Below are 62,381 nucleotides of genomic sequence, written 5' to 3' on the forward strand. Positions count from 1 at the left end.
TTTGAACAGGCTCGACAAAAGACTTTGAGCTGTAAGTTCTAAATTTGCTAGGTTGCCGACATCTAAATTGGCTGTGAAATCAAATTTCGAAGTGAAGGCCTTTGATGACTTTTTGGTATGTATGTTTTGTGAATGTGATCTACGTTCTTGTGATTTTTAGGCAGGGTGTAAGTATCGTATAAATACGTTTGTAAAACTAGAAAATGATAAGTTATTTGGTGGAGACTGTTTCTGTATATGTTGCTCCTAGTTTGGGAACCGGAGGCCAATTTTGGTGTTATACTGTATTGCCATGAGAGTAAGGTTTTATGGAATGGTTACGTCAAAAGTGGAAATAGAGTTGCGAAAAAATCGACATAAGAAAAAGGGATCACCGGAGAAATCACCGGAGTGGTTCTTACTCGACCCCCTTTGCTATTTAAAATTTTCAAGTTGACCCCACGTACCCCTATATGGCGGTGGACCTTTTATAGCTCAAAATTCAAGCTCCTCACAATAACGGACGTGCTTTTGCGTTTTGTCATATTCGCAGTCATTTCGAAGATACACGGGGTGGCAACGCACTTTGTGGACACCCTGTATATATTGTATATTGCGCTCTCCCTGCTGGTCTAGTGGTTATACTAACTTTTGTTTATAACGTTTTTCCATCTGCAACCTGTTCTGTAAACCAGGATGAAAACACTCACCCTGTTCATTGCTTACAGGCTAATAAAACACATATATCACCCTTGTGCCTCGCAAGTTTTAAAGGCGGCTTTGTACCAGTATTTCATAATTTTCTTCTCTTACAAGTAAACCTATCATGTCGAAACCTAGTTTCTTGACCAAATATCAAGAAACGAGCGTAAGCGAAATTTAAAGCGCTTCCGTCCATGAGGACGGCCGCAGTGGCCAAAAGCCTGATTGATCAGAATAAGTCGATTTCAAATTTGAAAATTTCATTTCATTTGTAAAACGGGTAAAGGGATGAGAAACAAAAACACATTAACTGACACCGGGAGGAAGTAGACATCTATTTGAGGGTATGCTTATCATGGCCGCCATCTTGAAGTCGGACATCGTGTATCTCGCTCGAATTTTTTAAATAGGAAGACGGTCTTCTAACGTATCAAATTGGGCTAGAATTCTACGAGAAATACAATGGTGAAGTCAATGTTTCCATAATTTTATATTTGTAAGATATAATGAAATGCACATTGATATGAATTCATTCGTTCAAAGATTTCTTAACAGCTGTATCTTTTTGAAAAGAATTCAAGTCAGGAAAACCTAATGTACGCTAATGAGAACATCGTAAGTAGCTACTTATGAAAGGTATAATCAGCTTGAAAGCGTTATCGACTGCAAACAAAATGAAATGATGATGAGACGATCACAAACTTTAAGGAACTGACAGAAGATGGATGAAATATTTTCCATTGGATTATCCGAGTTAGAAGACAAACCATAAGCAGCCACTTATTCACTACGCACTAGTATACATTTGGTTTTCCTGACTTGACAAAGAAAGAAAAAAAAATATATATCCATTGGATTTCTCGCAGGAGAGGTCAAAGTTTGTCCTCTGGTTTTGTATTTTTAATATAGCTATACTAAGAGAAAGGATGTGCGAAGTCGCACTGAGGCTGATTTATTTGATAAAAAATCTCGGTATTAACAGTAATATCACATGACAATCAGTAACAACGCCAGGAACTTTTACTAAGTGAGGTGTTCAAACAGAAGAGGGTGTGTACCCAGAATAAAGATATACATTTTTTACACAAACCTATCTATGATGTGTCCCCCAAGGAACTGTGGTCGGCCAGAAACTGTGGGAAGAACGCACCCCAGCCCGCTTGAACCCCCAATACCTAGTCTAGCCATAAATTCTGTCACACACTTTTTTGTGAATATATTAAATACGGTTTGAGATTTTTCAATCTGCTTTTAATATGTTATAACCACATATATTCTTTACAATTGGACCTATCAAACTTCAAAATGTCCACCATTGGCACGCACACAGGCTTTGAGTCTCTTGGGCCAGTCATCTATTGCAGTACGGAGAGTATCAATCGGAAAATCCGCCACTGCTGCCACCAAGGAACGGTTCAAACTTTTAAGTGAAGGGTCTTTTCTTGCAGACCATGTCTTCTAACACTGCCCACAGTTCGTAGTCCAGAGGGTTTAAATCAGGGCTATCAGAAGGCCACTCAGCACTGTAGATGAAATCTGATACATTGGCCTCCAACCACTGTTGTGTCATCCTTGCCTTATGAACTGGCGCAGAATCCTGCTCGAAGGTCCAGTGATTATTGTTAAACATGGTGTCACTCAAGTCCTTCACAATAGGCTCCAGAACAGTTTCCAAATATACCCTGGCACTTGTTTTTACACCTTGCTCACAAAAGTGAAGTCTGGTGTGGCCTTCATAGCTCATCCCCCACCAAACCATGACTGAGGAGGGGTGATGACCTCTCTGAACCTTAGGAACTCTCCCACGAGCTTCTCGAGAGCTTGCTGCATATATCCTATCATTTTGGCGGTTAAAGCTCTCTTCAATGGTAAAGATTTTCTTGTCGGCAAAGAGGATTTGCCGATGTCCATTGTTGGCGTACCGCTGTAAGAGCTGTCTTGCTTCAGTTTCCTCTGCTGCTTCAGCTGTGGTGTCAAGAAATGCTCCGTGCTCCGCCAATAAGCTCTGACCTTCAGGTCTTCAAAAAGTAACCTGGATATTGATCTTGGGGCCATGCTGAGCTCCCGTGCCATGATCTTCTGCTTCCGGAGTGGATTTCGCCGCACACGAACAGCCACTGCTTTAAAAGCTGCCAATGTTCTCACACTGCGAGGACGACCATCCCTTCGCCGGCCACGTATACTACCGGTCTCAGTAAACCGCTGGATTGTGCGGTAAACAAATCTTTTGCTGATTTTCAGAAATTTCAGCAGTTTGAAAATCTCACTTGGTGAATTTCCACCCTTATGCAAGGAAAACACTGCAACTCTATTTTTGTACTCACTCCATTCCATGCTTAAGCGAAGCAGATCCACCCGTTCTCTTTCCTTGTTCGACACACACTGGCCAGGGCTGACCTTGAGCTAAATTGTACCTTGCCACCTGCACAACAGGTTCTACAGTCAAAGCCAAAAGTTTGTGACAATATTTATGGCTAGACTAGGTAGAGTGCAGGCCATTATGAAAGCAGTGACAGAACAATCCTTCAACGAATAGGAAAAAAAATGAAAGTTTCACGTCCCATGGTTATGCCAGCTAGGCTAAAGGAGACTGTGATGATGAGAAATTAATGGGATGGTGAAATGAATAAAATGGGAGGAAACGGGAGAGCCTCGAGAAAACCCACGTACACAGTGTTTGTCCACCACAAAGTTTACTTGGCGCGAGCTTCAACGCATGGGAGTTTGGCCATATGACACGGTATATCAAAAGGCAGTCTCCAACATAGTCCGGAAGAATTTCGCATCCGATTTAATGGTAATAACTCAATTTAGAAAATTTCCAACAAATGGTGTCTCTCAGTTTTCCACATCACAGTTATTGTAATTCTACAACCCATATTAAAAGAACTATATTTGGTAGAAAGAAAACAAACTTACTTCTTAACCCAAATAGATTCTTTAAGTGGCAACAATGAGAGAGACGGACCTTTTTTTAATACTAATATAATAAAACGAAATCGTAATAATCAATATTTTGTTCTTAGATCAATGTTTAATATGAAGAATAACTCTTTCATACAAATTCGTTCTTGCATTATCCATAACCACACTGTTTCAGATTCACAAACAACCTTTCAATGAGGTATCAATGACAAAATAGTTGTGATCAAATTATTAAGAAATGAAAGTTTCATTCAATCCTACAATACAAATACGCTGATTTTTATTATTATTATTATTTAAGACACATTTTCTGGAACTGTATTCCTTTGACGCGATAAATGAAACATGTTAAGCAATGCACACACGCAAACTAAAGACATAATTAAAAATGTTAATGTCATTTTATTTATTTATTTTTTTTTTTTTTAAATATTTATAAACCACTTCGGTAAGTTTTGCACAAAATTGAATAGTAATACGTAAACCCACATCACCACTGGGCCAGCCGTTGAAAAAGATCGAATTAAGATGTTTCACATCAAAGGTTTCTTGTAAAAAGTCAATTGTTTGTAATTATGAAATAATAATAATGTCCTCACAGTTGAGATCCAAAGCACTCAAGTTCTAGCCCACGTTATCTTTCTCCTTAAGAAACAAAGCATCATTTGAAGACTACGGTATCCAACATAGCTCCTAAGCATTGAACAATATTGGAAGTCATTAGGACGTCCACTTTCTCTTCCAAATGCCTCTTCGGGTCCTGCTTACCAACGTTCTTGATCGCCAGCTGCTCGGGAGTCATTTTCTCTTCCTCTTCCAGAGCCTGCAACAGAAAACCATCAGTTGTCAGACGTAAAAGAAGTAAAATACCATTATAATGACATTTCGGGAATCTCCGAAATTAATTTGCTATACTGAATCAGAGCGCTGTAAATAAAGACCTGGCAACATAATTAATATAGACATGTTACTGAATGTCACTCGTCCAAAATGATTTCGCATATCTACCGTATAACTACTGTCTTCTTATAATCATATAATTTGATAATGATTTTGCAGGGTACTTTTAATACTGATATTATGTGTATAATCGGGAAATGTATATTTGAGGTAAATTTCATAGGAAAAGGACTATAAATACGAAAATTAGAATGAGCAAAACAAAATGTTGCTAAATGGACAAGGAAGTTTTATTTTCGTTTTATTGTTCTTATTTACTGCTCTTTTGACATGAAATTTACCACATACATGTCTTTGCCGATAATATATATACTAACATTATAAGAAATACCGGGCGAATTCGTTACCATACTATATTGTTACAACATATTTTGTAGACATGCGACAATAATTTTGGACATGAGTGTACATTAACAATCACATTACAGGCCTTTGATATAATCTACTGCGTTTTCTTGTAATTTCCCCCCCTAAGTCTGTGGTTGCTGTTGTATGACATTGCAGAGTTCATGCCAAAATTCCGGTATTAAATTACCTGAATTTCCATGGCTGATTAAGTAAAATTTCCCTCACCCTCGATACCGAAAATATTATCATGTATGGTTAAGTTTAGGAAAAATAATAACAATAACATTCTTAATCGACCTCCCTGATCCCCATAGCCATCCAACACTCCCTGATCTCCATACAGCGTAAGTTAACTTTTCTACTGTAAACATTTATTGTAAGTCAAACTTCCTGTATTTGGAATACAATAAAACTAGTACTAAACAATAATTATACATTAACGATAACTTCATTATCTTAGCATTTCGAATACTTAGAAACATAAAGAAGAAAATACTTATAATTTGGCCTCTCTCTCTGATTATCTATAATCAACAAACTTAAGTTTCTATTCTATACTATTTGATTTTTTAAGAATTTATTCAATTTGTTCTTTTTCTTTCAAACCTTGCAGTTCTAATACCTTACGGTGCTACTAAAGCTTCTTTATGTGTAAAGACAATTCTCTTTTTCGGCCTTTTTTCGTTCTGAACGTCTTGATTCTTGGTGTTCTTCATGTCTTCTTTAAGCGAGAAAAAAAAAAAAAAAAAAAACTTCTGAAAAATAGGAATTTTCTGACTTTCGACATATTTTGAAGTATTTCTTTAAATATCTCGAATTCATTTTAATTTCTCTGACTTTCAAGGCTAGTGTGAACCTTGCATTGTAACGGTTATTTTCGTTGAACTCGGCGACGGACCGTCCTACGGCGTAACAAGGACGCAATAACTGGAAACTTGGTGCCTCGAAGGTTTTTTTTTTTTTTTTTTTTTTTTTTTTTTTTTTTTTTTTTTTTTTTTACCGTGGAAACAGGTTAAAACGCATAGGCTCTTGTCTGCGAGTACAAGACCTGCCAATGCCACTTGACCAATAATCAGACCACAGTGCCTGGCATGTGAAACGAGCATCAGAATGTGCCAGAGTTTGATCCTAACTTCTACGGATACCTCCCTGACAGTTCATTAACTATCATATTGAAGGGAACCTCCTACTAGGTCCACCTATGCTGACTCCCCCCGGCGTGAACGGAACTCCTTGATTCATCGTGCTGCCTCTCAATATGGCATCGCAGCGTTGTCACTAGATTTCTACAATCTTCATCACACTGACGTGCACTTTTGGCATGAACCACATGAAGCTTTATTCAAGAATGCTATTCAAGTTTCCATAAACATGATTCAGAGTATCTTACTTTAACCACGCACAGTACCCAAACTATGCGTTTATCGATTGCTATTTACACTGTTCCACTATGCCCATTACTTTATCATGAATTTACAGACAAAAGATATGAAATGTATAAACTATGAAAGCATGTAAGTGTAGCAGCAAGAAGTGTAGTTACTCAGCGTTTATTCATCCATTCATTGTGCAACTGTTTGTTTTAATTAAATAATTCTTAGGAGAAAAGTCTACGTTACAATTAACATATACATAATTAAAACAAACCCTTAATAATTGCAAGTATTTTATAATATTCTCTCTACAGGGTTTCCTCTCCCCCCCCCAAAAAAAAAAAAATCCAGGACATTTCTACGACAAATCATCAATTTTCCAGGACTTCGACACAAGAAGGTATAACAGGATTGCAACTGTAGGTTCAAAACTCACAACAGTGAAGTAGCTTATGTAGTGAATATTAATGCTAGTACAGTATTACTACAGAATAATTAAATGCACAAAGCAGAGCGAGATTTTTTTTCCCTACCAACTTCCCTTATAGCCATCCGATCCACCCACATCCAACACACGTATTTTCATTGTTTCTACATGACATTTTAATTGTGCATCGAAGAAACAACAAAAACAGCATCCAAGAATGGGTTGTGGATGAAAGAAGAGAGAAGCTCTCCCAGCCAACCACCTTGTTGGGAGAAAGAAAGCCCACCCGCACATGCAGGATCATTATAAATTATTATTCAGTATAAAAACAGGAATAGCAAACAAAAAGAGCAATCAATTATAATCTTCATTATAATTATGAAAAATCTGATATTCAGTATTCCTGTATATTTCAAGGATAGAAGGACGAGTGGGAACCCTGTCTCTATCTTGGCTATGACTTAGTCCCTTATTTTTTGCATTGGAAGATGCGTAAAGGCTATTTAACTCATTAACTGCCGTGATCGCAAAATGAGGATCACGTACTTTAATCTGCCTAGTACCACCATTTGCCGGTTACATTGAAAAACATTATGTTAACGTTGTTCAATCAGATCTGCTGAAGAGAGTGAAATGAAAGTAATCATGTGCCTGCTGTGCGTTGAGCAAACTAATTGTTGAACTAATTTGTTCGGCTGAGTCAGCTAGTTGTCATAAAAGTGAGACGTGTGATATGATATGAAGACACAAACGACGTTACACACCAACGGTAATTATGATGATATTGAGTTTACCTTATTTTGTGTGTGTGTTTATTGAGTTTACCAGTTTGTCCACTACAAAGCCCAGTTGGCGGGAGCTGGGATCGAACCAGGGATTTCACGCGCCCGAAATAAGCGCTCTACCACTAAGCCACCGCAGCCTTATGATCGATGATGAAAAACATGTAGATCTTGCAGGACTTGCTGAAATTAATCGTGCAACACGGAGGAATGAACCTGTTTTGGTGATTCTTGCTGTGGGATTAACAGTGTTGTCGATGAGATGTTAAATTACACATAAATTGCTTTAAACAATCGTATCAAAAGTACAAATATGTGCTGTGAGCTTCATTTGGAGACTGAACGCCAATTTTTCTAAAGCCCCCTTCCGTTAGTCCAGTGGTTAGCGCATATGCCTTTGATGCACGTGTCCTAGGTTCGACTTCCAGTGAAACACAAAAAAATTAATATCATGATCATTCACTTACATTATTTATCAGTTTCTCTTAGCCTAAAGGGCATAATCGTGAGATGTTAAACTAAAAATATAACTTCATTTCACTTGAACTTTTCCTTTTTTAAAAAAAGGGGTGTCCTACGAATGAAAATTTGTTTTTTCTTACTGTTGCGGTGTAGCTTAATAAAAATAAAGTACAAAATTTGGCAGATAATGGGATAACTCAATAGTTCCTTTCAAATCACTATCCTGTTCGACCAATTCCGTAAATGTATGAGAAATATCTAAATAATTAAAATAAAGTAATAAGAAAAATATTTATATTACAAAACAAAATTAATTTCAACAAATTAAATGTAGACAAAAGGATGAAATTTTCATTCGTTATAGGGACATTCCATGTCAAATCAACAAGTCATCAGACTTGACCATCTCAGATTTTTGTAAAAATTGGTGTACAGCTTTATTACAGTGGGAGATGAAAAAAAAATCCCAAATATAATCTCTCCCCTTTGAAAGTGTCTCCATACAGGGTGTTCAAAAATGTCAAAAAAAAAAAAAAAAACTGATTTTTTCAGTTACAGTAATTATTAAAAATTGTCATAAAATGGTTAATGTATGCACTAGAGACGTGAAACAAACACCATTGGAAAGCTTTAAGATTGCTCTACAAGTTGTACTATATTGAAAAAACCTGTAAAATAAAAAATAACATTTCAAAAATTCAAATTAAGATTTGAATTTTGAATTTGGCATAGAAATGTCCCTCTGAATTTCTTCAAATTGTCCAGATTGTAGACTCATATGCGTACTAAAACACCAAAAAGTTGCATTTTGGGCCTCAATGGTATCCGATTCAAAATTCAACATACACCATGCATTACACGATATTGACCATGTGAATACCTGGGTTCAGATCGATAACCATTTGCCTGCAGTAATTTACCTGCAACATCAAAGGAATTTATATTCAATTTCATTTGTTTCTTGGTGTATTCATTTGAATTTACACAATTATTCACCTTTTGAGTTATTTAGAGGGGTATTACGTTTCCGAACAGTACTCAATACAAATCATTATTCTTGTTAGTTAGTATGAATGTTTCTAAATTTATATTGGCTACATTGATACATGTTATTTTCACTCCGTTGTTTCAGGATTTCTGTCAGATATGTGGAAGTGGATAACTGAAATAGGAAAAAAAATTTATTGACTAATTGTTTGTGCTGAGTGTGTGTGAAGTGATTATGAGCAGTGTCACTGTGTTTCATAACACATTTGATACAAATATTGTGAAAGGGAGGAAAATATATCCCTCCCTTTCATAATATGTTCTGCAATAGCAATCCTGAAACAAGGAAATGAAAATAACATATATCAATGTAGCCTATAGAAATTTAGAAACATCCATACTGACTAACAAGAATAATGACCTCTAACGGAGTAATGTTTGGAAACGTAATACCTTTCTAAATAACTCGAAAGGTGGATAATTGTGTAAATTCAAATGAATACATCAAGAAACAAATGAAGTTCAATATAAATTCCTTTAATGCTGCAGGTAAATTACTCCAGGCAAATGGTTATCGATCTGAAACCAGATATTCACATGGTCAATATCTTGCAATGTTTGGTTTATGTTGAATTTTGAATCGGATCCCATTGAGTGCCCAAAATGCAACTTTGTGGTGTTTTAGTACACATATGAGACTACAATCTGAACAATTTTGAACAAATTCAGAGGGGCATTTCTATGCCAAATTCAAATCTTAATTTGAATTTTTGAAGTGTTATTTTTTATTTTACAGGCTTTTTCAACATAGTACAACTTGTAGAGCAATCTTAAAGCTTTCCAATGGTGTTTGTTCCACGTCTCTAGTGCACATATTAACCACTTTATGACAATTTTTAATAATCACTGTAACTGAAAAAATGCCGTTTTTTGACATTTTTGAACACCCTGTATGGGGACACTTTCAGGATGAGAGAAATTGTAATATTTGGGATTTTTTCATCTCCCACTGTAATGAAGCCCAATTTTTACAAAAATCTAAGATCGTCAGGTCAGATTTTGCCATTTCATTTGTTGATTTCATATGGAATGTCCCTTGGAATAAAGTTCGAAATTCCTTTAAATCAAACATTTTAACCTCAAATGGTCCTCAATAACTAGGTGACAAATTCCCTTCTCAACATACATTTTCATGTCTTTTTGAATTTTCAATTCGTTTCTAATTTTGTGTTGACTTTAATGCTTATCAATGCAGGTGATTCGATAACAATAATGATTATTAATCGAGTATTAGTGAATCTTTACGAGAAATACAAGCTTTTTACAAAACATTAAGTAAGTAGCTTGAAGTCGAGCCTGAGACACCGCGCATCAAAGGCGCACACGGAAGCTACTAGATGAGCGGAAAGGGCTACAGCACACATCGTATTACTTAGAACAAGTTTTGGAGTTTCGGAAAAGAAAGTAATGAACGTCAACTTGTAGTAAACACGCATTCGATATCACTACGCAGTCGAAAGTGCAAAGTTCGAGCCAACTGACGAGTTAACAAGTATACACAATGCAGGACGTGCACAAGGTATTTACCTTCAAGATAATGTTTTGAAAAAACCTACATTTCTTTGTAATAAGTGTTTTCACAAACGTTCGGTTTATTTTATGCCTATCACGTCAAATACCACAGATTTATTAATAAAGAAACTATATTTAAGTACTTGAAAACCTAAAAAAGTGTTCATCTTGCTTACTTTATTATAATTCCTGGCCAGTTCAAGCATTTCTTGCACTGTCTGCTCATTCAACCGACGATTTTCCTCATAATCAGCTAATGAGAGACCATCCATCCAGGATTTCTTATGTAAATTAAGCAGCATCTTCTGTTCGAGTTCATTCTTTCTGTAGTTGATGCTAATGGAGTAGTAATGCCGATTCAAACCATGAATGAGAGCCTGCAATAATAAACAAAAAATGCCATATCACATTAAAAGAAATAACATCTATTTTGGTGAATAAATAGATTACTTACCGATGCTGTGCCTTCAAATATCTATTCTTGAAATATTTCAGAAGTTTACTGCTTCCTTCGTCAGCTGGACGTAGAAAAACAAAAGTAGGTATCGGTGAATTCACAGAACATAAGACATGACAAGTGTTTGCCAATTTTGTTGAGAGGTGTAATACAGAAGCAACAGTCTTAATGCCCTTCATTCTAGCTTGGAAACTGCTTTGCACTAATTAAAAATAACATTTGACCAAAGCAAATCAGTTTAATAAATACAGTGTAGCTCACTTTTAACGAACTCGGAAATAGCGAATTACGAACACAAATGAAATCTCCGCCACACTGCTCATTTAAAACATGGAAGAAATGGCCGCATATTACGAACATCATTTTTCGTAAACACCGCCTATAGAGAAGTTTTCAGAACGGGATCATGTTTTTTCTTCTGCTCGTGGATAAGTCAGGTACTGCAAAACTGGTTTTCATAGCTGCTGTTGCTATGCAAGCCAGATATGACTCATTTCTCCCTCTTCCACTCGGATGACAGCAGAAATCACCTCGGGTGAAGATATTTCCGGCAACGCAAGTACACCAGAGTTCAAGGTTGAGGTTAAAAATAAATCTGTTTTCACTGGAGCTCTTTCTGTTAGACGCAGAGTGAAAGTGCGGTGTGTTTTTCGGTAGATGTAAGGTAAGAACACGCCGCAAGTTACTTTTTTTAAGTCGTGTTTGTTAAGTTGTGTTGCGCTAGATTGAAAGATGGCAAACAAAAGGAAAGCCATATCTCTTCAGACAAAAGTGAAAATTGTAAACGAAGTTGAAAAGAGAAAATTAAAGAAAAATGAGATTGTCGAATATGTCGGTGCAGATGATGCGCTTGTAATGAAGATCCCGAAGTTGATAATTCAATTGTGGAAAGCGTGAGGAAGGATGCTACGAAGGAGGATGAAGCAGATTCCGATGATGAGGGAGAAGTAGAAAATGTGAAACAAGCGGTGAGTTTCAAAGAAGCGATCCAAAGTTTGGAAAACTTGCAACGCTACCTTTTCGAACACAGCAACACGGTGCTGGACAATGCATTTCTGGCATTTGAGGGTGTGGAAACGGCGGTGTTACGCACAGCGGCAGCAGACACGGTTCAGAACAAAATTACAGACTTCTTCAAGCGTCTTGAACAGGTAGGAAGAACTGCAATATGTACGATAGGCTAGATAACAACCCAATTAATAAAATTATCTTCAGATGTAATGCTATACTGCTCTATATTCTTCTTTAAACGTATCTGCTTGTTATTTAATCCTTTGTTCTTTTTTCCCGTAATTCGAAAAAATACATGAGTTTTTGTTTATAACGAAATTCGGATATAAAGAACTCAGTGTGTTGGTCCCTTGAAATTCGTTGTAAGTGGGCTGCACTGTAATAATATTGCAGTTTTAGCAATGTATCATTGCCGAAACTGTAACAATATTATTTATTAAAGTGATTTGATTTGGTCACTTAGTTTGAATATTCTGGCAATAATTCATACGACTCAACTTCAAGTACAGCGGGGGACACTTCTAAATGGTACACCTTAGCCGTAAACCTCCATATGGCTGTACCATTTAGAAGTGTCCCCCGCTGTACAATTAAATGGTTTTTCAGTAAATGTGTAAGTATGTAGCTAGTTTTCAGTGTTTTTAAATAATATACAAGGGTCATTGCAAAAGTCATGGCAACTATTTTTTTTCCCTCGAAAATGGTAACCAATAAAAAAAAATCTGAAATATTCAAATGGAAGGTTAGTTCATGTGTAAACATTATATGTAGGGGGATGGGTGAACACACACACCACCATAAAGATACAGTACAAGAAGGAAGACGAAACAAATTTTGCCGTTTCAAACTTGTTTTACTGTCAATTGCAACAGTATACAATAGTACAGGGCACCAATACGTACCTGTGACATGTTAAGAGTCCCTGCCATCTTGCGGATTCTTGGGGAGACTCCTGATGCCATGGAATGCACATAGTTTGTAATGTACTATTGTGTACTGTTGCAATTGACAGTAAAACACGTTTGAAATGACAAATTTTTTTTCGTCTTTTTTTCTCGTGCTATATCTTTATGGTGGTGTGTGTGTTCATCCATCTCCCTATAGGTAATGTTTACATATGAACTAACCTTTCATTTGCATATTTCAGAATTTTTTAATTCGTTACCATTTTCGAGAAAAAAAAATAGTTGCCATGATTTTTGCAATGATCCTCGTATACTTTTAAGAAACAGTGCCGGATTTTGCGGTGTTCTTTCTGATAATAACCGCTAGGCAGCTTATTAACTACGTTAAAAACCAGCATTTTCTGTTAGAGCCAGAATGTGAATTAAATCGACATCTACTTCTGAATGAAGATGGGAACTACGGGACTCGTGCAACATTACATGAGCAGATTTTGATGGCCAAGCAATGATGATTATTCTATTTTACTAAAAGATGAACCAGATACAAGTATTTCAATATTCTTACTAACATAAACCTAAACCTTTAATGCATCACGAAACATCTTGCATTCTAGTGTGGCCGATAAGTAGAATTCACAAAATTACATTTTTAATGCAGAGGTGAATATAAACTACGTGATACAGATAACATATTGTGATATAAGATCGTGTTCAAGTACAATGCTGTAGGCAATAACCCTACAAAAGATTATCAAAACGATTTGCATTCTATTGGATGCAAATTTCACATCTTTGCAACTCGGAAGTACAAGGTTTGTCAGATATTTTCAAGAGTGTAGGTGCGCAACGTAGTTCTCCTACCAGCAATTCAACATCATCTCTGTATCCACAGTCATATTGCCACCACGTTTGAACTACAAAAACACGCTGTTCTGTAGGGAGTTTTCTATTCATTGCTTTTCAATTAATAAAGTTCACCTCACAGTGTGTCTCATCGCTGATAGTGTAAACTGAATTACGCGAACTACGGCTCTAGTCAAGCGCAGCTATTGTGCTAGTCAAATCAGTCTAATAACAGCTAATACTAATTGATTTATAGGTCGAATGGTATATTCTGTATATTCGTTAACATATATATACACAGAGTAGCGCCGAGCCGACTGACACATTTCAAACTTGAATATTGCGCAAGCATAGGGACTTATATCGGTTGGCGAGGTGGGAACCGAAAGAGGAAAGAACACTACGTTATATGATCAGTCGTAATGGAGCATTTGAGCACAGAACATCGTATTACCTCAGTTCGTAGTTATTGCAAAACTAGGTCTGTGCCAGAAGTGCAATCTTTTTTTTTTACACGAAACTTTAATGTTGGTCGACATGGTACGGTTCCGTCTCGTACCATAGTGGCTTGGGTGAAGAAGGTTGAAGAGACTGATAGTGTGTTGGATGTAAAACATGAAGTTCCACGAGCAATGCGAACTCCTGAGAACGTGAAGAGATCAACAATAGTTTCCTTTAAACAAACGCTGCGCTTCTGATAACAAATACGAACACGGCGTTCTGTGCTCCATTGTGACTCTTCATATAACGTGGCGTTTTTTTTTTCTTTTTTGGTTCCCACCCCGCCAATCAATGTAAGTTATTACGCCTGCGCAATACTCAAGTTTGAAATTTTCAGTCGGCTCGGCGCCACCCAGTATATAGTAGGATTTAAAAGTGACTTTCACTTATAGTACACTCACGAACTTAAAGCCATAAAAAAAAATAATAATAATAAATAAATAAATAAATAAAAAATATTGCATACCTGAACTGAAGGTTTCTGCAAATGCCCAAGATTGGATGTCGTTTGCCTTGGCTCTTGTCCTAAAACCATCATATTGGGATTTATCAATCTAAAAGCGTCGATTACAACTTTACCTGCAAAGTAAATTAAATGGTTTCACAACATGAAAATGAAATCTTTAATCTAAAGTCGCACGAATGTGCCAGTTAGACTAAGGCAGATGGATGATTAATTATACCATAGGCATACAGACATGCTTGGTAACAATTATGAATTAGACTGGCTGGATATCCTTTATTTTTCTTGATCTTAATTTGCTTCTGTAATTCGAGTCACACGTATTTCTCTTTTCGATTTGTGCTTTGATTACTAATTTAGGAAACTGAACAAATAAAAGAATTTCTCCTTGTTAAGCCAGAAATTTATCAAATCTTTACGCATTTTTCACGTGATTATAATCCCCAATTAAAATCATTTGAAATGAAACTTAAAAAAAAAAAAAAAAAATTAACTGTAGTACTCATCCATTTGTATTCCTTAATGGAGAATAAACCATCCAATATTTCGGTTACATACACAATTAACCTTTAACGAAGATTAATGAAGTTTAATACACGTTGTTTATTGATATTTTCATATGCTTATTGTTTTAGTATAAGTGGACATTTCAAATCTATATACAAAATAACATTATTTTTTTGCGAGAACAATTTTCCGCTTCTATGTAAAGGATAATCCAAACAACTGGGTCCCCCTAAATTTATGATGTGTGTAGGATGCACTCCCATAAACTTTACCTATTAAAGTTATTCCTACTTTTCAGGCCACCACAGAAAATTATTATTTTCTGCCACTAATCTTGATGTAAGTTTTCGCCTCCTTAAAAACTATTTTATTTAACATTTAAGGCCATGCCCCTTCGGCAACAGGGAATAAATGATTAATAACAGTAAGTGAATGTGAAATTACATTTTTGTGTTTTTTCACTGAGAATCGAATCCGGGACCAAAAGCACACGCGTTAGCAACTAGACCAGTGGAGACAGCCTTAAACTCACTTGCTAATGGATAATCAGCCACGATTTTCTTCATGTAAAATCACTTCCTAGCAGTATTTTATGTAAAGAACCCTCCTCGCTCATCTAAAAATGAAATCTTTCAGTCTTAAATCCCACGGTTATGCCCTGTAGGCCACAGAAGACGGATGCTTAATGAAAGTCAATGATTATGAAAGGAATTGATGTAATGAGAATGTGAGAGGAAACGGGAGAACCCTGAGAAAAACCACGCACACGGTGTTTGTCCACCACAAACTTACATGACCTGCGACTGAACCAGAGATGAGCGCTTTACCATTGAAAAATGAAATGAGATCTTTTACGTTCCACGGTTATGCCGGTTAGGGTAAAGGAGACGGTGATGATGAGTAATGAATGAAATGGTGGAATGAAGAAAGTGGGAGGAAACGGGAGAACCCCGAGAAAACCCACGCACACGGTGTTTGTCCACCACTAAGTTCACTTGGCGGGGACTGGGATCTGCTTTACCATTGAATCACAGTGGGCCTTCATCGTTGTTCTTGTGGTTAGCACGAGTGCCTTTAAAGCACGTGGTCCCGTGTTCGATTCCCAGTGGTACTGCATTGACCGCATTACGGCAGTTCGGATTCTACCTTAAAATTATAGGTCCACACCTCAATAGCCACGGTACTTCAAAGAACAACAATATTTATGTAAAGAATACAATGAAAAATCTTGAAAAATTATTTCTACTTTGATGAAAAGAAAGTTGAAGTTTGCATTCATACCAGGAATAAAATTCACTTCAAGTTTCTGCATCTTTTAATACGTCTACATTGAAAGTGTTCGGAGATAATACGAATTTTACAGAAAGTGGATTACAGAACAGTACTGAGATGACATCTAAAACCTGTACGTGAGTGACCAGGATTCAGATCTTTTACAGATCATCCAGAGTTAAATTATAACATTATATTTTTCTGGTGCTGAAGAAAGAAAATAAAGGAAAAAAAAAACTTACATGTAAGTTTACTATGAACTTATTATTATTAGTTTTTATGATTCTTAAACGTATCGCAATCTCGTAACCACGAATGAAATCGAGGTATTATATTGGCTATTCATGATTCGAAATGGTCCCTCAAGCACTAAAATCCTTCACATGACAAATGCTTAAAATTTTCCTTTTCCTGAGATTTAATTTGTTGATTCGTGCCACAATACCTCAAAAAGTACACCTAACAACTTACTTCTGGAGGGTACTGGATGTATATTTAATACTTAAAAATAAGTAAACAAGTAATAATAATATATATATAAAAGAGTTCGTATCTTGCATTCTGTGGATGACAATAACAACATACGGTTTTTAGAACTTTCTCTGGTGGTCTTTACAATATTCTACCACTACTCTGCCCACTGAAATAAACACACAACCACCGGTACTTTCTACGTGATCCAGTATTAACATCCTTAACTTAAAATTAATTTTCACAAAATGTGGATTGAATTAACTTTCTACGGACGACCAGAATCTATGACCATGTTTCCAGTGGGCAGTACAGCAGTAAAACATTGAAAAACGGATCAGATAAATCCTCAGTGTGTTATATTTCTCATATCAAGGATACACAGTAAGAATATCTATTTATTTATTTTTTTAAATACAGCTTACACATACTGAATTCATTTACTCAAATATACGTACCTTTAACACTCTGTATTGGATCCACAACAACGGCTACAGCCCTTTCTGATAACGCTTCAAAACTCTGCTGCGTATTAATATCGACCCCCGACAACCAACAACCAAACCCTGGGTGAGAGTGGTACCAGCCTACAACCATCTCCGGTCGGCCGGTTTGTTTCAGCATGTCAAGCATTTTTGCCTGAAATACGGGATCTACTGCTTCTACGCTCACACCCTGCAAGGACAAGAAAACAAAAACATGCTAAAACATGCCAATCTAGATTATGGCACGAAGTAGTGTTCTGTGTAAAATTTGTATCATTTCGACGTTTAAAGCAAAGGATATAGTGTAAACATTTAGCAATGGAGCACTTTAATTGATTAAAGCCTTTGATAATAGAACATATAATTAAGAGGATCAAGAAACTGTTATCTTATATCTAAACATATCCTAGGTTTCTAGTTTATACGGTGGTTGATCAGAAAGTAAGGTCACTAAGCCTGCAGTGAATCGTATATATATTATTTCATACAGCCAATACAGCCAAAAGATAACACATACATTAGAATATTTTTCGACAGTCTTCATATCGGTTGAGACACTTGTATCGTGGGATGGGTTCGAAAATTGCCTCCTGGTAAAAATGCTGTCCTTGCGTGTTTAGCCACGTTATCACTAAGTATTTTACCTCCCCGTTTGAAGCAAAGTGACAGCCTCCTAGGTGCTTCCGAACGACATTCCCAGTTCTGCCATCAGACGCCGTAACGTGATTCTCCTGTTGTCCTGAATCAGCTCCTCCACACGAGCTTTGTTAAAATCTGTTGATACCGTGCTGGGTTGGCCACTGTGCTCCTCTATTAGCCGAAAACTTTCGACATCATTTTGCGACATGCTGACGAGACATTACAGTCTCTCCGTAAACCTCTTACCAGCTGCCGGTGAATTTCAGCCGCGGTCATATGTTTCATCCATAGAAATCGAATAACTGAGCGGACTTCTTCGCGAGACTAGTTTATCAAACGAATCGCCATTTGCGTTTACCTACAACTCATGCTGTAGGTGGCGGAAACTCTGCACAGTTGCCAACTCCATGTATTACAACTACCACACATTCCTCTACAACAGATGAAACTCAGAAATATCGGCCTTGTAACCTTAGTTTCTGATCCTCCCTCGTATATGATAACGGTTAGAGAACAACTTAATAACATCTTTTCTCAACTAATATTTTTTGATATTTGAAATCATTTACATATGTTTCCTTACCTTTTTAAATAGCTGTCATGTGATTTTTCGCGTCATTTAATTAGCTTTCATCTTGTAGATCGGAGATAGTTATTACTTAAACATCAAACCTGTTTTCACACCCAGAATCAAAGCCGAGATATTTTTTAAATAAGACATTACGTGAAATAAAACTATAAATTAACGAAATAATACTGATTAAACAATAATTTTATATTTAAAAAAAATACTGAGAAAGATAAAAAAAGTTTTCATTTTCCTCAGATTTCCTTGTGTGGTGTGGGGGGGGGGGGTCATGACTCACAGTTTAAAGATACATTTTTTATATATAGCGTAGCAGTAAATATTTCAATCCAACCTGTACAGCTTGCCAAATTCGCACCTGATTTTTTTTTTATTTTCATTCGCAAATTTACAATTTTATTTGCATACTCTTGTCATACGCAAAATTAGTAACATTAAAAATATTATTTTTTCCAAATAATATTTTGTCTTCAGAATATCTTGTTTTCTAATTCTTCTCTTCAGAAGACAAACTGTCGCATATCAACAAGAGAGTTCGTTAATCTTGACCTCTGCCTAACCATTTGTTCAACTCTTGGTGACTAAGATACACTCGTTCTCTCCATCTCCCTTCATATGGTTAAAATATTGGAAGACTCATAAGTATATATGTGGCCCCGCATAGCGTAGTCGCTAACGCTCTCGAATGAATGAGGTTTTCCTTATTCACACCAGGCAAATGCCGGGATGGCACCTAACTTATAGGTACCAGGCCGCTTCCTTCCTTCCCTTTCCCTGGATAGTGTGCACGCCAAGGAATGTTATCCCTCATATTGACAGGCTATATGGCCATAGATGACAAAAGCTCAGAAATCTAAATCCTAGTATTAATCATAAGTATATGTCTCCATGGCAATTATTACCACTATTATCTGTGTAGTATTGCAATTCTTAAAAAGGGGAAGAAGTCTGGGAGGAATCTTAGTCTGGAAAAAATAAGAATATTTTTTGATGAAATGTTTTCATTACTGGTATTCCCGTCAAAGAAAAAATAATAATATATCTACATTTCTTTTGCTTATATAGCTATATAATCAAGTAGGTACATATTTTGTATAATTATTGTAATACACAACATATGAAAATTATCTAGAGGGGTGACCACATACAAATACACGGACACACGCACGCGCAGCTATTAACATCTATTGATAACTCTGCCTGTTTCCTGTTTCGTGCTTCAACCATAGTCGATAGAAATCGGAGAAACACAAGAGTATTACTAATTCTTGGTTCCGAAGATATCTGAAAGAACTTTCTAGTTCGGCTCACTGCGTCACTAATCAGAATTAACTCAGATGCCGATTTTTTTTTTATTACATACTCCCGAAGGAGTTTCTTCTCAATACGCATTTCGATCCTTGAACTTTTGCGCTTACTTCTGGTGTGTGGGGTCCCTGGTTCTATCACCGCCACATAAGGTTGTGGTGGACAAAATAGGTCCGTGTTTTATCTCGGAATGTCTATGTCTCCTCCCACATTCCCATTCCACAAATTCTCCCATCATCACTCACTCGCCCTAATCAACGTTTCCCTTACCTTAGATGGCATAAACGTGGGAATTTCATTTCGATTCAGATGTATTATGAAGTCCAGCTACATTCTTTCTGTTACGTACAGAGTTAAAAACGAATCAATAAATTTTCCTTTTTTTTTTTTTTTTTAATTTGCGAGGTCGGAAGAAACAATCGCGGGCCGCTGTTTGGCTATCACTGCTCTAAAGTAGCGTACAAGTTAATTATTGGAGTCTCACTTACACTCAAATGGAAACTTGCTTTTGTTAACTGTATACTTACCGTACCAGTCTGCGGCATAGCAAACACATCGATTACTCTAACGGTATAGTCATCAACAAATTCTCCCAACATCAAACCCATGACTTCCATTGGAACACCTGCTCGACCATGTTTCAACATTTTTAGAAGAGCCAATGATGAGATATAAACTTGCTCTGCTGTATCTACTACAGGAGCATCCGATGGTGGAGCAGCCTGGCTTAGGCCTGGCATTCCACCTCCTAAACGCAGTAAACGATCCATACTTGGTTTTCTTCTCTTACACCTTCTCAGATTAAGATCATTCACACAGACAATTTCTGTAACAAACAAAAGTGATATATTTACTTTAGTTCACAATAGTTAGACGAAAAAAGGCTATTAATTGTAATTATGTTTAAAACTATCTTGGCCTAGAATACAGAATATTCACGAAGTCTCTAACCATTAACGTGATTCAATATACAAAAATGATACACAACTGATTAGATTACATGCGAGGGAAGGGGGAGAGTGCTTCCCCTGATGCGAGGGGGTACCATCCCAGGCTATAAGTTTATGGTGGATAATATCGTGTTCAAGGATTCTCTCGTTTCCTTCTACATTATCACTCTATTACTCACACTTGCCCACACAACATCTAAACTATTTACCTTATATTAAGTCTTGTCTTACCTTGTCATCGATGTCTATTGTTTCACTAGCTCCTCCAACTGTTTGAGTGTGTTTTGTTGTTAGTGAATACACACTTCGAGAGCAAATTTTCGTTAACTTGTTGATATTAAAAGAAATTCCAATATAAAGGTTAATTCTAGTGTTCATTCATTGATTTCTATTGTTTCTTCTCAATCTACTCAGATTTCTTCTTTAATCCCAAGTTCACAGGTACTTCGAGATGTGTGTGTTTTGCCTTGGTTGGTAGTGATCTATCTGATGGTATTAGTACTTTTCTGTGATGATTCATGATTTTAAAGCACTGTAATTGATTGGTGGCGTAATGTTGTTATCTGATGTGTGTATGTGTGCCGGGATGGTTGTGAGTTAGTCAGTCACAGGATACTATTAGCACACGGTTTTTGTTTTACTGTTTCAGGGTTCACACTAATCTGGTGAGCACGAATTCCCTGATTTTTCCACGTTTTCCAAGTCATGATTTACAAATTTCTAAGTCTATAGGTCTATATAATGTAAAGAAGTAATTATATTTTTCCGAACTACACGATCTCTCATCTACTATGCGTGTACATGTATATAGTGTATGTGTGTAGATACGGAAGTTTTGCAAAACTTTTCTTTTCTTTTTTAAAGTTTTCGTGAAATATTCCCTATCAAATAGCAGAGTAAACAAAAAGAGAAATGGATTGTAAAAATTAAAAAAATCCGTACTTAAAATTCTCTGACTTTTCCAAGACTTTTTACAAGATGAATTCACTAACTCATCCAAGTTTTCCAGGCCGATGGGAACCCTGTATTTATCGGACGTCGATATTATAATTTATGTGAGTCATATTTTTATATTTTTATTGTTCTCGGATGGGATTTAGAATCTCCCCGAACTCGATTCATGGCTCCAGAACCGAGTACCTTGTCTTTGTCTAAATTATGATAAAGATAGAAAAGAACGAGCCCTGCGGAGCTTCTAACCCCTTCGATCGCTGAGCTATATTTAGTGAAGTAACACTACAGAATATACATATGCAAGATTGGGGGAGAAACTAAAAGCTACCCGTTGTTTTATTTGTAATGTGCCTGGGTTAAAACTGGATATATGGATATTAAAATAGTGCTGTTTTAGACCTAATTGTATTTTTGGAGGGTGATGAGTAAAAATGAAAGTAGAAATGGTCACAACCTTTTGTATTGTGCTACTTGGAATTAGTTCGTTTCCTTTTTACAGATTTTTTTCGGATTAAGTGCCGGAGAGCAGGTTCTGAAATATGTAAAATACGTACAGTTTACAGGAAAAGAAATGGTGAATCGGTTATTTTTGGTACTATATTAAGTGGAGGCATGCTGGCGTCCGACATTGTAATGACGCAATCAGCTGAAAGATAGCAGTTCCATGTCACATTTTGATTTTCAGTTTTATAACAACGTCTCTTGGTGAGGAACTGTAGTTATTACATATTGTGAAGCACGAATTATTCAAATTCAGCAGAAAATGTGATAAATGTACGACGACCATAAAAATAAAGAAAGGTTGAGAATTGCCTATTTAAATGTGAATATCGTAGAGATGATGTGAATATAACTACAGTTAATAATTATGAAAGAAATGGAACATCGTGTTGATGCTTAAAAAATGTTATTTACCAAAGTACTTATTCAGGTCCTCTACCACGATGTACAGGTAAGTAATCGCAGTGTATGTTAAGAAAGCAGAACCGAACGTAACGCAGTGTTTTCAGAGAAATTCTCGTTTTCGTGCATACCCACCATCGTTAACGTGCCTGTTCCCGCTCGGGACTCTACGTTACACATCTGCCGTGATTCCGTTAGATATTATTCATTCTTTTTAGTTCAATCTAGAACAGATTGGTATGCGGTTTTTACACGTTTTTATGGCGTGATTCCGGACTCAGTATTTACACACACAACGGTGAAATCATAAACTGAATATATAGTGAGGAATTTTTGAAAAACAATTTCTAAGACGGAAGTGACAAAATTTTATTGATTTAAAGCATAAAAGTACTACATCTACTAGTAGCAGAGAGGAGAAAGGTTCTAGAACACAGGTCCCCCATATAGGTTAGTAGCTAGGTTGGTTCCTTTTTGTACCAAAATTTTAATATTTAATTCACATAGTACTGCCAAGCGAGCGTCAATGAGTGAAGGTGGGTTAGAGCCCCGCAGGGTACGTTGTTTTCTGTTTTTATTACAGCTAAATTGGACGGGGAATCTGTGTTCTAGAACCTTGCCGCAGAGAGGCCTTCCTTTTCTACTTTTAATTTTGTAGATGTCAGAAATATAATTAAACCATTATAGTTTTACTATCCAGAAATGCTCTTTAACTTATGGGATACCAACTAACGACCTTTACCCTTAATAAGAGATGCAAGGGCTCGGAAAAAAACGGATTTTTTGGAAAAAATCTCGGTTTCTTCTGCTTCGCTCTTTTGCCTGGGAAATTTTGGGCTTTTTTCAAAATTGTGCATTACATTGATAAAACAAACTTTGTTTCGCTTCTCTACACCACAAAAAATTATTTAATTAGTGGTTAATGTAAGTAATAATATAAAACCTAAAATATAGCATGAATTTCGAAAAGATTCTTTTTAAAATTCTTAACATGTTTACATTATGAATTCCTAAGGATTAACCAATAGATGTAATAATTTTATAACCTCTTATACACAAAAGAAAGTACTTTTTATTTTTATAAAAATGATACACAAGTAACTAGCAAAATTGTATGTAGTATTTTTACTTCAAAATATCACACACCCTCTTTTTAGAAACAAAATAAAATAAAACATGAGAGAAATACATTTATATGATAATCTTAAAGGTTGCACATCAAGAGCTTGGTTTCGAGTGGTACTGCACATTCTTGAAACTTTTAAGTTTTAACTTTCATATACATTGTATGAATATTTCGAACAAATTTCTCATTCATTGAACACATATGTAATAATCTGTTACCACCTATTAGGTGCTTCGGATCTGCAAAATCGGCAAAAATCCGAATTCTATAATGCATTGACTGTTCCTTAAGCTTGTTTAGAATTGGGCAAGTACCGAAATTTCTGTTCATAGATCATATGCGTAATAGACCGTTCATCTGATCGTGTGGTTTCCTAGGCTTATAACCACCATCACGGTTTACCCAGTCCTGAAGGTTTCTGAATTTTTAACGACAGGAATTAAAAAATTTTTTTGTTAAAAAAAAAAAAAAAAAAACTATGGAATACATTTAAGAAGAGTGAAAAGAATCATACACTGTTTCAATTCACAAGAAAGGAGACAAAACTTATTGTAATAATTAACGAGGCATTTCTCTTAACATTATATTAACAAGCTTGATTCCACACGCAGATGAAATTATTGGAGATTATTAGTGTGGATTTAGGGAAATGGATCAACTATCAACCAGATATTTACTATTCGATAAATACTCGAAAAGAAATGGGAATATATTACCCAGTACATCAGCTGCTTATTGATTTTAAAAAGGTTTACGACTCGGATAGGAGGGAAATATTGTACAATTCTTACAGAATTCGGAATATCGAAAAAGCTAGTTAGATTAATTGTGTTAAAATGAATCCCAGAGTAAAGTCCGAGTAGAAAAATTCTTGTCCATGAGCTTCAACGTCGAGAATGGTCTGAAACAAGGAGATGCGTTATCGCCATTATTGTTCAGCATTGTTCCGGAGTACCCTATAAGGAAAATTAAAGATAGCAACCAGGGCCTAGAGCTGAATGGTATTCACCAGGTTATGTAGTATGCTTATGATGTAAATTTAATAGTGGATGATAGGCGTACAATAGAAAGAAATGCATAGGCCTTACTAAACGCTTGCAGCGACATTGGTTTAGAAGTAAATGCAGAGAAAACTAAATACATGGAAGTTCACCGGAATCGTAATACAACAAATTGTGGATGCGTTAAAGTATCAAATAATACTTTCGACAAAGTGGATACTTTCAAATATCTAGGATCAATATTACCAGACCAAAATCATATCCCCAAAGAAATTAAATGTCGACTGAAATCAGGAAATTTGTGTTATTATTCAGTTCAAAATATTTTGTCGTCGTGAATTTTGTCGAGGAATTTAAAGCTTAAAATATATAAAAACAATAATCATGCCTGTTGTTCTGTATGGTTGTGAAACATGGTCGTTTGCGATGAGGGAAGAACGCAGAGTGAAAGTATTTGAAAATAAAATCCTGAGACGAATATTCGGACACAAGAGGATCGGGAATGGGGGAAACTTCATAATGAAGAACTGCATAATTTATACCGTTTACTAAACATTGTTACGGTCATCAAGTCTAGGAGACTCAGGTGGGCAGGTCATGCAGCCTGAATGGAAGAAGGTAGGAACGCTTTCGAAGTTTTAACTGGAAATCCAATCGGAAAATGCCCATTAGGAAAACTAGGGGCAGATGGGAGGACAATATTAAGATGGATCTCGCAGAAATAGAAATACAAAGTAAAAACTGGATCCAGTCGGCTAAGGATAGAAGTCAGTGGAGAGATTTTGTGAACGCGGCATTGAACCTTCGGATTCCGTAAGCCATAGAGAGAGAGAACATATTTAAGTTAAGCACAACTGCACAACAACCATGAGTGAGTGGTTAGTTTTTGCACTTCTATGGGAAGTTCGGGATTCAATCCCGAATTCAAGCATTTTGACAAAAGTTTTTCTTAATTCCATCTGTGAATGTAGAGATAGTGCGTATACAGTGAATCCTGGCCGAGTTCCTTTATTGTTTTTAAATCGTTGTTATTACTAATTACCAGCAGTAACGGATTTGCGAAGGGGGTTAGGATGGGGATGTCTTACAGATTGAAGCCTGTATTCCAAAATTATGGAATTCCTAAACCAATCTAAATATTTGTTATGCCTTTACTCATAAACTTTAAGCTCTCTTCCAATAAAAATTAGGTATTTTTAGAAAAGCTAAACATTAACATTAACATATGGAAAAACCTCCAAAAATACTTTTCTAAATCCGCCACTGCTTATCAGTATAAAATGGTCTTCAAGGTTGTATCCGGAAGATTATTGCTGAATACAAACAAAACGAAATATCAGTTATGCCTATCAGGGTTGGCTGGTTTAAACCAAAAAACAAAATATGTTCGTAAAAGTTTAAGTGTTTGTAAAATCTTGATGAACACACATTTGTGGATTATCACGTTTCACTCCCGTATATTATTCGTATTATACTCAGACCTAAATTCCCCATTCATTACTCAAAAAGATTATACATACAAAAGCAACTTTTTTTTTATAAGTTTATAAATGTTTATTTTGGGATTTTTTGTAGTTGTTATTATTGTTATGTAATTGCAATAGAAGAAAAATTCTAAATATTGATTCGTTTCAATGTTTACTATTGATAAAATACATCGAAAATGCCGTACTTTTGTATGTGTGTGTGTGTGTGGGGGGGGGGTCATACAGACCCCACGAGAGGCATTTAGTGAAATAAGTATCTTTGGTATCTATTTATGTATAAATGAGTCTGAGCCAAAGTGGACTCAAATAATTCGTATCTTTATTCACTTTTCTTATCGATATGCAGATTAAGTCGGTGTATTTCTTTAATTTGGACCAATAAAAGTCGTTGTTAACTAACTTGAACTAAATTAGTTCTTCTGTACTCTCCGTAGTACTTTGAAATTGTTCATATGTAATTCTGTAATGGTTTCACTTGTGCAACTGTTTAAATTTTTGTCCTCCTGAAATGACTCTTAACAGTTATATTAAGAAGCATGTAAAGATTAGTACAACTTTTTTTTTTTTTTTTTTTTTTTTTTTTTATTTTTATTTTTAAATCAGGATTCCTTCGTGAGTGAGTCGGCAGACGCATCGCATTTGTGGCTAATTAGTCCTGGTTCCGAGTTCAAATGGAGGACAATTTCTCTCGGATGCAACTCGAGAAGCGGTTTTTATTCCGCTTTAAGCTTATGTGACCCCTTCCAGCATAACCCGGTTGTTGCATAATAACATCAAGGCGAAACAAACTTATTTCTGTCCATATATGACATGAATATATAGAGCAAATTATTTAAACCATAAAAACCTGGTTTAAACAAAAAAAAAAACGTTTTTTTTTTTTGTTTTTTTTTAAAAATAAAAACCATGGTTTTTGCCAACCCTGATGCCTATACTCATAAACTTCAAGTTCCTCTCAAATAAAAATTAGGAAATTTTAGAAAAACCGAACATTAAGCAGAGAAACACCTCCCAAAATACTTTTCTGAATCCGCTACTGATTATTTCTATAAAACTGGGCTTAAGTTTAGAGTTGCCCCTCCAGTCTGAAGGTGCCCTTGTACTTTGCAACATACAAAAAAACAATGATTAAAGTATTAAAAATTGTTACATTTCACGTAACTTCAGTACTCCGTTGGCTTCAGAAAAATTTAAAAGGTTTTCTTTATTATTTTTGCGCATCCGTTACACCTGTTCGCCATATTTTACAACTACTATGCTGCTGAAACCTTCCGCGAATGCTTCCGCATCCGGCAAATAGTACTAACTTCCACATATCTTTTCTCGTATTAAACATAACTCTCCTGCCGAACTTACATTCCTAAACATCAAATAAAAACTTCAAATTATCATTTCTTACCTCATTTCTCCTGTAAATTTTCCTGATTTTTATAAAAAGCGGAGGGGTAACTCTAAACTTAACCCTAAAACTGTATTCACGGTTGTATCCGGAAGATTATTGCTAAATCATTGCACAGCTACAGTATTACAAAATTGTGGAAGTACGCTCTGACGGATATATTGAACAACGTAAGTTTAAGAAGAAGCTAGAGTAAGCCTACTAATCTCTAAGAAATGAAACACGGATGACTAAAAAAGAAATGACGTAGAGAAGAAAAAAATGTCGGTAACTCAGAAGTTAAATATCCTCTACAATTGCTCTCAAATACTACGTACTGTATGTTTACTTTAATTCATAAAACATGTGCTCCATTCATGATGATGATGAATTCCAGAGCGAAATAAGGTAGTTAGGTCATGAAATCTTATTTAACTTTAGAGTATACTATAAGAAAGCTATTCAAATAGAAAAATCATGAAAATGAAAAAAGCCAACATTTCCAAAATTCTCGTTTTTTCCCCAAAAAAGCCGGCTTTTCATGTGCAAAAAACCATCGATTCAAAAAAGCCGGCTTTTTTGCATCTCTACCCTTAACTTCTTCCATATTACTATTTTTCTACTGAAGTAACAAGACAGACTGTAGACTGATCATTTACTTGGAGATATTCATCAGTAAATGTAGTAGGCTTATGTTAATACGGGTTATGTTTAGCAGAAAGGGTCAAGAAGCACGTATGAAAAACAAGAAATAGATTATACAAGTACTTAAACCTAACATAACATAACCAAATTAGTCTAATCTAATCTAACCTAACCTAAACTAAACTAGCCTAAGCTAATATTAGTAGAAATAGGCAAAATTATATATTTTTTTGGAAAATTACACTGGACCCTTATACTAACATAATGTAACATGTGCACAGAAATTACAGAAATTGTTGCATTTTTTTTAGAAACAACTGCTGGACCCCTTCTACTAAACATTAAACCAAAATACAATTAGTCATCGTTTTCTTGGCAGCCGTGAAAGTGCAATTTTTAACTGTAGCATGTCATCGTACTCTCATATTTCATTTAATACAACAACGGAATGTATGTATTTACACATATTTTTCTCTATAGCATTCTTAACTTTAAATCAGTCACATTTTTATACCGGGGAAAATAATTTTCACAACCAATTTAGGGACAACGTCATTTCTGAAAACACGCAACACATATATTTTACTCACAACACATAATACTGCATCTACATAATTTTAAATACTATAACGCTGATTAATATTATGACACTTACATAGTATCTCAATTGAAGGAAAATAATTAAATTCACCAAACTTTAAAATTTTACTATATGTACCAAACTCAGCAAACTTCCTGTGAACTCACTGACTTCAGAATGATGACAATGGAACATCGATTAACAGGCAATGCTACCAGGCTTAGTGTATGATTTACCACATAACTTTGATTCATGAACGATCCAAGAAGATTCATGAACGATCTAAGAATAACATATAAATATGGATATGTTGCATATTTTCTTTGGACTCATACCACATTTTTTGTAAATAGCAAACGAATATCACTTTTATTTAATTCTTTAATGAGATATTAGATATTTGGTACAAGCTATATATATTGTGTTAATGAACTATACGACAATCTGTTAGAGGTGATTTCTCACATCAAAATAAAAGAAAAAGTACATATGGACATATGGCGAAAAGTGCATAGTTTCAGAGCTAGGGCTCTCTAGAAGCGCGAAAAAACTAAACTTCAATAAGCCCTATTTTGAATTCCAGAAACTGTGGATGGTAGTTTTTATCAGCGTAAAGGAAGTCACGCATACACAATCCAAAAATGCATAGTTCATCAAATTTTCAATAGGTGTACAGGGTATTCCCTGCAGGGTGTACCCAGCATCTCCACCATAACAACCCCTTCGCGTCGTGCCTATAGCTTTCGGGAATGAATGCGTTGTGACGCGGAGAAGTTGCTTCTACCCATTATCTGAAATGGGCAGGTTTCAACAAATCTAGTTACTAGCGAGAGGATAATTCAAAGAAACACTCCACTTCATCTGTAAATCTCATGTATTCTGATCAATTAGAAAGTGTAACGTGTAATTGTGTTGTAATAGCGGATATGACCTAATGAATTCAGATCACAGTACTCGAGTGTCTGGAGATTTGACCACAAGTAACATTTATAGTTGAGGTACACATATTGCTCTCACGTCGACCGAATATGTAAAACTACTAAGGGCCGTATGCATAGTTATTCTGCGGGTTACTTAGGGGCTACGTACGGGACACGTGATAATTTGCGTTGCAGAGTTCTCCCGCAGGGTCAAACAAGCCCGCAACCTTCCCGTAAGTCAAGAGGATGGCTAGGGGTGCTTCAACGCACCCTTTGCTAGCCCGTAGCAGTTTCTGTTGTTGTATAAAATGCATATGCTCCGTGCTGACAAAATATTTGAGTATGTTAATGAGTTTACCGAATTCGTTGAGCTGATTAAGCGATAATAAATGACATATTGATGGCAACCAATTTAAAAATATATACCAATTCCTGAAAGAAGATTACAGGATATTTTGCTTTCGCTCGTACAAATATTGAATACAAGGTCATAGAATGGACTAACAACTTCTACCTGAAATAAAATAAGCGAGAGATACTTGTTGTTACAGTATTGGTACTGAAGTAGATTTTAGATTAGATTGTAGAATAGCTTCAGAATTGATTCTAGGGGTCCAGTTGTGATTTCAAGGATCGGCCGGGGGGGGGGGAGAAATTTCTCCCCGAGAACCATGACATTCCCTATGCCTATCGTGACATTCCCTATGACTTACGCCTATCGTGCTCAATGTGAATTCTCAGTATTTTCGTTACTAATACATTTCATCCGCAGTATATTGAAATCGCCAAAAAAAAAAAAAAAAAAAAAGCAATCATCACTGATGGGAAAAATTGACTCAATAGTTACACATATTTCATCGTGAAAATGTTATTCTAATGTTTTACATCCTTCTCCCTGTTGGTATTTTCCTACATTTCTCAGTTAGCATAGGTAAACTTGAGGAGCGCTAACTTCCCTTTTTTTTCCACTAATGATCTAACGTCTGCATTCTTGGTTTCTTACCTGACCACCAGCTGCGTACACATTTATAATATGCTTGCAAACTTATATATTATAAATAAATAAGTGCGAAAAACCATGCCCAACACAGGATAAGTTTGCATTTATTCCGATTCCAAGCTGGGCACAATTTGAGGGATCACGCATGATTTTGTCCGCGGAAGCAGGCACATTAGTGTTGGTGATATGCGTATAAGGAAAGACAAGTGGAAATCATCGAACTCTTGTTTATCGACGCGCTGTAATTGCTCAAAGAATGCATCGGTTCACGTGATTATGGAAACAGTGTTAAGAAGTATGGCTCATAATTATGCAATTATAATGGAAAACTAGGTTCTAGTGACCACCTACTACAGATAGATGCATATTTTTTATACTAATTTGATCATTATTCGATTAAACAGTTCTATCAAATTTTGACACATTTCTTACATTTTCAGGTTAGGTTAGAGCTTTGTATTTCTTTTAGCAAAGTATGTCTATATGAAGAGCTCCATTACTACTTGCAGAGTAACTTCAGGAGGGCTCAGTATAAATACAGTGTGGGCGTATAACATAAAAACTACAGTACATAAGATACGAATCAATTTGTGCTATGTGGCTAAAAGCACGAATGCTCCCTAACTGAGTTATGGTAGGAGCGCATCAGGCGACTCCGAGTGATAGTGAGCGGGTGCGTCCATAGGGAGCAGGCGCGTCAGCGATGGGGGTATACGTATATACGAGGATAGTGGAAGAGCACACTTGCACATACAATACTTTCATTATTACTTAAATCATTTCAATATGCTGCCATTGTTGGTAATTATTTATATTTACTCTTTCATTCCTTCACGAAAAATGTAGGGCTTCACATCGTATTTTACCTATAAATTTTCTATTTCGTAAAAGTATCTGCTCGAGTGAACCCCTAATTCGTTTACACACCATCGCAAACTCGCCCGTTCCCTACGGACGGACCTCGACTGTAGGTCTCCAGCTTCACCTTGGCATTAAACCGTAGTAGATGTAAAAATTGCTTGTAATAAGCAGCTAGCAAAGTTTGGTGCGTGGTTTTGAGACGTCTGGCTTTCACTATATGTATGTATGTCTTATACAATTGTACGCAATTAGATGATAACACTCTAGGAATAAGTAGATAAGAAGTTTTACGCTATTTGCATGGAATATCCCCCCCCCAAAATACTGTATTTATAGACATAACTTTTATGCCCTCCTAAGGTTAACTTTTTCTGGCAAATTGTTTAGAAAATACATTCACAAAAATACTATGGGCTGATTTTGTCCAAAAAATTACATTGTATATGTAATTTATTTCTAGTGGGATCTCTATTGTAAAGCTACAGCCTCACACGTTTTCTAGCTACATATCCATATTTCTTTTTGCGAGTTAACAGACTGAAAATTAAAAAAGAAATGTATTGCTAATCTACACCGATATTTTTCCGCTTTTCTATATCACTTTATAACTATTTTCAAGTTAACAGACTTTATATGAAAATTAAAAAAAAAAAAAGAACTGTATTCCTAATCTACACCATTATTTTTCCGCCTTGGCAAGAACAAAGTTCAGAACATTTATTTCATTTTTTAGATATAGCATACGTTGTATCCATGCAGTTGCTGCTTCGATGTTAATTCTTTATCATAGTAGAATTGAGTTTCGGAGTTCTACCTTCAACTTTTTTTTGACAAAATTTTAGCCTCGCTCGAGGTGTACTAGACCAATCAGCTCTCAGTGTTAACCGTACCTGAGGGATCACTTTGGAAGCTTTATGCATTGCACAGTCAAGGGGAAGGTTGAGGAAGCCCACAGGTACGGTTCGTCTAGGGGACCCTTACGTGGTGGACTATGCATATGGCCCAGGCTTGTACTGGCGGCTCGGCTTTATAACGAATAGCCGACTAGAAGCCAACCATCGTAAGATGGTAGTTAGTAATATTCGTAACCGTCGAATCTTAATACTGCAAGTTCTCCTATCAAACTCTGATCTGGAACTCCGACCTCGATCCAATGTAGATCTGTTTTTTATTCTCCTTTCCAGACGATGGAATTCGTCGTTTCATATCTCGACGTTGGTTACCTCAACTATTAGTCAACTTTCGTTGCAGACCTTGTCACATCGTGACCGAATTCTCAGACAGTCAATCTTTGCGAATCTGAATATTATGCCATATCCAAATTGTGTTTGTGTTAGCAAAGTGGTTTCATTACATCTTTTTGAAATTCAGACTTACATCAATTTTTCTCAATTTCTATTTACACCATACTGCGAGCTAGCGTCTAGACAGTATTTCATGAACATCAAAACATAACCATGCGTATTACCTGACCAGCGAACGAGTGCGGGCGGCCGGTTTTGAAACTAAAATGCAAGCAGCAGTGTTTCTAACCGGATTACTTGTAATCAATCTATCATAGTTCTTTTTGTCCTGTTCGTAATAAACCACTTCACGCATATGCTCAAGTCAGGGGCAGATCCATGGGGCGGGGCGATTGCCTTCCCCCAGAATGGGATATTTTTTTTAATTTTAAAAATAAAACCTAAGAATTTTCACCTTTGTATTATAAATGTAAAATAAAACCTAAAATAGGTAGGCCTTACCTTTTTTGTTTTACGTTACAGAAGTCAAATAAAACAATAAATTGCAAGAAATTACTTACATTGGTGTTATTGCTCAAAAAAATGTCCACCTTTGGAATCGCAGGTGGCCATTTCTGTTCTAGAAATTGCAGACAATAGCTACTTCTCCTTTTCTAAAGTTGCTTTTTTTTTTTTTTTTGCAATACACTCTTACCTTGATTTAACTTCGAAACATTCAGCCTAAATCCGCCCCTGGCTCAAGTTAAGACAAAGAGTTTCAAAAGTTATTGAAGTTATTTGCAGAACATCTTAAGTAACAAGAAAAAACTACAACAAAAATACACCTTCCATATTAACTTGCGAACAAACTAGCGAGCAGCGTTTTACAGGGTGCTCCTGTTTTATAATGACACCGAATAAAACGTAATCAATTTTTATACAATCTGCTTAATACACGGTAGTAGCTCACTGAATTGTCAATTGTTCTATGTTGTTGTTAAATTGGTATTTTCCATTCATATATCACTATTCACAATACATCTGCATTACTGCAGGAATGGTTCACTACAACCATATAACTTACGGCGTTCTTTATTAAGCGGAAAGAGATTAGGCTATGCATAACATCCAAAGTGCAGCTTTTAAAAACCGTTGGATACACTGCAGAGTGAAACTCTCCGCTCCCCTGTTCCGCCGCGCTTGCCAAGAAACTGATGTAAACACAACAGCAGCGCCATCCTCCCAAAACTGCACTGCTATCCTGGTCAGGTAATAACTTGATTACATAAACAAACAATAACAATAACAATAACACGTGCCATTCCAACATATCACAATTTCACATCTTTCTTTATAGTTTCTTAACTCAGACGTGATTTTATTTAAATTACAATTATGCCAATCACACACACACACACACACACATATATATATATATATATATATATATATATATATATATATATATATATATATATATATATATATATATATATATATATATATATATGTCTGGTGTTCTAAAAATGGCGCCCACGGACCACAAAGTATTATTCTACAAGTCAAAATAAAGCATATATATATTTGTATATCTTTCGAGTCTTCGTCTGGAGACGCAAATTGCACTATGTGGCAACGTCGCAAATAAAGAACCATAGATTAGGGCTGCCAATCTATCAAATAGTTATATTAATTCTTTCCAGATGGCAGCTAAAGTCAATATTAATTAACGTTACCATTAGGGTATCCATCAATTTAACTGCTTATTGTATTCATAGAGTAATGCTAATTGCTCCAAGTTAATCTGCGACGTTGCCACATTGTGAAATTTTGATTCTCCATAGCGGCTGAAAGAGGCCCTGGAGGGCATTCATTATATATAAAGCGAGTGTGGAAATAAAATATATGGAATTTTTCTGGATCTCAAAAAAGCCTTTGACCTTGTTAATCACAAAATTCTATTGAATAAATTGCGTAATTATGGTATTAGAAGTCATGCTAATTTATGGTTCCAATCCTATTTAACTAACCGCATGCAATATGTGGAAATAGGTCAAACCAAGTCAGAGGTAAGGCACAGAGGCGTCTGTAGAAAATTTAGCAGGGGGGGTAAGAAAAATTAGCTTGCTATTATATGATTTTTGTCTTGTTGGAATTCAGATTACACAAACTCCATGCCCTATAAAGATTAATATGTTGCATACATCCCAGGAGATTATTATTATTATTATTATTATTATTATTATTATTATTATTATTATTATTATTATTATTATTATTATTATTATTATTATTATTATTATTATTATGAGAAAGATAAAAATCGAAGTAATTGTGGTCTGGAGGATTGAGAGAGATATTTAATCATTTAATATGCCTCCGTATTTTCGAAAAAGAAGTCACGACCTCCTTTCAGGGGCGTCATTTAGATGGCAGAGGGCAATTCCCTCTCCCTGAGTTTGAGAAACAATATACTTTACTCAACTGTATATTAGTAGACAATTGAGTACTACTAATATACTAGTAAAACTCGTGAAAATCTTATGTCGGTGGGGGCCTTCCCCTCTCCCCAAGCCAAATCTGAAATGATCTAAAATGACACCCCTGCTTCCTTTTAGTAGTCTTTTCCTTTTTCTATTACTACAAAACATGAAAATATTATTTATTTTGATGATACTATTATTATTGTAAAACTACGAAAGACAACAAATACGAAATGAAATTAGATGACAAAATGGATTACATAAAATTAATCTATATACATTATATATGAAGATTGTAAGACTACTTCAAAATTTTGTAGCAAAACCTTTCCCAGAGTCCTCTTTTAAATATTTCTTTCTTTCTCTTGTTATTTAATAAGTCAATATGACATATGCACTTCGAATCCAATGGAATTACGTTTTATTCATATAAGAGCAACATGAACTTTTATCAACACTGAACAGAAAATTTAAAAGAAAAAAGTATATATTACTTACCAATAGCAGGAGAGACCACATTCAGAATTCACAATAAAGATGACTATCAGTCTGACAACGTCCTCATATTTCTGGTAACTAAAACCATTTTAGATTTCACTCACATAGGGATGCGCACGAGTCGAGTCGAGACAGAATTTTCCTGAGAAAATTCGAGTCGAGACACAGCTCTTCCAATAGAAAAATATACGTTTTTCGAGTCGAGACATCACTTTTACAGCACATTTTCGAGACGAGATAGCCTTAAATCTTGTCTCGTGCGCATCCCTACACTCACACAGCTAAATTATTGATTTGAAGTACGAATTTCTATCCTTTATTATTCATTATACGAATTGCAGTTAATGAAGTATTACTAATGCAGAAATTTTGCATATCTGGGAAGTTTATTTGATAATGGCTCTTTTCAAAGTCACGTGGTTAATTAAAAACACTAAATTTGCTTCATCTAAATTACTCTAATAAATATTAAAACAAGATTCACATAGCACACGAATAATAACCAATCAATACTTTATATGAGTTAGTTTTTGAAAAAAAGTGTACAAATCTTGGCTCTTTTCCTAAGGCATCCAACACGGCAGGTATAAATTCTGTTTTGTTCTTTTGTAAAGTTTCTCAATGGAGATTCATCATGCATAATCCTGTTAATCGTTCTTCAGAAATGGTAGATCTTAACCAAGTTTTAATACGCCTTAATGTACTAAAACTTCTTTCAACGGTACAAATTGTAACAGGAAGTGTAATAGAAATTTGAATTGCCTCTCCTAGTGCTGTGTAAAATGTAGATTGGTCCATTAAGTTGAAAAGAGCGAGTTTTTTTAATTTTAAATTGGCAGACTCCAGATTTCTGTCTTCACAAATCAAACCAGCATTCTGTCTGAGAAATGAAATTTTCTATCTTGTACGTTTGGCTTACTTCTTCCATCTTCTGCAAGAACTGAGACTTAGAAAGATTTCTCATCTCGGATGGATGTAATGCAAACAGAGAGAAACCTTGAATATTATCCTCAGAAAATCTGTTATTTAGTGACTGTAAAAGAAAATCGATGTATGGGACAAAAATTGTTCTACGATAATATTTTTATGTGCAAGTAGAAGGGGGATTAGCACGATGAACTTGTCGAGACGAAGTTCTTGGAACTGTTAAATGAATATCAAGTTCTTTCGCTACACTATTGCACTTTTGGAAAATCGCTTGAAAAGTTTCTTCTGCCTTTATTCTGTGATTTCTAAAGATACAAATCGACTCATTGATATGGGACTTTGTTGCCATTAAGTTTAATTGGATTCCTTGTCAAATTTGCGCTACTGACTCAAGATAGGAAGAATAATTACTGATAATTATCAAAGAAACTATGAAACTACCTGTAGATCCTGTATATATACCGTATAAAACCAGCACACAAGTGGAAATATTTGTATTTGTTTGTTTTATGTATTTGAACAATATGAAGCTCCAGTTTTATAAACATCCTTCTTTCTTAAAAAAAAAATACATACATTTTTATTTGAAACAATTACTTCTTATTTTAGAGATATTAACCTATACTCACTAGATTCCAGGGGGTCGGTCGACCCGTTCGAATCCCCTGCGGACGCCCATGGTAAGGCACATTAAACACGGACTTTCACAAGGATCAATATTAGGTCCTATGCTTTTCCTTATATATTAATGATCTTCCCGATTATATAGCTCCCAACAAAACCGTCCTTTTTGTTGATGATACAAACATTTTTACTTGAAATTCCAAATAAGCCTTGCTCCGAGGAAAACATATTTAAGAAGACGACAGATAAAATTACAGAATGATAAGAGCAAGCCAACTGAATTTCAATGAAGGAAAACTGAACTCTCTAAATATCATCAAATACGTATAGACTGGGAACTAATGCAGGTATCTGACACTTGTAAATTTTTAGTGTTGAAAATAGACTCTAAGTTAACATGTGATGAACATATGAATGATTTGTTGAGGAAACTAAGTGCGAGAGTCTATCTTATACATAAGCTTAATAAGTTTTTAATTATGGAAACATTGAAAACAATTTATTTCGACTTCATCCAGTTATCTCTATCGTATGGAATCATTTTCTGGGGTAATACCTCTCATGCGATGAAAGTATTTACAATGCAGAAGAGAGTGTTACACAGTTCCATTAGTGTTATCAGTTTCGTTTCATACACTAAGTATATAACTGTTCAGAATCTTATAATATTACCATTGCCGTGTATATACTTCTCTAAACATAATTCATACATATGAATAAAAGAAACTTCCAACTCAATTCGGGCCTACACCAACACAACACAAGAACAACCATATATAAAAAATTTCCGTCTAACAAGAACTCAAAATTTGTTACACCAAATGGGAATAAAATTTTATAATAAATTGTCACATTGTGTCAAACAAATGCCAAACTTGCAGTTCAAAAGACACATGAAGTTGCTGTTACTTAAACATCTTTCCTATGGTTTAAATGAACATCTTCAGTGTGATCTTTCTTTGTAATGTAAATATTAAGATTTACTTGATTTTGAAATATATGAAGCAAGGTACAATTTATATATATTTTTAAAATGCACCTTTAGTTTAGTTTTATTGCTGCGTATATATTTTGTGTTATTATAATATATATATATATCTTTATTATACGTGTGATTCAACATAAAACACTAAATATTGTTTAATATCTTCAATACATCTCTACAAATGCATTTTAATGCTTCATTTTATATTAGACTAATATTTTATAACAATAACAATAATGAATAATCAAATGGATAAATATAACAGATACAGACCTTCCAGAAATCAGCAAAAGAGGTTCTCAGGCATCTTGGTACACACTAATAGCAGTACATTTCTATAAACTTCTTTTACAATCCGTTGCTGTTCCAGAGGATAAACCTAGACTTCTTGCTGCGTCATCTCCCCATGCTGGTGCAACGTTAAATGTGTTACCTTCTCCCCAATTAGGTGTTCACATGTCTAATGAAACCTTTCGAATCGCAGTAGCCCTAAGACTAGATTCAGCTGTTTGTGAGCCACATCGCTGTCCAGCTTGCGGGGATCAAGTTACCCAACGCGGCCTGCATGGCCTCTCATGCATGAAGAGCATAGGCAGAAACACCAGACATTCATCTGTTAATGACATCATTTTGAGAGCCCTCACGACGGCAGGAATTCCTTCGATTCGTGAATTGTCAGGCTGTTGTCGTTCCGATGGTAAACGACCTGATGGCATGACATTAATGCCTTGGATGAGAGGCAAATCTCTAGTATGGGATTTTACATGTTCGGACACATTCGCCCATTCAAGCCTCCCATTGACCGTTGTGAATGCTGGAGAAGTTGCTAGACGTAGAGAGGCAGAAAAGGAAAGGAAATACAATAATATCCTCGATACATTTATATTTGCTCCAATAGCTATCGAGACCAGTGGAGCATGGGGTTCTAGAAGCATCCTTCTAGGAAGCGTTCAGCATCCTTCTTATTCCAACGTATATCCATTGCGGTCCAACGTGGCATCAGTTCTTGGTACGTTGCCGCCTGGAAGGGAACTGGAGGAAGTGGTTCTTCTCTAGTACAACAGAAACAAGCGAACAATAGAATAATAAAAATAATATATCAACGTTCAGAGAAATTTAAGAGTATTTTAGGTTTGAACTTTAAATGTTGATCCATCCATCTTGTCTGAGCTTCTTACCAAACGACGGTTTGTCATTTTAAAGCTTTTATTTTAAATATATGAAAAACTATACAACTACAGAAAATTCTGATAAATATGTAAAATGATATACTCAGTTGTCTACTATCCTCAATTTTGAATTGTTCTCAAGCTTCTTAATGTTTTTAGATGGATAATTTTTCACTCGAAGGATGTAAGAACTCTCTCTCTCACACACACAAAACTCTTGTCGCGTCTCTCTCTCACACTGGCTGGAGAACGCTAAAAGCAACCCCCAAGAAAGGGAGTGGGCGAGCGGTAGGCATAGGCCATCTATTGCCAAAAAAGAAAACTTTCTCACACTACACATACACAAAAACGAGAAGAAAAAATGAACAAATTGCCCATGCACAGGCTCGAACATACCGCCCGCCTTGAAATGCTACATTTCAACAAACACAAACAAAGAATTTTATATTTTCACTATTTATACAACGTAAACAAACATTCGTCGCTTCTGCGAACAGGTTTTTTTTTTTTTTTTTTTTTTTTTTTTTTACTCAGCTTCTCTATTCACTTCAAAGGGAAGCACACACAACTTTACAATCGGACGTTTAAGTTCGCCGGAGGCTGTTTTTACTGTTACTGCTCGCACTAGTCCATCGGTCCCAGCATGGACTTCCGTGATTCTTCCCATTTTCCACTGCTGAGGGGGAAGGGAGGATTCCTTTAACAATACCATGTCACCCTTCTGGACGTTTTTCCGCGGAGCCAACCACTTAGGTCTTTGTTGAAGGCGTGACAAGTATTCTTGCACCCACCGTTTCCAGAAATGGCGAGTCAGCTGTTGAACTAATTGCCATCTTCGAGGGTTGGATATTTTGCCTTCAAAAGGATTCCTGTCAGGAATGGCAACCAAACAATCTCCAATGAGAAAATGAGCTGGTGTTAACACGGAAAGATCATTGGGATCGCTAGATACTGGTGTAAGGGGGCGAGAGTTTAGTACTGCTTCGATTTGAGATAGAACAGTATACATCTCTTCGTAACTCAACGTAACATTGCCCACAACTCGTTTCAAATGATGTTTGATCCTCTTCACACCTGCTTCCCACAAGCCACCGAAGTGCGGGGTAAGGGGAGGACTGAAATGCCAAGATATCCCCTGTTCACTTAAATACGCTGAAGTTGTTTCGTTTCCCTCTCTGTGCGCACTGGAACCTAAAAGCTGTTTTAACTCTTTGCTAGCACCGACGAAATTTGTCCCGCAATCACTATAGACATCAATGGGGATCCCTCGACGGGAGACAAAGCGCCTAAAAGCAGCTAGGAAACAATTAGAAGTTGCATCCGACACAAGCTCCAAGTGAATGGCCTTTGTAGAGAGGCATACAAATATAACTATATACGCCTTATACGGCACTCTCCTTCTTCCAAAAGCGTTCTTAAGAAGAATGGGGCCCGCGTAATCGACACCTACTTGAAGAAAACATCGACTAAAATTCACTCTGGCTGCTGGTAGGGAGCCCATCATTTGTTTTTCTCCTTTGGAAGCAAAACGATGACACCTTACACATCTTCGCGTAATCGCTCTCACTAGATTCCTAGCTCCAAGTATCCAATACTTTTGCCTCAGGCTAGCTGTTACCAATTGAGGGCCGCCATGCAATGTAGCCTCATGTTCGTGTTGAATCAACAGCTCACTTAACTTATGATTCTTTGGCATTAAAATGAGATGTTTGTGATCTGTGACGATCTCTGCGTGTTGTAATCGACCTCCCACTCTCATTATCTCGTCATTGTCAATAAATGGACTTAAGCACAAAATAGGGCTCTTGGGGGGTAAGGCTTTACTGCTCTTTAAATGTTCTAGTTCTCTAGCAAAAGCTTCACTTTGCGTTTGTTTCACTAAGCATAACAATGAAGCTTTTAGCTCATTGGCCGTTAATGGCCCACTTTGTCTTGGGGAATTAGCCTTGAGATTGTTGATGAATCTTAGACACCATGCTAAAACACGCCTTGACCTCGTGAATGACGAATAACGGTCTGTGATGTCATCCGTTATAGTAGTACACATAGCTGTCACGCACCTTTGCCTTCCTTCCATCGTAGCGTGGGGGTCGAAGTCCGGACCAAGATCGTCGGATAGCACTGGCTGTGATAGCCACGAAGGACCATTCCACCATAAGTCATGACACAACAATTCACTCGGATTGATTCCTTTCGAAGCACTGTCCGCGGGGTTTTCTGCACTATTTACGTGACGCCAGCTAGCCGAGGGAATTAAGCTCTGTATCTCGGAGACTCGATTTGCCACAAAAGTTTTCCACTTGTTAGGCTCAGCTGCTAACCACGAAAGCACTATGGTGGAGTCACTGAAGGCAATTATATCTTCTATCTTGAGTAGGATAGCCTTTAACACAGCGCTAAGTAAGTAGTAGGTGAGACTGAATTATTCTACAGGTACCGTTATGTTTTATAAATAATATAGAAAGTAATGGGTTGTGTTGGCAGCCGGTTGTGTTAGGTCATTAGGGTTTGATGACATGCTTACGTGTGTTTGGAAAGTTGTTATGTTTCTTTTTTTAGTTGTGCTGACATGGAAAGGTCATGTGTTCTTTTTTCGAGTCTGTATGCGTGTGTGTAGAGACTTTATACTGGCTATTTTTAAAAATAATAATGAAAATTTGAATTGGTTTGATTTGAATTAAATCTGTTGATACGTCATTTTGTATCACGTACTTTCGTAGTAGTGATTAAATTAATATTGCGCAGTAGTGATTAAATTAATATTGAATATATTACACGAGCAATATGTGAGAGAATAAAAGATATTATACAAATGGATTTGACTAATAGAAACTTACATTATACCTGTTAGGCTAAAGGAGATGGTGATTATTTTATTTGTTAAAAAATAAGATGTTCGAACAATATGTGGAGAGAATAAAAGATTTGTCGAACAATATGTGAGAGAATAAAAAGATATTCTCCTAATAAATTAGTCGGAGCAAATTGTATTTGCGAACATATTAAAAATGGGAACCTACAAATAATTTCGAAAATAAGAAGGTGAGAACACTTATAATGTGTAAAAGTTTAAGTGATACGTACTGGGATCGAACGCGGGACCCTTAGCATCGGAGGTGAACACTGTATTGTACGGGGATTGAACCTGGGACCCTTAACACCATTGGTGAACGCTGCATTGCACTGAGAATAAATCCGGGACCCTTAGCACCATTGGTGAACGCTGCATTGTACTGAAAATGAATCCGGGACCCTTAACACCAGAGATGAACGCTGTATTGTACTGAAAATGAGCCTGGGACCCTTAGCACCAGAGGTGAACGTTGTATTGTACGGGGATTGAACCCGGAACTCCCAAGCACCAGAGGTGAACGTTGTATTGTACTGAGAATTATTGCAATTCTCACATGTAAATTGGCGAGAAAAAAAACATGGGAAATACGAAGTGTGTGTGTGTATGATTTGAATGGTTTATTTATTTATTTTGTTAATATTCATCGTTTTATTGATTTGTTTATTCCTTATAGTTAACTCCGTGTTTACAACCAAGTTTGAAATACGGAGTGACTGAATTGTTCTTCCGTCTTTGAGAGAAGGCGAGCTTAGAATGAACACAATTTTATTTTTGTAAATGCCATTACTTCCGGGTCAGTGTCTTATACGCGTTTCCCTTTTGCTTACGTTAGAACATTGAGTGGTGACACAGATATAGAATGTCAATGTACTTTCTACTTTTATTTCCGCCTGTACTGAAATAACCTTAGACGATTTCTCCTTGCCGTTAGAACTCTGACTGGTGACGTACTGAAATATTTTTGCATTAACTATGATTGTCACTGCGATACTTATCGGCAGTGATGAAGAAGACAGATAGAAATTTTATGTTTCCTCCCCCTTTAGAAGATGTTTTGGGACAAACACGTGAATGTATTTTTGTGGCAATATCTGATTTTGGCAGAATATCTAATATCTGATGAAAGTTTTACATGTAAGCATTTTCCTTAATTAGATGAGAACCGTACATAGCTACAAGGCCCAAATGTCGATACCCTGTCTGAATGAGATTTCTCCAGCGGTTGACGAACTTGTAAATAAGAAATTTTTAGATTTCTTGCCGTAACACTGAATAAACGATGTTAGCGGACATGATGACTTTATTTATTTATAATTAATGAAATCGGGTTGAAAACCTGATGAAAACATGATGCTTGGGGGAGGGACACAATGAAATCCTTATATATATATATATATATATATATATATATATATATATATATATATATATATATAGTATTGAAATAAAGTTTGTTATTATTGTTTTACACAGTTCCATAGTGTGTGTGTTGAAAAACTTTATTTGTGTGATTATTGAACTTTTTTCGTCAGTGATTTTAACAGAACGAACTCTGATTTTTAAGGTGAGAACTTTTTAAATGCTAAACTGATATGTATTATTCACTTAATTATAATGAAAGTTTTTTTGAATAATTATTGAAAAACTACACGATTTGCTTTTGAGAAACATTATCGGGGGAATAAACCTACGACCATTTTGTAATCATGCAAGAGGGACATTATTATTATTATTATTATTATTATTATTATTTCATTCTTTCGCTTCTTATTTTTATATTCTCCTTTCTTATAGAAAGTCGTAATAGCAGCTACGCTGCGAACTATTAAAATATTTTATTCGTTTGTGTTATTTTATTTTATTGGTTCATTTGCTTAGCAAATTCAACTTATTTATTGGATTGTATGCTAAAACATACTCCTAAGAACAGCTACCCTGTGAACCTACAAATAATTTCGAAAATATTTTAAAAATTGCGAACATATTAAAAATGTGAACCTACAAATAATTTCGAAAATATTTTTAAAATTTGCGAACATATTAAAAATGAATATACGGTCCCTTAAGAACCGCGATTATGATTTACCAAAGGGCTAAAGACGGACCATTTACTTGTAGAGTTCTATTTGCTTAATTATAGGATGCTTAATTACAATATGTTTGATTCATTTGTTACGATTTTTTAACTGTTATACCGATCACTTTAAAATCAGTTATACCTAATATATATATATGTACGTTGTACAGATTGGACTTGAACTGTTTAAGTAAGATCATTTGCCAATAGATGGCATACTACTACGCTTTGGCAACACAGCTGATAATCTTTTAGGAAGGCAAATGTTTGAACTAAGACTAGTATTTGCAGAAAGAAATGTTTTAGTCTTGGGGAGGAGAGGGAGCGCTTTTTCCCAACATTATCGCGTTTTAATAGTAAATATTACTGAATGTTAGTTATTTGCGTGGGTGCTAGCCACATAACGCATACAATAGCTTTAATGTTAAGAAAGAGAAAGGATGAAAATTTTACGGACCCTCTAAATACATTGGTTATTGAACACTTTTTTTTATTTGAAAAAACTTGTTGTGTATCCTCGAAGTAAAATGAAATGATGTCCCTCTAACTAAGGGGGTTTTGCATGTCAGATAGATTGCCTAGATTTTAACAGTATTATAGCAAAAGAGAATTACGTACGACTATTGTAGCACGTAGCTATAACTGGCGGGGGCCATTTCCCTTAGTTATAGGTGACCCTAGATTTAAACAGTATTGTATTACAAGGAAGCAAAATGAAATTATGTAGTCCTATTTGTAGTATGTTCCTCTAAGTGGCATTTGCCTCACAGATAGACATCCATAGATTTAAACAGTATTGTATTACAAAGAAGCAAAATGAAATTATGTAGTCCTATTCGTACTATATCCCTCCAACTAAGTAGCTTTTCCCTCTGAGATAGATTGCCTAAATTTAGCAGTATTATAGCAAAAGGAAAATTATGTACTCCTATTCGTACTATATTCCTCCTACTAAGTGGCTTTTGCCTCTCAGGTAGATTGCCTAGATTTAGCAGTATTATAGCAAAAGAAAAATTACGTACGACTATTGTAGCACGTAGCTATAACTGGCGGGGGTCCCTTAGTTATAGTCGACCCTAGATTTTAACAGTATTATATTATAGCAAAAGGAAATTATGTACGGCTATTTTTACCATGTTTTACCAACTGATACCGTGTTTCCCATTAGTTAGTTCCTACAATTGCGGGTTTTTCTGAATAGGTAATAACATGATGATGATAATTATGTTCAACTGAAGGGGCCTATGTGTTGGTGGGTCCCCTTAGGGATTTGTAATATAATGAACGTTTGGTGGTTTACTGATAGAAGAAGAATCAACTATGCCCTCACAAATTATGTTTTATTAACAGAACACAACTGCGAGAAGGGTTCTTGGTACTTATTTAATGCTGTTAGTAGTATTTAATGGATAAAAAAGAAATATATATCATACTTTACCTTTAAAATATAAGTATATATATTCAGGACTAATAATAAATACGTCAACACGATGCACGGAGGTAAACTAAACTAAAGTTAATTTAAAATTTCTCCGACAGATGTCACTGTTAGTGGTGGTGGGGAGAACACTTGATAGAACATGATATAACATGTATTTGATGTGTACGCTTATCATTTTTTCTTACGTCGGCGTGCGTTAAAGATCACAGAGAAAGCTTTCCTGATTATTAAACCTATTTTAATAGTATTAAATAAAGTATACAGGATTATCACTATATTTATTGAAGCCTGTTTTATTACAGACATTGAAGCTGTGCTAAGCGTTGTGGTGCTAGCAATTATATATATTAAAAGTACCGACTATCCCAGTTGAGATTTCTTCTTTTTCTTTTTTGTGGATTGTGAACGGAGAACTAAGCCTTGAAAGGTATGTATTTCTTATGGTTATTATGATTTTTTTTTAAAAAAGAAAAATTATATAGTTTTTTTAATTGTACTTGACTTGTATTTAACCAATATTAATGAACAAAGAGAAACTCTCTCTCTCTCTCTCTCTCTCTCTCTCTCTCTGTGTGTGTGTGTGTGTGTGTGTGTTTGTGGATATTTTTTTTAATAGAATAGTTTATAATTCAATATATTTACTGATTTTTCATAAAGTAACTTGATTGATTTCTATTTACATATCAATAATTATCTAAAGATGATTAATTTTTCTTTTATATGATATTATCATGTGAGCGTTGCTTAAAAAGAAGTATTTATTGATCTTTTTTTTATTAAAGTGGAGTTGATTACTCAAAATAGTTTTTCTTTGTTTTATTTTTTTTAGATGGATTTCTTCTGCCCGACTGAAGAAATAAACCTTATTGATGAAATCTACCTGCAAGAGGTCTTGCGCGGTCTCAACGAGTACCCTAGGGTTTTTAGCACGTGGAAAGCCATTATGGAATTAAGCAGACTTGGCCATAGGGGAACGGTGAGATGCGAAGCCATATTGCGGACCCTTCGTGTCTTTGAAGGTAATGATATACTACTTCTCCAGCACTGTGTAAGCAGTGCTGACGTACTGGATTTGTTTGTGTACGGTTTTTTCCGTAGTAAAGAATCATATGAATTGGCTCTAGATAAAGTTATGTATTTATTAGCTTGTGGGGAAGGTCAGGTAGATAGGATAAATGATACAGAGTTATCTGAGTTTTTTGATTTTGGCTCGCGATTTGTTTTGGAACCATGCTTAATCCCATCTGAAAATAATAATAATAATGCCATAGTCATGACCCCTCAAGAAACTCATAACTTGAGTCCTAATAATTTATATTTGTTATCAAATGAAGATTTAGCTTTCCTAAATGATAAAGCAGATGGGATTGGCAATTTAAATTCCGTTGAATTACCAATTGAAGAAGAAATGAGGAGATTGGTTGAAATTGAGGACAATGCTGTGGTTATACCCACGCAACAGGTCCAGGGAGAAAATCCTGTATACAACCCAGCTCAATATTGTGTACAGGATAATCATGACTATGGGAACCAATTGATTTTTTCTCCTCAGCCTGGACCGTCATCTGCTAGTGTCCCACCAATGGTTGGACATGGCAACATAAATAAGAATAGTACAAGTAGTACTACTGGTAGTCATAATAGTGGTAGTACAAGTGGTAGTAGTAGTGATAATAATAATAGCGGGGATAATCAAAGAAATAGTAATTTCGAAGTTGTAAGACAAAGCAGACAAAGGTTTCGTAAGTTTCATCTTACGGGCCATGAAATTGTCGTCAGACCTGTGGGTGATGAAAGGAATATTAATAACCCAGAGGCCTATATCGAGAGTTTAATCGATTTTGCGTTGGAACATGTGATTTCCAATGCACGCCCCATGGACTACATTGGTTTATACGTTGAAAGTAATAATAGTACTAATAACAAACCAGTGTATGTCCCGTTTAGAAGAAAGGACAATTTCACTGCTAGAACAGTCCTCACTTCAATCGAACGAGTACTAAATTCGAATGAAGTGTTCCTTTTAGGGGAAGAAGTATTGTTTCGATTCCATATAGCAGAGAATTTGCACGGACAAGGAAGACCTAATGCAATGAGTGCTGTGCAAAAATACTGCAAATACCAAGATTACTTGGAAAAGCGCTTAATTCGCATTGAAAATAAAAATATGTACTGCCTCCCCATGGCCATAATATATGGAATAACAAAACATACCGCAAGTAGTAAAGTTTTATATCATTTAAAAACAAGAGATTATAATAAGTGGCTTTTTAAAGCAGAAGTTCTCTGCGAGATGGCAGGAGTTAACGTTAAAAGTAAGCAAGGTTGTGACATCTCTGATTTGGACCTCTTTCAAGCATATTTGAAAGGGGAATATCAAATCGTTGTTTATGAGGAGGTTGAAAAGAATAATCGGGAATATATAGTACGGTACCCGGGAGAACATGCAGAAAATAAGATTTTTATCCTATATCAAAGAGGTAACACTATTGGTCATTTCGAACCCATTCGTAATATTAGAAGTTTTCTCAAGGCACGGAAGTATTGTTATTATTGTTTGGAAGCTTATGATGAAAGATATTGGGTACATAAGTGTAAAACTCGTTATACTTTTTGCGAACATACTCACGAACGGGACTATACTGCAAACAGAATTAAATGTAATGCATGCAATAGAGAGTTTGCTGCGGGTATTTGTTTTGACAGCCATCTGACACGTAATAAAGCGGCTAAATCCGTATGTGATAATGTAAAGCTCTGCATCGATTGTGGTATCATCTTTGATAAGAGGGGGCGAAAATCTGAACACATGTGTGGTGAACATTTTTGTTCAACATGCCGCGCGTATGTTGATACAAATCATACATGTTTTGTTCAGAGACAGCAACCTGTTCATACGAAAAGGTTTATGTACATTACCTATGATGTAGAGACGATGTTGAAGGCGCCGAATGAGCGCGGTGAAAGGGAACATGAAGTTGTACTGGTGTGTTGTCATCATGTATGTCACGTCTGTATAAGGAAAGGTATCGATGAGTCTTGTAAAACGTGCGGTGACAATATTGGAAATCGTTCGTTTTCTTTTAAGACAATGACGGATTTTATTAACCACGTGTTAGTAGAACGTCCTGTCTTTCAAAAGATCCTGGTGATCGCTCATAATGCATCCAGATACGATGGTCTCTTCTGTCTTAGAACTCTAATAGAAGACCAGCATATTGTACCTAGTGTTCTTATTCAGGGTCAAAAGATTTTTAATATTAACATAGGTAACCGTATCCTTTTTCGCGACTTTTTCCTCTATATTGGTGCTAAATTATCAAAATTACCGAAAACGTTAGGCCTTAGTCAAAATTTAAAGAAGGGAGATTTCCCATATTTGTTTAATACTGAAGAAAATCAAAATTATGTCGGTCCCTACCCCCCGCTTGAGTACTATGACCCTGAGGGACGAAGCACAGAAGAAAGAAAACAACTGGAGGCCTGGCACCAAGAACGTGCGGAAAGTGGCGAGGAGTTTAACCTATAGAAGGATATGTTGGCTTATTGTAAAAATGATGTTAGAATTCTAACAGAAGCGGTCATCAAGTTTAGCGATATTATTGAAGAGAAAACGGAGGGTTTGCAATGTTTCATAACATCATCAACCATTGCAAGTCTTGCAATGCGTACATATCGTACCTTGCACTTACCGGAAAATACTATTCCTATCATTCCCGCGTTGGGATTTCATCATAAGACCAAGTATAGTACAAAAGCTATGCAATGGCTTATGTATATGGAAGACCAATTAGGGATAGAAATCCAGCATGCTAGGAGAGGTGGGGAAAAGTATATTGGTAGGTACAAGGTCGATGGATGGCACGAAGGACTCAACGCTGCCTTCGAGTATTACGGATGTTATTTCCATGCCTGCCGCCTTTGTTTTCCCTTTAATCGTGACGCGGTTTTGCACGATGCACAAGATTCGTACAATACGATGGAGAAACGATATGAGCAAACCATGCGCCGCCGTAAGTACCTGAAAAGTATAGGTGTAAACCTATATGAAATATGGGAATGTTCTTGGGATAATAAGGTAAAGACGGACAAGGAAGTGCAAAAGTTTGTTCAAGAACGTTGTACTAATCTGCCTGATTTTCTTATTCCTAAGAACTGTTACAACGGTGGTCGCACGGAGGTCTTTTGTTCTTACGTCAATTGTACGAGTGATGAGCGTATTTATTATGCCGATGTAACTAGCCTTTACCCATGGGTAATGGCGCGTAAACCTATGCCGGTTAAATCACCTAAGATTCACACGGGACCGGACTTTCCAGATGTGGAAAGTATTCACGGTGTAGTCAAATGCACAATTGTCCCTGCAAAGGACCTCTATTTTCCGATCTTACCATACGTTGCGGGAGGTCGATTACTTTTCGGCCTTTGCCGCACATGTATGGAAGAAGAAAACACTAATGAATGTACTCATAGTGATGCTGAGTGTGCTCTCACAGGCACATTTTGTACTCCAGAGTTACACCTTGCTCTTAAAAAAGGTTACAAAATAATCGATATACATGAGATATGGGAATTTGAACTCTTAGATCCTGAAGAGGGGAATTCAGGTGGACTGTTCGGGAGCTATGTGAATTCCTTCCTTCAGATGAAGCAGGAAGCCTCTGGTTTTCCTGCTTACTGTACCACTGAAGAAGACAAACATAAATATATCGAAGAATATTATGCCCATGAAGGCATACGATTAAATTATGATAATATTAGGACGAACCCTGGATTGAGGCAATGTGCGAAACTATACCTCAATTCATTGTATGGAAAGTGGGGGCAACGCACAGATACGTCACAGAGTATAATTGTTAGTGATGAGGTCACATTTCTTAGGTATTTAACTACGGCAAGGTATGAAATTCAAAGTGTGATACCAATTGATGATGACCATCTCATTGTCACATACAGAGACATTGAAAACGAAAACGTTCCGTTAGCGTTTTCTAATGTGATACTAGCCGCATTTATTACTTCGTGGGCTAGACTTAGACTTTACGAACTACTGACGACTGTAGGACCTGACAGAGCAATTTACTGTGACACTGACAGTATCATGTATCTACAGAAAAAAGATGAGGAACCCTTGTTACCGCTCGGAAACTATTTGGGTGATCTTACAAATGAAATTCCTGAAGGTTGGGAGTTTACAACCTTTATTGGTCTTGGCTGTAAAAATTACGCCATGCGGCTAACAAATGCCCAAGGGGATGTTCGCGATATATTCAAAATTAGGGGGATAACACTAAACGATAGAACCTCTCAAAAAATTAACTTTGAGAGTTTCTATAAATTAGTGTCTGGACAATTAGAGTCCACAGTAATAGAAAACCCAAACAGTATCGTTCGTAGACCGGGGTTCCGTATCTTTAGCTGTAGAGAAACAAAGACACACCGTGAGGTCAACAAAAAACGAAAACGTATTGACGAACCTGACGTAACTGACGATGAACCAGTACAAAAACGTGCAAGTGTACCTTACGGTTATAGACCCACGAATGAATGAATGTGAGTTGTATGAATGTCTCTTTTTTTTAAACCAGCTCGTATGCACAGCATAACCGTTCTTAAAATATTTATTTTTAATTTATTCCTAATTTATTTTAATTTATTCATAATTTATTTTAATTTATTCATAATTTATTTTTTTTCATTTCAAGCTTTAATTTCATATACCAGTGATTTTTTTATTATTTATTTCGTTTGCTGTGCAAACATTATATAAACTAGTCATTTTAAGCTTTAATCTTATATCCCAGTGATTTTTTTTATTGGATTGTATGCCAGAGCAGCTACGCTGTGATCATTTTATTTGTTCGTTTGCTGTTGGTACGCTTCTTGTAGAAGCTCATTTTATTTAAATTTTCGTTTCGAAATTCAAGCTTTAATTTTATCTTTTATTTCCTCACATGTTCGAAAATATGTGAATGTATGAGTGTGAGTGTGTATATAAAGCAGAGTCTCTATTGTATGCATTCATTTGATTACAAGATGTTAAAGTTTCAACATCCCTCTACTATTTTAATTGCTGGTCCTTCAAGGGCTGGTAAAACTTGTTTTGTAAATCGTTTACTTAATGTGATCAAATGTTTAGTATAAAATTTAATGATATTGTTTGGTGTTATGGTGCAGTAATACCAAAATTAGATGCAAATGCAAAAATACGTTTTGTAGAGGGAATACCTGACATGAATAATTTTGAAATTAAAGAAAATTCATTATTAATACTTGATGATTTAATGTCGGAAACTAATGGCGATGTTGCTAATTTATTTACAAAGTATGCACATCATAAAAAGTTAACTGTAATATTTATTATTCAAAATTTATTTCCAAAAGGAAAACATGCACGTGATATTATTTTAAATGCACATTATATTATAGTATTTAAAAATCCACGTGATAAATTACAAATACAATATTTAGCAAGGCAAATTATGCCTCGGTATAGTAAAGAAGTCGTGAGTGAGTTCGAAGAAGTAACACGGGAGCCTCACACTTATTTATTATTTGACTTGACACAAAAAACAAACTATGCATTGCGAATACGTACAAATATTTTTCCGAATGAAATCATGCATGTGTACGCTAACGTAAAAGACATGCATACAGAAATTTTTGTTTAGTTTGCATCAAGATGTTGAAGGTGAAACAACACTACAGCACGCTCCGTGCTCTGTGCAAATGCAAAAATGCAAAACGAAAACAAATTTTACAAAATGCTTCAGGGGATTTAATAAGAACAATATCTCAAGTAGCTAAAAACACAATAAAAGGAAACATTCCTTTAAATTCTCGTCAGAAGCAACGTTTACGTAGACATAAAAAGATCTTACGTGCTCTATCTCAGCAGCGTACTGCATTGAATAAAAAGAAGAAGTTGTTACTACAAAAAGGTGGTGCGCTTTTACCGTTAATCTTGGGACCACTTCTTGCAGCAGTAGGAAGTAGTATTTTCAGTCGTTAGATATGTCAGAATTACGTAAAATGATTTTAGTTCCTGAAAATGCTGTACATGAAATTCAATCAAATCTTAAATCCATAGATTCACATCAGTCACGTTTAGATGAAGAAATGAATAATATCTTAAAACGCCGTGATCTTAGTGTACAACAAAAGTGGAAATTATCTCAACAAGCTTTGCATCGTTATTTACAGTATACATCTTCTTCTTCACATAAGCCTATTACTTTACCTATCATTCAAGAAGAAGAAGAAGAAAAATTATCATCAAGTTCCAAACAAGATAGCAATACTTCTATTTTACCATTTGTATCAGACATTTTACAATCAGTACCGAAAACACTTCGTAGGAACACAGATCTACTATTAAAACAGTTGACAAGTTCTGATAAAATTCAGTGGGATAAGTCTGGCATTGTACGTATTCAAGGAAAAACAATACCAGGATCAAATATTATAGATTTAGTAAATGATGTTGTTCGTACAAGAAAATATTCAAGAAATCCTTTAGGTATTCATGAATTTAAAATTTTATTAGAAGATCTTAATGTTCCTAAAGAATTTATTGGTACACCTATTAGCACACCAGCATCAAAAGTGAATAGTAGTAGTAGTAGACAACGTATTCGTAAAGTAAGAAAATCTACTAGTCCTGCAGTAGTTGCTAATTTATTTAAACAGTGGAAAGAATATAGTATGTAAAATGACAAAATTATCAAAAATATATTATGATTATTCAAATCCTGATTCTTTATCAAGTATACAAACATTACAACGCAAAACAAAGTTATCTAAAAAGAAACTTAAAAATTGGTTAGCTTCTCAAGATGCTTATACATTACATGCACCAGCTCGTAAAGTTTTTGAACGTAAAAAGTATTATGTTAGTGCACCAAATGAAACATTACAAATGGATTTAGCAGATATGCAAAATATTGCAAAGTATAATAATAATTATAAATATATATTATGTTGTATTGATATTTTTTCACGTTATGCATATTGTGTTCCGTTAAAAACAAAGAAAGGTCCTGAAATGGTAAAAGCAATAACAAAAATTTTTAAAAATTTCAAGTTACCCGTGTTTAACGTACAAACAGATTTAGGCGGTGAATTTTATAATCATCATGTAAAACAATTGTTTAAAGAATATGAAATTAATCATTATAGTGTTCATTCCGAAATTAAATGCGCATTAGCAGAACGTTTTATACGTACATTAAAAGAAAGATTGTATCGTTATTTTACTGCAAAGAATACTTATCGTTATATTAATGTATTAGATCAAATTGTAAAAAATTATAATCATTCATACCATTCAAGTATTAAAATGGCACCTGTACAAGTAAATGATTCCAATGTGAATCAAGTGTGGAAGACATTATACGGAAATAAAAATAATAAAAGGAATATAACATATAAATTTAATCCGGGTGATTATGTACGTGTTAGTAAGTATAAACATGTATTAGAAAAAGGATATTTACCTAAATGGTCACAAGAAATATTTATTGTTGACAAATGTATTAAGTCAGATCCTGTCACTTACAAATTAAAAGATTGGAACGGTGAAGAAATTAAAGGAATATTTTATGCACAAGAATTACAAAAAGTAATTATAAATTCAAAGAAAACATATCTCATTGAAAAAGTATTAAAACGTAAAAAAGGGTGGATGTATGTAAAATGGTTAGGATATCCATCAAGTATGAATTCGTGGATTAGATCAGATTCTATTCAGTCTGCAAAATGAATTCGAACTTTACACACGACTTTTACGTTACTCTTCCTTCAAATGCAAGTAGCAATCTTTTTGATAATAATACTACATCATCATTTCGAGTTAAATTGGCACAACCTATTGATTTAAGTGATGGGGAATGGGATGTTGCATTAACACAAATTAATATTCCGTGGAGTTTTTACAATGTTGGTGAAAATGAAGAAATTATAATTACTAGTGTTATCGATGATAAAGTTGAACGCTACCGTGTTCCAATAACACCTGGATATTATTCATCAATTGAATCGATTCTACAATTAATTCCTGAAAATGTTCGTATGTTACACTATTTACAAAATAAAAATCAAGTTATTATTAAACATTCTTTAAAATTAGAAGATCAATGTATGATTGGTGTTACACCAGGTTTACAACAGATTTTTGGATTTATTAATGAAAATACACTTGATGTTAAAAATGTTATATACACAAAAGTTAAAAATGTTGATTTAATATTAGCACGTGGAAAATTTCCATGTAATTTAGATTATAATATTCCCAATACAATTAATGTTTGCATTGATATTGTAAAACAACAACAAAATATAGGTCCATTAGTTCGAAAACTTAGTGTATATAATGTACAACACGGTCATGTAAAATCTTTTGTCTTTCACACACCACACTATGTTAAAGTCGAAAAGAAATATTTTGATACAATAGAAGTAAACTTAAAAGATGAACACGGGTTAAAATTACCATTTCGTGTTGGAACTTCAAACCTAACACTTCACTTTAAACGAAAATGATTTCTGAAAGTATTGATGATAGTTTTTACATTACATTAGTTTCAAATGCTAGTGCTGATGTATATCCTACAAATAGTCCAACACATTTTATTAATCAATTAAAAATAATATTCGTTTATCAGAATCCGATTGGTATGTAGGATTAAGTGAAGTACATATTCCATTAACATGTTATAATGTTACCGCGGGTGAAAACGTTGTATGGTACAAATTTAAAAATGCAGAACATATGAAAAGTAAAATTCTTGTTGGATATTATCCATCCATTCATCATTTACTAGAAGAATTAAACGCAATATCGAGTTTTATAAGATTTAGTTTTTCAAATGTTGTACATGTTGAATGTGATGAACATGTAGAATCAGTTACATTGTCGCCTACATTAGCTTTACAATTAGGTTTTTCTGAAAAATCAGATCTTGTAAAAGAATCTCACGGATTCAAACAACCATACATAGATATCGGATATCCACATCAAATTTTTATTTATACAGATATTATACAATATCAATTTTTAGGTGATACAAAAGCACCATTATTACGTATAGCAACAATCTCTGATATTAAATATGGAAAAGTTCAAACAATTACATTTGAAGATATTCATTATATGCCACTTGCAAAATTTTGTTTTAACACTATTGAAATACTATTAAAAGATCATGCAGGGCGAAATTTGCCATTTCGTTCTGGGACACTGACCGTAACACTACATTTTAAACGCTCTCCGGCATCTTCTAAATAATAATAATAATAAAAATGAGAGCAAGACGTGTTACTTATCATCGTGGTCGCGGAATACCATATTTTTCAGGGCCTGTATATCAAAGGGGACATGGTATAGGTAGTTTCTTTAAAGGATTATTTCGTTTTGCTTTACCATTTCTTAAACAAAGTGCAAAAACTGTAGGACGTCAAGCATTACAAACCGGTATGCAAGTTGCGGGTGATGTATTAGAAAATCGACCATTTAAAGAATCGGTTCGTGCACGTGTAAAAGAAGCTGGTAATAGTTTAAAGACAAAAGCAATTAATAAAGTTGGGCAGTTGCTAACTGGTAACGGCAAGAGACGGTCACGCAAGAGGAAGGCTCCTGCAATTGTAAAGTTTGGACCACCAACAAAACGTAAACATATACAGGACATCTTTTCATAATGGCGTTCCTAAATTCAAATAGTTTCGAATGTTGTACCAATGAATTTGATTTATTTTCTATACCAATGACACAAACAGCTATTGAAGCAACTACAAATGCTGAATATCGTCCTATTTCCACATTAACCTCAGAAGGACCTATTGAATTTGTTATTCCGGGAGAAACAGGTGAATTTATTCATCCTGCATATCTATATCTTTATGTACGTTGTAAAATTACTAAAGCTGATGGTACAACTTTAGCTAACGATGATGTTGTCGCACCCGTAAATAATTTCTTACATTCTTTATTTAGTCAAATTGATATTTCGTTAAATGATAAATTAATTAGTTCTTCATCAGGATCTTATCCTTATCGTGCATACATTGAAACATTATTAAATTATTCTCATGATGCTTCTCAAACACATTTAGCATGTGCCATGTGGCAAAAAGATACTGCAAAAATTTTAATAAATTAGATAATACAAATGCTGGTTTTCAAAAACGTGCTAATAAGGTGAAAAATAGTAAATCTTTTGAAATGTATGGACGTCTTCATACGGATATTGTAAGTTTAGATCGTATGCTTCCTAACAAAGTAAGTTTGCGTGTAAAACTACATCGTAGTAAAGATAATTTTTGCTTAATGTCTGCTGAAAATACAAGTTATAAAGTTGCACTTGAGGAAATTATTCTTCATGTACGACGTATTGATGTAGCTGCAGATTTAGCTATGCAATTAAATACACGAATGGGTTCAGAAACAGCCAAGTTACCTCTGACGAGAGTGGAAACAAGATCTTATACTATACCTGCACAAGTAGTCTTACAGCATTGATAATCTTTTCCTGGGTAATGTTCCTAAAGGCCTGATTATTGGTTTCATCTCCAACACAGCCTTCAATGGGAAATCACATCTTATAGACAATAGGCCAGACTTCAGACCACCATCCCCCCCTTGCGGATTTTTGAAGACCTACATTTCTCAAAAGTATGATTATTAAGGTCTTTAAATAAAGTGGTCTGCATTTAATCCATTGGTGGACGTGTGTGTAAGTGACGTTTGAAATTGAGTACTACCGGGGATCTACTGTAGCAACGTATTTGGATATAGATTTTATGTTCTCTGCTTGAGGATACTGACAATTTATGTACAATTGCAATAAAACACTTGACGTCATATTGTTTATTAACGATGTGTTACAGTATTACATCCATATATATATATATATATATATATATATATATATATATATATATATATATATATATATATATATATATATATAATTGTTTTAAAGGACTTGGGGCAATGAATCATAGTATTGGACTACTTTTAACCATGTGTTCTGTTAACTATTTTCAACTAAAGCTGCACATTAACGTTTTATCATTTAGTTCTTTTAGCATTGCTGTGAACTGTATGCTGCATAGATTCCTGTATGAATTTTTGCTTATTATTTCCTAGCTCAGCTTATATACTTACAGACTTCTGCTCATAGTTGCTGAGTGTATATGGTAGTTACATGTTCAATTAACTCATTGACTCTGTTTTTACAAACATTTTCTTTCTCTTTCAGGAACTGAACAAAACCAAAATGAGTGAATCTAAGAAACTAGATGAGAAACCTTTAAAACTTAAAGTGTGTAGAGTTTCCACCAGCAACCAACGAAAGTCCCAAGGACTGCATTGCATTATTCACTATTCTCAAAACAAATCAGATGTGAAAGTGAGAAGGCTATCTGATACAAGCTTCAAGAGAATTTTGGATTGTGCTAATATTCGACAGAACAAAGGACAAGCAAATGAAAATACTCAAGTGCCTACTAAATACTCTGCTAAGTTACATGGAACTCATTCTTGGTGTTACAAAAACTTTACAAATATATCGCGAATTCTGAAAAGAAAAAATACTGCTGCTAACAGTGCACATTCATGCCCCTCCAAAAAACGTCGCACATACGATGAAGGTGTACTATTTTCAAAGAACAAATGTATTTTTTGTGAAAAGAACAGAATAAGAAAAGCAGGAAAGGAAGAAATACTTGTCAAATGTGTTACTAAAACTGCCGAAGAAGCTATTAAAAAGGCAGCTGCAAGAAAAAATGATGAAGTGATATTGTTAAAAGTAAACGATGTTGACTTGGTAGCACGTGAAGCACATTATCATCCATCATGCAGAAGGGACTATACACGACAAGACCGGCCTAAAATATCGGGAAAACAGAAAGAAGATCAAACTGCTCATAATAATGCATTTGAACACTTGTGTCAGTATGTAACAGATAGCATAATTAATGGCTTCAATGTTGAAAGGATGTCAATGCTGAAAGAACGCTATCTTCAATTCATGCTCGAGAACACACCTCAATTCTACAATGCTTCTTACAAAACTGACAAACTGAAAGCAAAACTACAGAAACGATTTGGTAGCCAAATACAGTTTTGGCAACCAAATTACAAATCTGACCTTGTTTACTCATCCTACCTGCCCAAAGGTCAAGCAGTGGAAACTGCATTTGAAATCGCAGCCTCTGATTCAAAGAGATTAGAAGAAGCAGCTTTAGTCCTAAGGAGAATCATTCAAAATGCCCACATGGAATCTCCAGTCATGCCATGGCCTCCTACTTCAGATTTTCTTCTGAGTAACAAAGTTCAGCCTCCTCAACTTCTTCAAGAATTTATGACATGCTTGATAACAGGTAAAAGAAATGAAGACTCCAGTAACAGGAATAAACGGTTAGTTTCTTCCCTTTCTCAAGATGTATGCCATGCTGTAACAAGGGGACAGTGGACCATGCCCAAACAATTGCTACTTAGCATGTCTGTCCGACACCTGACTGGAAGTGCAGAACTAATTACCATTATCAATCGGTTTGGTCACTGTGCATCATACTCAACACTGCTTGAACTAGAGACAGCAATGTGCAAGAGAGTCAATGAACATATGCATACCATTCCACCAACAATATCGACAGAAAATAATGTTGTTACTCATTTCTGTTGGGACAACTTTGATTTAAATGAGGAAACTCCATCAGGTTCAGGGACCACACACACAGCACATGGAATTATTATCCAAGAAGTATCAACAGACACAATAGTTAGACATACAATCACCACAGACAATTCCTCCAATGTCAAAAGTAATGAAAGATCGATTACTAGTTTTCGGCTTGATATCGAACCTTGTTTCGTGAAAGAGAAAACCGAGCCACATCTAACTGTATGTAGGACAGAATCATCTAATGTCCAAGCTGTGTCAAAAGCAGAAGCATCTGACCTAGCCTGGTTGTTCTGCAGAGCCATAGTAAAGAATAATGATCAAACTGTTCCGGGGTGGGCTGGCTGGATATCTCTTACGGGAGGATCACAGAAGGATGAGGTTCAGTTGTCACGCATAGACTACATGTCCCCAGTGATGCAACCCATTACAGAAAATGCTACTGTTCAGCACATACTCGAACTATCTCAGAAAGCCACAAAAGAGGTGAATCAGCAACATACCATTGTGTGCTTTGACCTTGCGGTTGCAAAGAAAGCGTATTCACTTGTGTGGCAACAACCACAAAAATTCAGTGATATTATAGTCAGGCTTGGCACATTTCACACTTCATGCGCTTTTATGGGTGCCTTGGGAAAATATGTGAGGTGTAGTGGCTTTGAAGATATTCTGATAGAATCGGGAATTTTGCCAGTGGTTCTATTGAAAAAGTGGTGTCAGGAAAGCACTACAACCGAGCTCTCCGTGTCCACAAAATTGTCCTTGAAGCCCCCGAAAGACTGCTTTTGGAGAAATATGAGGCTACACATCCAATGGAAGAAGATGTAAATGTACTTTTACTTAAACTTGCTAAGGACCCATCCTATGAAAATCTTTCTGAGGTTCTTGCAAATGACGCCTGCAGGAAGAAGTTTGTCATGTATTCGGAGTTCAAGGATAAGATTCGTAGGGGAGAACTTGGGAAAACTGCACAAATGTGGATGCAGTACATGGACTATGTTTGGATCCTTCTCCAGTTTCACAGAGCAACAAAGGAAAACAATTTTGACCTTCATGTGTCTTCTCTGGAGGAGATGTGTGCACTTTTCTTCAGTTGTGACCACTTAAACTATGCAAGATACGCTACTGTGTATGTTTTAGATATGCTGAATTTGCAGCAGTCTCATCCAGGAGCAGAACATCTTCTTAGACAGAATGGCTTCAGCGTCAACCGATCTAGTGTTCCATCATCTAGAAATGCTGTGGATATAACTATAAAACAAACATTAAATCGGCATGCAAAATCACATGGTGGCATAATTGGTTTTAGCAGGAATCATGCTGCATACTACAGATGGTGTATGACCAGGCACAGTAGAGCAAGTTATCTTCAAGCAACTTTGGAAATGGCTGATATTGACACTTCAGAGAACTCCACACACAAAGACGTCAGACCAGCAGAAATTGCTCAGAGTGAAGAGGACACATGTAAAGTCATTGAAACAATAAGTAACTTTTTGAATCCCTTCGATGTTGAGAACAAGGATATTCTATACTGCCTATCATCAGGTGCTCCAGCAACCAAAGCAATTGAGCAAGATCTCCTATCAGTGCATAAAGTGGGAAAAAATGCACACACCACATTTATTAAGGAGAGAATTGTTGACAAATCAAAGAGCTTTTATGCACCTATTACTAAACAAAAGCTCAATACGTTTGCAAACCTTGCTAAAGTTTCCAAGATTTCTGGACCAGCCAATAAATTAAAGGAAGTAAGAGCAGAAAGAAATGTATTTGGGCAGCTTCTTGTTCTTGCTTTGCAGCATGATATTAGCATGGAAAGAGTTCTGAAATACCCTCTGGGTCCAGTACCATGGGCTTTGGCAACCAGTGATGGTACTCCTGTCAAGACAGATAAATCGCAACTTATGCACATGCTAGAAAAAGATTGTTACCTTGCAGACAGACCAAATAAAGAAAGTGTCATTTGCATTATAGACGGTAATGCTCTTTACCAAACTCAAAGCTCTCTGCCAAATACATTTGGAGAATTAGCAGAGATTATGTTCGAGCAGCTTCCCAAAGTACCTCGAGTTGATTTTGTGACAGATACATACAAGCCATTATCAATTAAAAGCTTAGAAAGGGCAAGAAGAGGCTCAACTACAGGTCATGTAATAAGGGGAGAGCTGACAAAAGTTCCCAGAGATTGGAAAAAATTTCTATCATGTAATGAAAATAAACAAAGCTTGACACTGTTTCTGTTAAATGAGTGGAAGAAAGCCAAGTATTCAAGAAAGTTACAAAGAAGAAGGGTATACTTTGTTTGTGAGTGTAAATGTATCTGTCTCACTTCTCCTGATGGTAAAGAAACAAGTGCAGTAGAAATTAAAGAACTTCAATCAAGCCAGGAAGAAGCAGATACAAGAATGATCCTTCATTGTTTGCATGTTGCTAAAAGTTCTCCTTGTGACAGTAAAATAATAGTTAGATCTCCAGATACTGATGTATTTGTTCTACTTTTGAACTTTGCACAGCGCATAGAACAGACAGTTCTGTTTGATACAGGTACTGGTAACAAGAGGCGTCTCATTAATGTGCACCTTGTCATTAATGAAGTTGGAAGGGAGATGTGTTCTGCACTGCCTGCACTTCATGCTTACACGGGT

The 62,381-nt window shown here is 35.6% G+C and overlaps 2 protein-coding genes across 2 annotated transcripts; both read right to left on the reverse strand.

Annotated features, from left to right (window-relative positions):
* Positions 1-3,695: 3,695 nt before the first annotated feature.
* Rpn11 (regulatory particle non-ATPase 11) lies at positions 3,696-29,217 on the reverse strand. The gene is made up of 6 exons (XM_081755981.1): positions 29,065-29,217; positions 20,493-20,791; positions 17,406-17,622; positions 14,701-14,813; positions 10,694-10,894; positions 3,696-4,429 (listed from the first exon to the last, which is right to left on the reverse strand). Exons 2-6 carry the CDS (start codon positions 20,733-20,735, stop codon positions 4,268-4,270), a joined length of 936 nt encoding a protein of 311 aa, XP_081612107.1. The 5' UTR covers positions 20,736-20,791; positions 29,065-29,217; the 3' UTR covers positions 3,696-4,267.
* Positions 29,218-40,205: 10,988 nt separating this feature from the next.
* Positions 40,206-41,756, reverse strand: LOC145683136 (uncharacterized). Its single transcript, XM_081754501.1, has one exon. The coding sequence runs from the start codon at positions 41,754-41,756 to the stop codon at positions 40,206-40,208; it is 1,551 nt and encodes a 516-aa protein (XP_081610627.1).
* Positions 41,757-62,381: the final 20,625 nt, after the last annotated feature.

The sequence above is a fragment of the Thermobia domestica genome, chromosome 4 (genome assembly GCF_964235325.1).
Source record: "Thermobia domestica chromosome 4, izTheDome1.hap1.1, whole genome shotgun sequence".
NCBI lineage: Eukaryota > Metazoa > Arthropoda > Insecta > Zygentoma > Lepismatidae > Thermobia > Thermobia domestica.

Bases quoted from the DNA above. Each gene is read 5' to 3' on its own strand.
- Rpn11 (XM_081755981.1), bottom strand. From the start codon at position 20,735: ATGGATCGTTTACTGCGTTTAGGAGGTGGAATGCCAGGCCTAAGCCAG. The intron at 17,623-20,492 runs GTAAGTATACAG...TTGTCCTTGCAG, and splicing joins CTATGCCGCAGACTGGTACG to GGTGTGAGCGTAGAAGCAGT. The intron at 14,814-17,405 runs GTACGTATATTT...TTTACTTTGCAG, and splicing joins TCCAATACAGAGTGTTAAAG to GTAAAGTTGTAATCGACGCT.
- LOC145683136 (XM_081754501.1), bottom strand. From the start codon at position 41,756: ATGGAAGGAAGGCAAAGGTGCGTGACAGCTATGTGTACTACTATAACG.